At 37.0% G+C, this 54047-nt stretch overlaps 2 protein-coding genes, 1 long non-coding RNA gene and 1 pseudogene across 3 annotated transcripts; 3 read left to right on the top strand and 1 right to left on the bottom strand.

Annotated features, from left to right (window-relative positions):
- The first annotated feature begins 8747 nt into the window (after positions 1 to 8747).
- LOC138316923 (uncharacterized) lies at positions 8748 to 10013 on the top strand. The gene is made up of 3 exons (XR_011207681.1): positions 8748 to 8926; positions 9411 to 9586; positions 9871 to 10013. It is a non-coding gene; the product is annotated as an uncharacterized lncRNA (long non-coding RNA).
- A 285-nt stretch (positions 10014 to 10298) lies between these two features.
- On the top strand, positions 10299 to 12005 carry LOC138316535 (uncharacterized). The gene is made up of 4 exons (XM_069258218.1): positions 10299 to 10500; positions 10755 to 10948; positions 11166 to 11234; positions 11763 to 12005. The coding sequence occupies exons 1-4, from the start codon at positions 10404 to 10406 to the stop codon at positions 12003 to 12005; spliced, it is 603 nt and encodes a 200-aa protein (XP_069114319.1). The 5' UTR covers positions 10299 to 10403.
- A 977-nt stretch (positions 12006 to 12982) lies between these two features.
- LOC138316533 (uncharacterized) lies at positions 12983 to 26850 on the bottom strand (annotated as a pseudogene).
- Positions 26851 to 35684: 8834 nt separating this feature from the next.
- LOC138314898 (hydroxyacylglutathione hydrolase, mitochondrial-like) lies at positions 35685 to 51983 on the top strand. Its single transcript, XM_069255512.1, has 10 exons — positions 35685 to 35808; positions 37325 to 37571; positions 40871 to 41052; positions 42191 to 42255; positions 44538 to 44655; positions 46391 to 46496; positions 47008 to 47111; positions 47543 to 47644; positions 48616 to 48695; positions 49959 to 51983. The coding sequence occupies exons 2-10, from the start codon at positions 37511 to 37513 to the stop codon at positions 50044 to 50046; spliced, it is 906 nt and encodes a 301-aa protein (XP_069111613.1). The 5' UTR covers positions 35685 to 35808; positions 37325 to 37510; the 3' UTR covers positions 50047 to 51983.
- Positions 51984 to 54047: the final 2064 nt, after the last annotated feature.

Raw genomic sequence — 54047 nt, 5'->3', positions numbered from 1 at the left:
AGCAAGGTTCAGTCATGCGAATCATTATTGTATACATAGGTACCCATGTCAAACTGAACTGCTAATATAAGCAGTTATTAGGCAGTTTTGTAGCAGTCCCACAATTTTAAGGCAGTTCTCAGCAGTCACTGAAAACTGCTAATATATACAGGATACAAGATTTGAAACTGCTTGTTGAACTGCTAGCTTCATTTGTAAGCAGTCAGTGACTGCTTATCATACAATGAAACTGCCTGTCAGTGACTGCTTATAGACCTTAGCAGTTTATCAGAGCAGTTCACATATCAAATGGACAAAGGCAAGAAATTTCATGGCAAAATAAAACTTACATAGTGAACTTGTTATTAAGTGCAAAAGAGAAAATGTGCATGAATTAAGATACATCATTAAATTGTAAATTTAAAATGTATGATTAATTCCTACAGCAAGAAAAACCTTTTTTTACAATTCAAAACTAAATAAAGGTGATCAGTTTAATCAACATTGTTCTATACATGTATTCATAAAGTATCAAAGTCCTATTACAATTTCTAAAATTATTGATAAATAAGTGCCAATAATAGTATTTTGTACACATATAAACATACATGTATATATACATTATCATGTAGTCCCTTATCTCTAACACCCTGGGGAGGCAGCTACAGCCATGGGTCATCATACACAGTGATGGTGACCCCCACATGTAGTGTGTACACATGTGTACATGTGGTGACCTTTGAACCTGTAGTCTCCCTCCAAATTCCAGCGGTCAGTTTGAACAGTTTGGTGTAAGGAATCATGTGCACAAATAATCTTCTACATAATTTGGACCATTTGGGGAATATTTTGGACATCTAAATAAGTGAGGTGTAGTTTTCAACATGCATTTATACATATAGTTAAAGTGTTTGTATAAAGGGCATTGTGTATATCAAGGAATAGAAATGGTAAAACATTTTAGTTTTGGATGTATGCATTCTCATGTTGTACTGGATTTATTATTATAACCCTATAATTTTACTGTAAACCCCCAAAGTACAAGGTAAGATGCATGAGCTTACAATCTATATGCATATATATATATATAAATAAAAGCTTAATTAGGAACTATATATGCATTTCAATTTTGAAACTTGTGTTAACTGCTTGTATTTTTTTTTAATTGATTAAATTCAAATTCATTTTCCATTTGACTCTTATACACCCCCAGAATAATAGGTGATGTTTTTTTTTCCAAATATTTGTATGACAAAATAAACATAATTTATGTGTATAACTTGGGATTGTTTTATATTATTCAATCTTTTATTTTCTGAATTTCTGAAAAATGCATAATGCAAGGAAGGCAAGTTATTTTTTTTTAAAACTGCAGTCTTTGTCTTAGAGTTAGGGTAACTTGTCAATGTGTATTTTCCACCATATAGTATTTTAATTGTTTTCCCATATAACTGGAAATGTGTTAACAGTTTTTTGAACTTATATTTATAAGTATTAAGCAGTTTTGATTCATAAATATAAGCAGTTGGATGCTCCATATTTGGATTGTTTTTAGCAGTTTTGTGAGCTATTTATAGATATTAAGCAGTTTTGATGCGTACATTAAGCAGTCGCTTGTGCCATATTTGGACATTTTAGGCAGTTCATTTTGAAATAGACTGCCTAAGAACTGCCTAAAGTAAGCAGTCGCATGGGCCATATATGGACATTTTTGGCAGTTCATTTTAAAACGGACTGCCTAAAAACTGCCTAAAAACTGCTAAGGAACTGCTAACCGACTGCTAGTGGACTGTGAAGGTTAAGGGACTGCTAATTTTTCCAATGGATTGCTAAGGGTTAACAGTCCCAGCCAGTTGCATTATGAAGGCTAAAGAACTGCTTATACAGTAAACTGTGAAGGCTTAAAAACTGCTAAAGAACTGTCTTCCACTTTGACATGGGTAAGGTGCTCAAAGTTTTACATTATAAATTTGTTTGATATGAAAAAAAAATTAATTGAAAAATATTCAATTAAAAAGTATTGCGTTGTCATCGGCGCTCAGTATATATTGTTGTAACCAATGTCCAGAATATTTCAGTACATTCTACCAATCCAAATATGAGAAATATACCAGTATTAAAATTAAATTACCGTTTGTGAATTTTCCTAACATCGGTTAAACACAGCCTTCCAAAGAAGAGCAAAATGAATTCATCCTTATAGATATAAGTTAGTCTACAGATTCCAAAGGTTTCAATTGTACTGTCGGAAGGAGAATTCCTGTAAAATCCTTGGATGATTCGACAACACTTCCGCTGTATTGCCTCAAGTTTGTCCAAGCTCCTTTTCCACGCTTCCCCCAACGTCTCATAAGCGTACATTCCAGTTGGTAATATCACGCGTTTCCATATGACGGAGGACTTTTGACAGGCTCTGTCTATGCACGTATTTACAGGATTAACAAATGAGATAAATGTCCCAGCATATATTACACTTTCTTTTATTTCAATAACGTTTCCTCCCATATATAATTCATACTTTGAATTAGGATTCCTGCTATTGAATTCCACGATAGCTAATTTGTTTTTTTGATTTATTAACGTCCTATTAACAGATCTATGGTCATGTAAGGACGGCCTCTCATGTATGCAGCGTGTTGCGTGTATGTTGTGCGAGGTGCGTGTTTTGAGAGCCTGCGGCATATTCATGCAGTGTCTTCTTATATAGTGGAACTGTTTCCCTTTTTAAAGTGCTATATCACTGCAGCATGCCACCGAAGACACCAAGCAACACACCCCATCCGGTCACATTATACTGACAACGGGCGAACCAGTCTTCCCGCTCCCTGTATGCTGAGCGCTAAGCAGGAGCAGAAACTACCACTTTTATAGACTTTGGTGTGTCTCGGCCAGGGGGACAGAACCCAGAGCCTTCCTCATAGGGGCAAACACTCAACTCAAGGCCAAAAATGAGGCGGTGCCAAGGGAGACATTAGGAAAGACAAAGTTAGTTAGGAAGAAGAGAGAAAAAAAAGGTCCTAAATTTAGTCGCCTTTTACGATCATGTAATAGGGGCAGCAGGTACAACCTGCAGGGTCAACGATAGCACTCTTGCGCGCGTTATATCTCAATTGTCATTAGTATGCAGTCTGCGACGTTAACCACAGGCCCGAGACCCGGGGCCTTTAACAATAAGGCCGGGCCTATGTTTTCCACAAACCCACAGGCCCCCCACAGGCCCGACGGACCTATGAAATTTATACAAAGAATTTATCAATCAGTTAATAGTACATCTATTTTAAACATGAAACTGAACTCTTTCATTGAGATAAAATGGTTAAACTGGAATACGAAGTCATTGCATGTCGAAACATCGCGTTTAGATTAGTAATCGAAGATATACAGTTCATCTTCCGGTTAAAGGGACGTAACTCTAATACACTTTTCCGGTTGGCTTCGAAATGACCATCATGCCTCGATATATTTATGGGGCAAAGCCTGAAAAGAATCTTAGAATCGAAATGGAAAACCAACCTACAGTTTCTTCCAACAAAAAATACGAAGAAAAAAGGGTCACAAGTTTCTTGACGAATGGCATAAAGGTAGGCCTTAGTTAAAATATGAAAATGATGACATGTTTTGTGAATGCTGTCGTGGAAATGAAACGACCGGCACATTTTGTGTCGGGACAAATAATTTTAAGTTGACTGCTTTAAAGCAGCGTGAGAACACCAATATTCATAAAAAATATGTTTTGAAATATCTGTGGCCAAAAACAGTGGAAAAAAGCCAGGCAGAGGACTGCCTTATGAAACGTAAAAAAAGCAGAATATATAACAGACTTGTTATCAAGTTTAGGACAGCCCATGCACTAGCTAAATCCCACCAGAGTTTTTATTTCTACAACACGATGTGCAGGAAAAATAATTTGTCACTACAAGAACAGATATTTAATAGGGATTTTAAAAATACATCAGAAATAGATTTTTGTTTGTTTGTTTGTTTGATTTATTAACGTCCTATTAACAGCTATGGTCATGTAAGGACGGCCTCCCATGTATGCGGTGTGTAGCGTGTATGTTGTGCGAGGTGAGTGTACTGGGAGACTGCGGTATGTTCGTGTTGTGTCTTCTTGTATAGTGGAACTGTTGCCCTTTTTATAGTGCTATATCACTGAAGCATGCCGCCGAAGACACCAAGCAACACACCCCACCCGGTCACATTATACTGACAACGGGCGAACCAGTCGTCCCGCTCCCTGTATGCTGAGCGCTAAGCAGGAGCAGAAACTACCACTTTTATAGACTTTGGTGTGTCTCGGCCAGGGGGACAGAACCCAGAGCCTTCCTCATAGGGGCAAACACTCAACTCAAGGCCAAAAATGAGGCGGTGCCAAGGGAGACATTAGGAAAGACAAAGTTAGTTAGGAAGAAGAGAGAAAAAAAAGGTCCTAAATTTAGTCGCCTTTTACGATCATGTAATAGGGGCAGCAGGTACAACCTGCAGGGTCAACGATAGCACTCTTGCGCGCGTTATATCTCAATTGTCATTAGTATGCAGTCTGCGACGTTAACCACAGGCCCGAGACCCGGGGCCTTTAACAATAAGGCCGGGCCTATGTTTTCCACAAACCCACAGGCCCGACGGACCTATGAAATTTATACAAAGAATTTATCAATCAGTTAATAGTACATCTATTTTAAACATGAAACTGAACTCTTTCATTGAGATAAAATGGTTAAACTGGAATACGAAGTCATTGCATGTCGAAACATCGCGTTTAGATTAGTAATCGAAGATATACAGTTCATCTTCCGGTTAAAGGGACGTAACTCTAATACACTTTTCCGGTTGGCTTCGAAATGACCATCATGCTTCGATATATTTATGGGGCAAAGCCTGAAAAGAATCTTAGAATCGAAATGGAAAACCAACCTACAGTTTCTTCCAACAAAAAATACGAAGAAAAAAGGGTCACAAGTTTCTTGACGAATGGCATAAAGGTAGGCCTTAGTTAAAATATGAAAATGATGACATGTTTTGTGAATGCTGTCGTGGAAATGAAACGACCGGCACATTTTGTGTCGGGACAAATAATTTTAAGTTGACTGCTTTAAAGCAGCGTGAGAACACCAATATTCATAAAAAATATGTTTTGAAATATCTGTGGCCAAAAACAGTGGAAAAAAGCCAGGCAGAGGACTGCCTTATGAAACGTAAAAAAAAGCAGAATATATAACAGACTTGTTATCAAGTTTAGGACAGCCCATGCACTAGCTAAATCCCACCAGAGTTTTTATTTCTACAACACGATGTGCAGGAAAAATAATTTGTCACTACAAGAACAGATATTTAATAGGGATTTTAAAAATACATCAGAAATAGATTTTTGTTTGTTTGTTTGTTTGATTTATTAACGTCCTATTAACAGCTATGGTCATGTAAGGACGGCCTCCCATGTATGCGGTGTGTAGCGTGTATGTTGTGCGAGGTGAGTGTACTGGGAGACTGCGGTATGTTCGTGTTGTGTCTTCTTGTATAGTGGAACTGTTGCCCTTTTTATAGTGCTATATCACTGAAGCATGCCGCCGAAGACACCAAGCAACACACCCCACCCGGTCACATTATACTGACAACGGGCGAACCAGTCGTCCCACTCCCTGTATGCTGAACGCTAAGCAGGAGCAGAAACTACCACTTTTATAGACTTTGGTGTGTCTCGGCCAGGGGACAGAACCCAGAGCCTTCCTCACAGGGGCGAACGCTCAACGCGGTGCCAAGGGAGGCATTAGGAAGGAAGAAGAGAAAAAATAAGATCCTAAATTTAGTCGCCTTTTACGATCATGCAATAGGGGCAGCAGGTACAATTCTAACGCCCTACCTGCAGGGCTGACAGAAATAGATTGTAAAAATATCACGACTGTAATAAATAACTTTGCTTTACAACCAACAAAATATTTAAATTGATATTATATTTGATTTGTTAATTTGTTTATTACTCTCTTTTTCAGCTCCTTCAAAATGTCCAGAAAAGCTACGATTCATCTTCTGATTCAGATTATGGGAGTGACGCAATCTGATTAAAATACAGATCATTATAACCACTCCGTTCAATATAGGATCTGACAATATCTCATATGGGGTCACGTTCGGATGACCTTTTACCACGTGTACTCATGATCAAATACATTTTCTACACATTTCTACGTCAATTGATAACGCTATTTCGTCCGAGTAAGCATATACATTTAGCATTGTTATGCACTTTGGGCGAGATGACTACGTCCACGAAAATAATTCGGACAGTTTTTTTTCAAACTAGTTCGTCCCCATTCAAGATTCTGGCAGTGCCAATTTGATAGGCCATTTCCAAAGGTCATCCTAACGTGACCCCTAATGGGATGTTGTCAGATCCTCATATCAAACGTAGTGATCAGATTGGGGAGTGACGACGCTGAATCTGATAATGAAATGAGTGAGAGGGAGGTTGATAACATGCTCTTTTTATATGATAACATGCTCTTTTTATATCCCAGAGACTAAAATCATTAAAAACTGAAACATCTATACAGTGTTCAGCTTTTTTTCTACTTTTCTGTCATGGATTTTTTCTTGAAATTTTCGGACCTGTAAAATTTTGATCGGGCCTGCTGATTCTGGAATTCATAGGCCCGAAGCATTAAAACTTTTTCGTGCAGACTGAGTATGCATACAAACTTGATATGTCGATTAGATTCTGTTGACCTGCTTTCGTCGACGAGACCAAGCAGGTGTCGTCGGCTAATAAAATACCATGTATATATCTATCTACAATGTTAATTTCACAGTTTGTTAAGCATAAAATTTTGCAACAATTTGTCAATGTATAGTTTTAGTATAAACGCACTGCACACTCTTCCTTGACCGACTCCGCGTGTCACGTGTACATAATCACTTAATTCTCCTTTGATTCTGATACATACTTTCGTACCCATGTATGGCCCTGCAGGTAGGGCGTTAGAATTGTACCTGCTGCCCCTATTGCATGATCGTAAAAGGCGACTAAATTTAGGATCTGATCTTTTCTCTTCTTCCTAACTGACTTTATCTTTCCTAATGCCTCCCTTGGCACCGCCTCACTTTTGGCCTTGAGTTGAGCGTTCACCCCTGTGAGGAAGGCTCTGGGTTCTGTCCCCTGGCCGAGACACACCAAAGTCTATAAAAGTGGAAGTTTCTGCTCCTGCTTAGCGTTCAGCATACAGGGAGTGGGACGACTGGTTCGCCCGTTGTCAGTATAATGTGACCGGGTGGGGTGTGTTGCTTGGTGTCTTCGGCGGCATGCTTCAGTGGAATAGCACTATAAAAAGGACAACAGTTCCACTATACAAGACACAACACAAACATACCGCAGTCTCCCAGTACACTCACCTCGCACAACATACACGCAACACACCGCATACATGGGAGGCCGTCCTTACATGACCATAGCTGTTGATAGGACTTTAATAAATCAAACAAACAAACAAAAATCGTACCCATGTATGAGCCTTCGAATGAGCGCTCGTCCCTGTCAGGTAGACTTCTGGTTCTGTCTCCTAACCGAGACACATCGTTCTCAATTCGCACTACATACATGCATCACACCGCATTCATGGCAGGCCTTCCTTACATGACACTAACTGATAGTAGGATGTTAATCAAATCAAACAAACAAACCGATATATATCGCTGAAGTCGATCCCATAAGTGGTTCACTAGGTTTTGTAGTCTGGAATTCTTCGTAGTGATAATCACGTGTTGGTTTGTTACTGCTTACCTTTTTTGAGATAAAAGTATTTTTTTAAAGTTGATACAGAAGCAAGTAAAAGTTATCTGATAATTATATTATTTGTCGAAAAGTCAAAATACTTACCATAAGATCAAGACTGTAGTCAGAATTAATCGTCGAAAAGTTTGAGGTAGGCTCTGGGATCTTTCCCCTGGCTGAGATACACCATAGCCTTTTGTTTATTTGTTTGTTTGTTTGATGAATTAACGTCCTTTTAACAGCTATGGTCATGTAAGGACAACCTCCTGTGCATACGGTGTGTTGCATGTATGCTGTTCGAGGTGTGTGTTTTGGGAGACTGCGGTATAGTCACACCATACCCTACAAAAGTTGTAGTTGCTGCTCCTGCTTAGTGCTCACCATTAAGGGAGTGATGCGACTTGTAAACCGTTGTCAGCATAATGTGACCGGATGAATGTTGCATTTAAAAGGGGAGGATCCTACAACATTCCATGCATGTGATTCTCATCTCACAGTGGAACATATTTCGAGGTGTGTGTTTTGGGAGACTGCGGTATAGTCACACCATACCCTACAAAAGTTGTAGTTGCTGCTCCTGCTTAGTGCTCACCATTAAGGGAGTGATGCGACTTGTAAACCGTTGTCAGCATAATGTGACCGGATGAATGTTGCATTTAAAAGGGGAGGATCCTACAACATTCCATGCATGTGATTCTCATCTCACAGTGGAACATATTTCAATGCACTATATTGGTTTTAAACACATACGAGATAGGTATTACAATGTCTCCGACGTGTACACATTTTTGCATGTCGTGAGATATAATCGTGTTTTCAACTATCTCAAAGAGATCGGTATTTTTAACAAAATTTTAACGTTTTCTCATGTTATCATCATATCAACGCAACACTCATCGTTTTATCAACATTGTGCATGAGTTTTCTAATGTGTTTTAGTCAAATCTATTTTATCATTTGCAACTTTTTTTATTAAATCAACATTTATAATGATTTCCGTCGCGACACTAAACACCAGGTGGCGCGCGTGTACTAGGGGGTGAAACCGGATACGTTGTTACTGACGCTGATCGGCAAGATGGCGGACGACAGTGTTTATCACTGGCCGGTTCATAAGCTTAAAGCTGAATTGAGGAAAAGGAACGCTGTGACACATGGCAGAAAGGCGGATCTGGTTGAGAGGTAAACAAATGAATATTTTTTACTGAATATAATCTCTTGATTAGCTGTACCATCGCTACAAAATGTTTGCATCCCTGCGGCACCGATATCTTAAAGCTGTACAGTGTACTGCAGTACGTAAGTGACAACATTATCTAGAAACAAACACGCACATTCATTGACGTTAGCCCACGGGTACATGGCTCATTTTTTAAATTACGTGTTCTAGTTCATATATTATGTACTAGAACATGTCATTAAAAAACCGAGTCAGGTACCTGTGCTTTCAGTGCTATTGTACAGTTGATGTAGTGCATTGTACTGTACTGTACAGTTGACGTCTACATACATGTAATACACATGTAATATCCGGGGAGTTCTGATGTTATTACTGATATGTTTGTTAGATAATTGGATCGTCAAATGATTCAGACTAGACTACATGGATATCAAAATGGTACAATTTATAATTTCATCAATTTTTTTAATTTTGCCTTAATTACAGATTAAAAGCATATGACAGAAATAGAAATTTTAAGCCTTCTACAATAGATTTGCCAGATGTCTTAGATGTGTTTTGGCCTGTAGTAGGCTTCCAGCAACTAATTCCACAACACAAGATAATACTACCAAAACTAACAAGGCTGCAGATCGAGGAGTATTTTATATACAGATTGGCAGGTACTTCATCCATATTGAAAAAGATCATTTCTTTTTTTATAACAAGTGCCGGTTGCTCCCTTCACCCCACCGCACTTATCCCATTACTAGTACTCAATAACAACACCTTATTAAATATAATCATGAATACAGAGCAAATAGTGAAAATATGAGATTCATGAAAACAACAGGAGAGTCTGACCTTTGCAAGGAATATATCCATTTTTTTTTCAATTGTAATATGTAATTGTTGAATTTTTCTTCTTTCAAATTGATGCTGCCACTTGTGATGTTTTTGCCTTTAGGTGACAGACAGGCAGCATCTGATGTAAAAGCAATCCAGAAAGGGAAAGATATGTTGGAGGGGGGAAGGATCCTTGCATGCTCTCTATTGAAATATGATGGTCATATTTTCCTTACTGGCATTGTTGGAGCTGCTATGAAAAATAAGGTAATACACATATATGAATCATTTGTTTTTAATAATTTTCATATTGTATATTGTAATTATGAATTTTTTAAGTGACCAAATAATTCGAAAATAAATGGAATTCATACACTGGTTTGATAAAGTGGTCTTAGACACACCTTATAAATTCCATTGAACTGATTTTCCTCTCAAGTCATTATATTAGTGTAAAACAAACCATACACATACATGTATAATTGTATATTCATGTATCTAATTAGTTTCAATTTACATTTTAAGGTAATTAAAAATTAAGACTACAAAATTAGTCTGAATGAGACAACTGGCGACCCTATCAACTCGGCTTGTGAATGTCCAGCTGGCAAGGGGCCACATGGAACCTGCAAGCACATTGCATCGGTGCTGCTTATGCTTGAAGAGTTCATTGAAAAAGGTTCTTTAAGAGTGCAAAAGTCTTGTACAGAAAATCTTCAAAGCTTTCACAAGCCTAAGTCAACATATGATGGCAAGTATATTTGCAAAAATAATTATACAGTGCACATGTATATGCAATTGCATCTGAATAATTAATAATGAATTTAAAATCTGGACACACCTACTATCCATGTAGGATGCAGTAGGTTGTAGCAAATATGGTGTAATTTCTGTTCGCAAATTTACAAATGTTTTTTTTTTATAAAAACAGGGCATTATTATTATATTTTGTTTTTATCATTGATATGGAATTTATAATGATACATATAAAAATGTTTTATTTAGGCAAGCCAGTGCCTGTGGAAGAAATACCAACAAAACGGAAGTTTTGTGATGATGTATTGGAAGATCCTCGTCCTCATAAGTACCGTAATAACCCTGGCTACCCTGACTTTGTCAGAAATATGATGGTGAACCATTGTAACCAGTATTCTCAGGATATGGCGATGAGATTTCTTCATCCATCTGCGGATATACAGGTATTTAATTGGTAGCATTGTAAGTTACTTGTGATTTTCATGAAAAGGAAGATAAACAGAGATGTATTGCATCAACTCTTTAAATATTACCAAATTTTTGAAATCACAATTCACATGAAGATTATTAAATTCATAAAATGACTTCCTTTTAACAATCATAAATTGTTATGTGTCATACAACAAAAAATCATTGGTTATTTTTTTTATTGTTTTACAGACAGCGGCTCTGGATCATGATTATCTGGAACTTCCATTCACCGAATATTTAGTTGACAAAGCAACAAAGGTATTACAATACATGTATATATTGATAGTACATGTATTTTTATTCATTCATACTTATAACTAAAGAATGAAAGGTGCCTGTCTTTCATTTAAGATGGGAAACCATTTTGGCATATAAAAGGTAGACATAGATAATGTATACTGGTGTAGGGATTTGACCCCATTCACTTTAAATGAAATTCAAGGTCATTCATTTGCTTTAACTCGAAGCCCAGTATCCCAGGTTAAAGCGATATGATGGGACAGACAATATAACAATAAAAATAAACTGTATTAACTTTACATTGATTGCGAAACAAGTTAAGTAACTTATAAATACAAATCACTTTTCAAGGCAAATATGTAAGCAAGAGAGTGGGAGAAAACTCATGTGATTGGGCAGGTGACCCTTGATCTTTTCACGTTCATGTCGGGGATCAAACCCTGGACGACTAGGTGAAAGACGTGTGGAATAACCACTACACCAAAACATTTTTTTTATTAAAACAACAGATTAAATTTTCATACCAATACCCTTATTCTACTGCAGATTTCAGAAGAAGATGCAAAGAGTTTAGAGAGCCACACAAAATCCCAGGCAAAATGTAAGAAATGGCTGGAGGAGAGAGAGTGGAGGTTGACTACATCAAGATTTGGGGATATTACACATGCCACATGTAGGAGAAATATGGATAAACTCTGTAAGAGTCTTGTTTCGACTAAGTGTTTCCACAAAAATTCAACAGAACATGGAAAAAATTATGAAGGAAAGGCAGTTGCAATGTTTGAATAAACTATGAAGTTGTCAGTTAAAAAGGCAGGCCTTTTTGTAAACTCTAGTTTCCCATACCTTGGAGCTTCACCTGATGGAATTATAGATGATAACACCATTTTAGAAGTAAAGTGTCCTTATACAGGACGCTCATCATCTATTGTGCCAGGGAAAATGTTTCCATTTTTAATGTATGAAGACAAAAACCAAATGTGTCATGAAATCAAAATATTATGATCAAATGCAAGGACAGATGCTACTCTCAAAAACAAAGTACTGTTATTTTGTAGTTTACACATTTGTAGATTTGTTTGTTCAGAAGATTGTATTTGATGCTGAGTACAGCGAGTTTAGTCTTTTGCCAAAGTTGGAACTATTTTATAGAAAACATTTCAGACCTTACATTGCTTCCCATATTTGAAAACCAAAGACTTTCAGATAGTTATTAGTGTCTTTTACATTCAAAACATGCTTTGTATGTAAACTACTATAAAATTTAATTTAAAAGTCATTTATACTGTATCATTTATATCAAATTAAAGATGGCTTTATACAGTGGTACAATTAGCTAGTTACAGCTAGTATGATTCCTTAGCATAGTCTCATTGAACTTACATTAAGCATATAGTTTCATAAGATCTGTGAATATTTAGTCAAGTTATTGTGTCCACATGGTGCAATAATTTTATTACTATAAAGGGCAATAACTTTCTGAGTTACATTCAAATGATAATTTCAATTATCAATCTATTGTGAGATTTTACTGATGTTCGGCTGCTTTCATTAAGCTCACCATTTTGATCCAAAAATGATAATTATTGCAAAGGGCAATAACTCCATTAGTTATAGTCTAACAATAACATGTTAAATTTTCAAACACATTGCTAATGTTAGTCTGCATACATTTAGTTTCAGTAAACTTGATAAATATTTTTGATATGAAGTATAAGTGATTTAGTAATTGCATTCATTGCAATACAGTATTGTAAAAAAAAGCGCTATGCATTTTTGTTAACCAAAGGGGCTATGAAATTAAGCAGTGAAAAACATTTATAAATAATGCGTAATGCCAGTTTTAGTTTGCTGGCAGAAAGTGGTAAACCAATAATTTTATATCTTTTGGCAAGACCAATCACCCTTTCTACATGAATTCTTTTTAGAAGCAATTCTCCTATCCCTCACTACTTCTTTTGGCTCAAGCTGTGACTTTCCTTTCAGCATGGAGGGGGTATTTACGTGCACATCCTGTGCAGCAAACAGGTCCTGGACCATAACACCCCTATCCGCCATTATGCTGTCTCCTGATTCAAACATTTTATTGTTCGGATCGAGCAATATAGAGCTCTCAATGATCTGTCGATCACTTGCAGATCCTCCAAATGACTGACTTACATATGATACTGCACCACGAGGTGTACACCCTATCATAGTTTTGACAGTATTTTTGTGTTTGTAACTGGACCAAGATAAACTTTGAGCCTGTACATTCGAAGGCTTTTGAATAGGAACCTCTGTAGCATCCAGTATCACTCTAGTACTTTGAAATTTTTTTTTGAAATCAACTGGCATATGCTCAGTAACAGTGTCTCGTGCTGGCCATATGGGTAATTCTTTCAACTGGAAATACATAAAATTAATCCATGTGATAATAACTTTAGAAACAGTTGTTTCACTTATGTTGAATTTTTCAGAAAGCTCAAAATCCTCCGATCCTTGGCGCAGTTTAATCATAGTCAAAAAGAACTGATTTTCTGCTGACAGAGATGTACATTTATACGATAGATCGTTAGCAGCAGGACCCAGACAACGAAAAACAAACATGAAATGATTGAAATCTGAAAACCCAGTCCAATACTGAACTCCTTTTGGATTGTTCATATAGTTTTGTATACTGCAGTTTCCTAAAAAGTTACACTGAGTTCCAGTCGTACTGACACTGGTACCTGTTGCCAAGTCATCACATGGTATTGCTGTAGTTGCCAAGACTTCATCAATGTTCCCTGATGCCACCTCTACCTCCTCTGGTATATCAGTGAAGATAACTGTCCAAAATAGTACTGTGCTCTGGGGGGTTGTCTCCCTTGTTTCTCCTTAGTTGACGTTTATCTCTTGGAGAATCAGCTACAGGCCTAGGGGTTGCCCTGAAAGGGAAAACTGAGGGCACTACTCCGTCCTTAAGGCGCCCACGTTCCCCTGAAATATCATGAAACAATTAAACAAAATGCAAACAACAATACCGTCTATTTAAGGAATACTTTTTTTATGTTATGAAGATATGACACAAAGATCTGAGTGTGCTCCTAATAAATCGTGAAGCGGTTTATAATGAGAGTACACTCAGATTTTTGTGTTATATTTCCATAACAAATAAAAAATATACTTAAATTTACCCTTATAATTCAATTTATGAAAGATAATCTATTCAAAATTCTGAATCCATTTCGAGACTTTTTTCTATGAAATCATTATGCTGTTTTATCAGCAAATCAGAAGCTATGTTACAAACGGTGATGCCACTTTTTTCCTTTATGGGCAGATAAAGTAATTTTTAATCAAATGAAATTGCTTGTTACAAGCAAATTTGAATTATCATAAGATGCTATAACAAATATGTAAACAATACTAAAATTATTAATGAAATTCAATAAAAAATCAGAAATGATATAATTAGGTCACCTGAGACGAAGTCTCAAGTGACCTTTTCTAATCGCCTTATGTCCGTCGTCGTCCGTCGTGCGTCGTATGTCCGTAAACAATTTACATTTTCGACTTCTTCTCCAAAACTGCTGAAGCAATTTCAATGAAATTTTGCACAAACCTTCTAAGGCATAAGGCCAATCAAAATTGTGAATTATATGGTCCCCACCCCCCAGGGGGCTGTGGGAGGGGCCAAAAGGGGTAAAATTTCAAAAATCTTCTTCTCTACTCACAGATGTGGTAGAATCAAATACTCTTCATAGATAGAAAGGTCTTAAGGTCCTTTACAAAAATTGTGAATTATATGACCCTGGGGTCTCTAGTTTCCTCCTGGGGAGGGGGAAGTTTACTTTATATTGAGAAAACACATTTTTGCGCATTTTTTGGTCATTTGTAATAGGAAATGAGTCAAATGTTGTCAGAATTATCAGTATGAGATGGCCATTTAATCCTATTAACAAATTTTCTATAACTGACCCCCAGGGGCCTTAGAGGCGGGGTCAAAAGGGGTCAAATAGGCTAAAACTTCAAAAATCTTCTTCTGAAATTCTGGATATGGTAGAATCAAATACTTTTCATAAATAGAAAGGTCTTAAGGTCCTTTACAAAAATTGTGAATTATATGACCCTGGGGTCTCACGTTTTCCCTTGGGGAGGGGGTCAAGTTTACTATAGTTTATATAGGGAAAACACATTTATGAGCATTTTTTGCTCAATTTTCATTGGAAGCGAGTCAAACTTGGTTAGAATTATTAGCCTGAGATAGCATTTTAATATCATATCCATATTGGTCCAGGCCGACCCCCTGGGGGCAGAGGGGCGGGGCCAAAAAAGGTCAAATAGGCTAAAACTTCAAAAATATTCTTTTAAAATTCTGGAAATGGTATAATCAAATACACTTTATAGATATGAAAAGGTCTTAAAGTTTGTTTATAAAAATTGTAAATTATATGACCCTGGGGTCTCCTGTTTCCCCTTGGGGAGGGGGTCAAGTTTACTATAGTTTATATAGGAAAAACACATTAATGAGTATTTTTTGCTCAATTTTCATAGGAAATGAGTCAAACTTGGTTAGAATTATTAGCCTGAGATAGCATTTTAATATCATATCCACATTGGTCCTGGCCGACCCCTGGGGGCAGGGGGGGGCTAAAAAAGGGTCAAATAGGCTAAAACTTCAAAAATCTTCTAAAATTCTGGATATAGTAGAATCAAATAATTATAGATGGAAAGGTCTTCAGGTGTTTTATAAAAACTGTGAATTATATGATCTTGGGGTCTCACGTTACCCCCTGGGGAGGGGTCAAGTTTACTTTAGTTTATATTGAAAAACATATTTGTGAACATTATTTGCCCAATTTTCGTAGGAAATTAGTCAAACTTGATTAGAATTATTAGCCGAAGATATAGCATTTTAACATCCATATCCGTCCTCGATGACCCCCTGGGGGACCAGAGGGGCAGGACCAAACAGGGTCAAATTGATTAAAATTTTAAAAATACCTCTAAGTTCACAGGTTTGATGGAAGCAAATACTCTTCATAGTCTAAAAAGGTCAAATTTATAAATCACTGACCAACTTCAAGGCCCAGCATATAGTGTTTATATGTCTTTAATTTGTGTTATTATTTGTTTCATTATATATTTTAACTCAGGTGACCGTTAAGGCCCATGGGCCTCTTGTTTTCCTTCTTATGACTTTGAGGAAACCATATATTGATAATGATGTCACACAGGTACATACACTTAAAACACTATTGATGTTTTTGTACATGATGATGTGATATAAAATGTTAATGCCACGTCTATTCTGTATATGGCAAATGTAAGGTTTTAAAATTTGAAACAATTAAATATTGCTGGTTTCATTAAGCAATAAAAAGGTTTGTTAAGTGACATATTTTCTATGTCCGATGAAAATGTTGACCATAATTTTCCGTGCTTGCCATATACTATGAATAATATTTCATTCCATAACTTCCGCTTGATGTTGAAATTCAGCTCTTGATTGATTTTTTGTGATATAGAATCTAGTTCTCTTTTGTCATGTACCTGTAATACCTGTTTTGCATGTATGTACAGATTAAGTATATCTTATTTTGACTACCCTAGTATAATAACAGTCAATACATCCATCTCTCTAATCTGACATTTTTATACTTATTCAAATTTTGGTCAACCAGTCTCCTTTTCTTATTTGTTGATGTCTCTGAAAAAAAAAGAAAGAAAAACACACAAAGCAACGAGAACAAAAATAACAACATACCATATAACAAAACTTGTTAGTAAGTAAAATTTGAAGAGTGATTTATTCTTTATATTTAACAGATCCATACCATATCTTGCAGTAGATGTGTGTATTATGAAATATGTCATTTCATTACAGTTATCTACATGTACAGTAAGATCCGAGATGTGTGAGACTGAGTGACAATACATTCTTATACATCAATTGATATATAAAATACACTGCAATTGCATTTCAGATATTGGCAATAAGCCTTGTTTCAAACATTAACTTTAATATATACATATATGTACATTATTGTAAATCTTGGACAATATACATAGTAATGCTAGTATTGTACAGTCATTTCTTACAGTATATATTTTGTGCATTTACAAAATTTGTGTGTATGTATCTGAACCCTCATTTTAAATAAATTATTCACTTGTCTCCAATCTTGTTGTATTTTTTTTTTCTTTTCTGTAGTGTATTATAATGTACGGCATATCAGTAGATCCACCTGTATTTTAATTTGCACTAGTTCTACACACAGACAGGTGTACATATATTCAGCTGATATTGTACTTTTTGTATAGTGTGAGTATTGAATTTTTTGTAATGCCAAATGTAACTTTTCAAAAAGAATAGAAAGGTAAAAATATTCTGTGCGTCGTACCTAATAGTGTTTCCTTATAATCGCAAGGAAGAAAATGTGCCCTGCATAAGACGTCATCCGGTGAAGGGGACCACAGCCCTTTGGTATCCCGGTCTGCTCTCTTAATAGCGACTCTCCATTTTAGCTGCAAACTTGGATCTCGAGGGAACTTATGTCCTCCGCTTGCTGTACAACTAGGTACACAACAGTATTTAACCATTATAATAATGAGGAAAATGGATAGAAACAATGACATTGAAATACCTATACCGGAAACGTCCGTGGATGCAAGTCCGGAGACCTTTTCTCGCCTCCGTTTAGAAGAGTTTTACCCCCTAATACAACACCGCCGCCTGTGGGTCAAAATTTGCGCGGTGGAAACCATTTGTGTTTTATTTTTTACTTTCCTTTTTCTTATCCTGATCTTTTAGATACAGTCCTTGTCTATATCCTAATATTAATGTTATAATTTAAAGGCGACTAAATTTAGGATCTCATCTTTTTCTCGTCTTCGTAATTAACCTCTCCCTTGACGTGAGTTACGCTATGGAACAAAGGGAGAAGGACGACTGGTTCCCATGTTGTTAATATATGGGACCGGGTGGGTGTGTTGCTTTGTGTTTTCGGCTGCATGCTTCAGTGATATAGCACTATGAAAAAGGCAAGAGTTCCACTAATACAAGAAGACTCAATACAAATACACCGCAGTTTCCGAAAACACACATAGGAGGTCGTCCTTGCATGACCCTGACTGTTAATAGGACGTTAATTTAAGGAGGTTGAAGTTGGTTCCAGGTTCCGAGGTCCGTTTAAGGATTTTGTTTTTTAAAATAAAATTAAAGAAATTCAGTTTATGCGATTGGAACATGTAACAAATGTTGTCTGTTGTGTTTTGTTATGAAATACGTTTTCAAATAACTCCTATTTCCGTGGACCTTGTTCCGTTTAAGTGAAATGAAAATTGGAACCAATTCCGTTTTGCTTAAACGGAACTCTGCAAAAGTTGTTGATCGAATAGGGCGTTAGAATTGTACCTGCTGCCCCTATTGCATGATCGTAAAAGGCGACTAAATTTAGGATCTTATCTTTTCTCTTCTTCCTATATGACTTTATCTTTCCTAATGCCTCCCTATATGACTTTATCTTTCCTAATGCCTCCCTTGGCACCGCCTCACGTTTGGCCTTGAGTTGAGCGTTCGCCCCTGTGAGGAAGGCTCTGGGTTCTGTCCCCTGGCCGAGACACACCAAAGTCTGTAAAAGTGGTAGTTTCTGCTCCTGCTTAGCGCTCAGCATACAGGGAGTGGGACGACTGGTTCGCCCGTTGTCAGTATAATGTGACCGGGTGGGGTGTGTTGCTTGGTGTCTTCGGCGGCATGCTTCAGTGATATAGCACTCTAAAAAGGGCAACAGTTCCACTATACAAGAAGACACAACATGAATATATACCGCAGTCTCCCAAAACACGCACCTCACGCAACACACCGCATACATGGGAGGCCGTCCTTACATGACCATAGCTGCTAATAGGACGTTAATTAATCAAACAAACTAAATTAAAGTGGATTCATCATTAGTAACCCATGGTAAAAGACAACGGGCAACATTTTTCATATGTTAAATCATATTGACAGATTTGATCTAAAATGATAAAAAAAATTCCTTAAACGGAAATTGGAGTTGATCGAAAACTAAATTAAAGTGGATTCATCACCAGTACATGTACCGCATGAAAAAATACAAAAGGCAACATCTCTCAAATGTCTCAAGCATATTGACTGCCACCTCGCACAACATGAACGCAACACACTGCATATATGGGAGGCCGTCCTTACATGACCATAGCTGTTAATAGGACGTTAATAAATCAAACAAACAAACAAAAGCTTTTATCTAAAATGATAGAAAGTTTCCTTAAACGGAACTCGAAACTCCGTTTTTATTAACTTCACGAAACTCGTCAAAAGGAGTTGATAGAAAACTAAAGTTAAGTGAATACATCACTAGTAACTCATGGAAAAAGAAAACAGTCAACATTTCTCATATGTTTAAAGCATATTGGCTGCTTTTATCTAAAATGATAGAAAATTTCCTTATACGGAACTCGGAAGTGGAGTTTCGTTTTACTAAAACGGGTCCTTGAAATGGGAGTTAATTGAAAACGAATTTAAACTGACCCTATCACAAATGATAAATGACAAAACACAACAGAACATTTGTAATATGTTCCAAGCACATGAATTGAATTTCTTTGAATTTATTTTAAAAAAAAACTAAATCTTTAAACGGAACTTTGAATAAACTTCAGCCTCCCGTTAATTTAATCAAACAAGCAAAGCGATTTATATCGCTTAGTCGATTTCATATGTGGTTCACCAGAAGGTCGTGTAGTCTGGAAATCTTAGTAGTGATATATAAATGTCTTCTTCATCACATATCAGTTGGCTTGTTAGCTGATTGCTCTAGGAAGCCGGAGAAAGTAATGATTGCTAAATCTTACCCCTATTTTCGCCCGTTTCTGGGCACATTTCATCATGTCTTGCTAATCATCGTAACTAAACATGGGCTTTTCCACACACTGCTCCCTCTTTTACCTTTCCAGATGTTCTATAAGCCAATGATGAATTCGGAACGAGTATTTTAATGCGGCTTTCTGTACACTCATTCCCGCAATAACATCAGCTATGGCAGCTGACATGGCTTCTTCTGTGTATGGTTTCATTTTAAAAACAAATGACAATAAAACACATTAAGTTATCAGACATATTTTAATGTCAAAACTGCAAGTAAACTATTGTGTTGATTGCGATTTATGGTATTTCAAAAATCAGCTGTTCATGGTTTGTTAAACTCCTTGATTACTGGCATACATTCGTCTTTAGCCTTAAAAACAATAGCAACATTTTGCATAGGTCCTCTTCTTTTTAGAAAACTTCGAAACCGTTTGTTTTGCCTCTATGTAACATGGTCCAGTAATAAGTCCTTCTTGAAACAGTTTAAACATAATCTGTTTGTTTGATTTATTAATGTCCTATTAACAGCTATGGTCATATAAGGACGGCCTCCTATGTATGCTTGCCCTGCAGGTAGTGGCGTTAGAATTGTACCTGCTGCCCCTATTGCATGATCGTAAAAGGCGACTAAATTTAGGATCGTATCTTTTCTCTTCTTCCTAACTGACTTTATCTCTCCTAATGCTTCCCTTGGCACCGCCTCACTTTTGGCCTTGAGTTGAGCGTTCGCCCCTGTGAGGAAGGCTCTGGGTTCTGTCCCCTGGGCGAGACACACCAAAGTCTATAAAAGTGTCAGTTTCTGCTTCTGCTTAGCGCTCAGCACACTTGTTTGTTTGTTTGATTAATTAACGTCCTATTAACAGCTATGGTCATGTAAGGACGGCCTCCCATGCATGCGGTGTGTTGCATGTATGTTGTGCGAGGTGCGTGTTTTGGGAGACTGCGGTATATTTATGTTGTGTCTTCTTGTATAGTGGAACTGTTGCCCTTTTTATAGTGCTATATCACTGAAGCATGCCGCCGAAGACACCAAGCAACACACTCCACCCGGTCACATTATACTGACAACGGGCGAACCAGTCGTGCCCACTCCCTGTGTGCTGAGCGCTAAACAGCACACAGGGAGTGGGACGACTGGTTCGCCTGTTGTCAGACTAAACATCAAAACTAAGACATGTGATCATCTAATTTACATTTAACCATCATGTTTCTATTATCGAAGACGTTTTGAAATATTTACCTTAGATCTGTTCATTTTTTCCAACTGCTGGCACGTACGTCGTCGGTCGCACAATAGGAAAGGCTGTAGCGGTGAAAGAAAGATAACTTTAGATTGAAAAGATGTATAAAATCGTCTTACAGCCGCAAAATATCATTTTGTCCCTGATGCTACGCGAATTCACATTTTGCAAACAAAGTTGTCCGATATGGCTCTTAATGTAATTGGTTTGTATTTGAACGAAGCTTCTCTGCCGTTGACTACATTATATAAGGACATTTGTAAATATAAAGTGAAAACATTTTTGGACAGAAAAATTACACAAGGGCGGATTCGGGTTTTTTGGTTAGACCAAGCAAATCAGGCGAGGGGTCTGGTCTCCCAGACACTTTCGAATAAATGATGCAAAATCCTGCATTCTAAGGATTTTTATGAACACATTTCCAGAAAAATTATTGAAGCCATTAAAGGATCTTTATTTATTGTTTTTCATGCCTTGTGTCATATTTTTGATTTTAGTTTTGTTCTAATTCCCCCATTTTGTATGTAATATTCATAATATTCTTAATTTTCAAAGAGGCAGGAAGCAAAGAAAAGGGTGGGGATCTGGCTGCCGCCTTATTTAGTTTTTTATATGACTAATAAAAATGTATGAACTTTTTTTAAAGATATCTGTTTTTACTTCTATGCATTATCTGTCAGATTAGGTAATTTATTCTTCATAATCCGTGTATTGGACAATGACAGAAAGGAAGGTTATATTACTGATCTGTATAGGGGCAGACACTGCCAGGAATGGGTAATAGTAAGGCTACTATCATCCTGTTTGCTAATAAGAACACTTTCCACATATCAGAAAACATTCAGGAGTCTTTTGTCATGAACATTATTTTTTAACAACCTTTGTGCTATCTTTAATATTGTCGTTAAGATATATTTTTTCTTGAAACAAAAAAGAAAGGGAACTGGCCATGGGATGCATTCAAACCCCTAGAAGCTCCCAAAAACTTCTACACTAAAAACATGTAATTTATTCCCTTAAGATCGTCTTTTGAAAATATAAAATGGACCCCTCTTGATATACATTTCCATTTTTAATTCGTACATTTTCAGTCGCATTTGGTTCTCCCTTCCATTTTCTACTTTATACACATTTTCTTGGGACAAAGGAAATACTGCTAGAAGCATTCGACGTCATTAGTGATGCTAAATATACCTTAATTACTTTCACTTGTAACTGGCGTTTTGAAAGTACGCAAATTTTTGTGCTTTGATAGTCGGATAATAGATGACTGATACAAAAATGTACAAGATATCATTTGCAAACTGAAGAACGAAGGACGTGATTTGTAGTCAGCCAGCGAAGACCCGTAACCAAGTCCTCCGCTCTTCTTCCCCCCACCCCCACTCCTTAACATCGTAATACCATACAGAAGTTCAAAAACACTTAAGCATTGAAGTCACTATTGTGACGTCATGATAACGTCGGGAATTCCGCGCCATTCTCGGATTTTTTTTCATCGTGGAATGAAAAAAATGAATGGACCAATCAGAAAGCCTGTAACAAAGAGAAAATTAATTATTAGGTTTTAACAGAAATTGTCTTTAAAAAGTATTCGTCTACATGATTGTATTGCGATGACATTTGATAATTTCTGGGATATCAAGATACAACCTTTCAATTGAATATTGATGACAATACATTATTAATATGTATAAACATGGGTTATGGAATTTACATGTTTAGTTAATGAATAAGTAAATACTCGATTTCTAAGGATATCAAGATATAACCTTTCAATTGAATATTAATGACAATACATTATCTAATATGTATAAGCATGGGTTATGGAGTTTACAGTTTTTGTTAAGGAATAAGTAAATACTCGAAGGGATTCACCTTTTAAGCAATGAGGATAAAACCTTAACTAATAAGAAAAAAAATAGAATACAATTATTCCATTGCGCCTGGATACAAGTGTGTTCATAATGTATGTACCACAAGGTCGAATTTAGATTTTAAAGTTATAACTTTATAATGGTAATGGTAGAAAATGGAGCTTTCTGTATAATTCTCACACTTTATCTAACTCCTTTTTAGGTCACCTGAGACGAAGTCTGAAGTGACCTATTCTAATTGCCTTTTGTCCGTCGTCGTCCGTCGTATGTTCGAAAACAATTTGCATTTTCGACTTCTTCTCCAAAACTGCTGAAGCAAATTCAATGAAATTTTGTACAAACCTTTTTAGGCATCAGGCCAATCAAAATTGTGAATTTTATGGCCCCCACCCCCCAGGGGGCTGTGGGAGGGGGCCAAAACGGGTTGAATTGACTAAAATTTAAAACATCTTCTCCACTCACAGATGTGGTAGAATCAAATACTCTTCATAGATTGAAAGGTGTCAAGGTCACCTACAAAAATTGGGGAGGGGGTCAAATTTCCTATAGTTTAAATAGGAAAAACATATGAGTATTATTTGTTCATTTTTCATAGCAAATGAGTCAAACTTATTCAAAATTATTCGCCTGGGATAGCATACTTCAGGGGTTACTATCAGGACGGGGGGGGGGCAAACATGTCTTTTTGCCCCCCCCATTTTCGCCGACTGAAATGTTCTAAAAATGCATATTTGAAAGAAAAATGTGTCCTCCTGCACATTTTTCGTTCTTCATTCTAAAAAAAATTCCGCTGCGGAGCGCATTTCCTAAAACGTTCAAGCACATAATGTTCAAACTTTTAATAGCAGAAATTCAATACACATGAACTACACTGAAAATGTCCATTAAGGGATTCTACGTACTACATTTGTATTTCAAAAAATGTCTCTTAAAAGATTATACTTTGCTTATATGTCTTAGCAAGACAATTAATTCATTATTATTTTGAGTTCAGATCGAGCAGGGTTGCACAATGATATAACGACACAATTATCATTTCTAAATGCATGTTACTTTAAATCGAAAAATTACCATGGTAAGAACGCTTTAAAATCATTAAAATACATCGTAAAACTCATCTCAGCCATTCTAAATCATAATATTTTTTCCGAGGGAAACCCCCGGACCCCCCAAACACCAAAATCTCGCGCCTTCGGGTGCTCATAAATTCATTCAAATGCATCGTAAAACTCATCTTAGCCATTCTAAATCGTAATATTTTTCCCGGGGGAGACCCCCGAACCCCCAAACACCAAAATCTCGCGCCTTCGGGCGCTCATAAATTCATCCAAATGCATCGTAAAACTGGCCCTGCAGGTAGGGCGTTAGAATTGTACCTGCTGCCCCTATTGCATGATCGTAAAAGGCGACTAAATTTAGGATCTTATCTTTTCTCTTCTTCCTAACTAACTTGATCTTTCCTAATGCCTCCTTTGGCACCGCCTCACTTTTGGCCTTGAGTTGAGCGTTCGCCCCTGTGAGGAAGGCTCTGGGTTCTGTCCCCTGGCCGAGACGCACCAAAGTCTATAAAAGTGGTAGTTTCTGCTCCTGCTTAGCGCTCAGCATACAGGGAGTGGGACGGCTGGTTCGCCCGTTGTCAGTATAATGTGACCGGGTGGGGTGTGTTGCTTGGTGTCTTCGGTGGCATGCTTCAGTGATATAGCACTATAAAAAGGGCAACAGTTCCACTATACAAGAAGACACAACATGAATATACCGCAGTCTCCCAAAACACGCACCTCGCACAACATACACGCATACATGGGAGGCCGTCCTTACATGACCATAGCTGTTAATAGGACGTTAATTAATCAAACAAACAAACAAAAATGCATGATCGTAAAAGGCGACTAAATTTAGGATCTTATCTTTTCTCTTCTTCCTAACTAACTTGATCTTTCCTAATGCCTCCTTTGGCACCGCCTCACTTTTGGCCTTGAGTTGAGCGTTCGCCCCTGTGAGGAAGGCTCTGGGTTCTGTCCCCTGGCCGAGACGCACCAAAGTCTATAAAAGTGGTAGTTTCTGCTCCTGCTTAGCGCTCAGCATACAGGGAGTGGGACGACTGGTTCGCCCGTTGTCAGTATAATGTGACCGGATGGGGTGTGTTGCTTGGTGTCTTCGGCGGCATGCTTCAGTGATATAGCACTATAAAAAGGGCAATAGTTCCACTATACAAGTAGACACAACATGAATATACTGCAGTCTCCCAAAACTCGCACAACATACACGCAACACACCGCATACATGGGAGGCCGTCCTTACATGACCATAGCTGTTAATAGGACGTTAATTAATCAAACAAACAAACAAACAAAAGCATCGTAAAACTCATCTTAGCCATTCTAAATCGTAATATTTTTTTCCCCGGGGGGGGAGCCCGAACCCCCAAAACACCAAAATCTCGCGCTCGCAAAATTATCAAAATACATTGTAAAACTCACCTCAGACATTCTAAATCGTAATATTTTTCCTGGGGTCGACCCCCAGACCCCAAAATCTTGCGCCGAATGCGCTTACACGCTAATTTGGCCAATATGCGTATTCGTTAATTTCCTTTTAGCGACCCCACCATAAATGTGTACAAGGATTATATTTCATGATATATAAAAAAGTATATAAAGTATATATGGTTGTGTGTTGAATTAATCTCCTCCTGTAGGTGCGGGGGGGGGGGGGGGGTACAAAATATTGAGGACCTTTGCCCCACCCCCCACCCCCCCATTACGTTTCATCTTCTGTATCGCTTACCTGGTTATTGCAAAGCAAAGTAATGTTCAGATTATAGGATCATTGTTTCTCTTTAGGAGTTGAAAGATTTAACTCTAATTTCCCTATTGGGACCCATTCTTTCTGCTCCACGGTATCAGAGTCAAAATTTATACAAACTTTGTTCCCCTTCCCTCAAGGATGTTTCTGGCCAAAATTGCTACTAGTCATCGTGCAGAACACGATGACTAGTAGCAATTTAAATAATTTACCGCTTTTGCCTCTATTGGGCCTCGCCCCTCTTGCCCTCGGGGGTCAGAGCCAAAATTTATACAAATTAACTGTGTACCCCTTCCCCAAAAGATATTTCTTGCCAAATTTGGTTACATTTAATGCAGAACTCTATGACTACATGTAGTAGCGATTTAAAGGATTTATCACTATTTCCCGTATTTGGCCCCGCCCGCGGGGGTAGAGCCAAAATTTATACAAACTCTGTTCCCCTTCCCCGAAAGATGTTTCTGGCCAGATTTGGTTACATTCCATACAGAACTTTATGACTAGTAGCGGCTCAAAGGATTTATCCCCATTTCCCCTATTGGGCTCCGTCCCTCCTGTTCCCTGGGGGGATCAGAGCCAAACTGTATACAAACTATATTCCCCTTCCCCCAAGGATGTTTCTGGCCAAATTTGGTTACATTCTATGCAGCACTCTATGACAAATAGCCATTTAAATAATTTACCTCTATTTCCCCTATTGGGCCTGGCCTCTTCTGCCCCCAAGGGGGTCAGAGCCAAAATGTATACAAACTCTGTTCCCCATCCCCCAAGGATATTTCTGGTCAAATTTGGTTACATTCCATTCAGAACTCTATGACTAGTAGCGATATAAAGGATTTACCTCTATTCCCCATATCGGGTCTGGCCCCTTCTGCCCCCAGGGGGTCAGAGCCAGAATTTATACAAACTATATTCCCCTTCCCCGAAGGATGTTTCTGGCCAAATTTGGTAACATTCCAAGCAGAACTCTATGTTGACGGACGGACGGGCGAACGAACGACGGACGCCGCGCCATAACATACTGTAAGCTCACCAGCCCTTTGGCGAGGTGAGCTAAAAAATATATAATTTCCCTTCATTCCAAATCAGTTTCTTGTATCTGCATATCAATTTGTAGGCAGGAGATGCTAATCTACATACGTGTACCTAGTTGGACTAGACATTTTTCCTACATTACAGTATAAGTTGGTGTAAATACTGCATTAGATTGTTGTTGGAAATAATACACAGTATTTAGTATCTGTATATATAGCAGCCTTCTTCCAGCAAAGCATTTAAATGAGTGACTCCAAAATATATATTTGCTCCATATACACGTAGGTGTTTGCGATTTGATCGTGTCCACTACCGTCCTGTCCAGTCTCTGGTCAACTAACTTTGTTCCTCGCATAAAACCTCATCGCATCAGGAGATGAAGAGATCAGCAGACACCTACATCTAAGAATAGTAAATGTACAATTTCGCTCATTTAAAAATTGTGGATTTAAACCAGCTGACAATATCGCGTGATATAGTATCCATGAAACAATGTTGGTTTACTATAAGTTCCAATGCGACGCTCCGTATGTTGTGTCATCTGGTTCTATGTCATCGCTTGGAGCGGAGAAAAGATTTGAAATTGTGGTTATGATGGATTCGTTACTTTATATAGATTTAAGTCCTTTTCTTCACTCTTTACAACAAGGGGTAGGAACATTATCATCTGCTTGGACTGATAATGTACTGCAGTCTCCCAAAACACACACCGAATACCAGGAGTATGCTCCTATATGACGCTGGCTGTTGATAAGTGTGACGTTAATTAATCAAACAACAACAAGCAAGTTTGGACTGATTACGGTTTATGCTAACATGGCATAAAGTCACCCGTCTTCTTAGTCATATGCGTTCAGCGTTCCAATTCACCAAGTGCCAGATATTTGCTTTAAATGTTTAAAACTTTCTGTGCAATACACAAGCAACCGTACAGCACGCGGTGTAGTTTTCATGTGGTTTTGATATGAATCGCATGCGTCAACCGTATCATTCTGTATAAACATGATTTTCGCATGAACATTTTTGTCATTCATATTTGACTATCATGCGATTGAAATGGCATTCATTTTACAAGAGAATCGCATGATTCATATAAACATGTGAAAAGCATGTATAAGAGACATATGAATAGCATATGCAAGATTGTTACACATCAGATGCATAACAGATTATTCATGATTTTCATTTTCAATTATCCTAAACTATTTCACTATTTTCACTCTCATTTTTGTGTCAAAACTGTTTGCTCAGATAAATCCTCTCTAACATAGGTTGAGTTATAGAGACCGCGTTGTATGTGCAATTGGTTTTTTGAAGCAGATGTTTCCTAAGTAGAAGTTTGAGCGTCTTGTTCGGAAAATTTCCCAACCATGGTAATCGTTACATTAAAACTACACAAGAAAAATAAAAAACAAAATTCTTAGAAACAACTTTTTTAAACAAACGAAATATTTATTATCATAAAATCATGGAATTTATACCAAATACTTGAATTCTATTGGTGGAAATGAGTCCGACACTGAAATATGTCCGTGTCATCAGAAAGACAGAAAGAGCATGTTACCTTAACAATCATTGCATTAATTTGTTAGCAGGCCAACTGACTATTTGTTTGTTTGTTTTGTTTTGGTTTTTTTTTAAGTAATTAACGTACTATATGTAAATATCGTCCAGTAAAAGGCGTTTCCCTATATCTTTTATATGTAAATATCCTCAAGCTAAAGAAGATTTACTATATAAACTATATGTAAATGTCATCAACCTAGAGGCGTTTTCCTGTAAATATCATCCAGCTAAATGAGTTTTACTACAACTATATGTAACTGCCATCCACCTAAAGGCGTTTCCATGTAAATATCATCCAGCTAAAAGAGTTTTACTATATAAACTATGTAAATGTCATACACCTAAAGACGTTTCCCTATATCTTCTATATGTAAATATCATCCACCTAAAGGCGTTTTCCTGTAAATATCATCCAGTTAAAGGAGTTTTACTGCAGTATATAAACTATATGTAAATGTCATCCACCTAATGGCGTTCTTCTGTAAATATCATCCAGCTAAAGGAATTTTACTATATAAGCTAGGTGTATATGTAAATGTCATCCACCTAAAGGCGTTTTTCTGTAAATGTAATCCACCTAAAGGCGTTTCCCTGTAACTATGATCTAGCTAAAAGAGTTTGGCTATATAAACTATGTATGAATATCATCCACCTAAAGGTGTTTCCTGATATCTTCTATATGTAAATATCATCCAGTTAAAGGAGTTTTACTAGATAAACTATATGTAAATGTCATCCACCTAAAGGAGTTTCCCTGTAAATATCATCCAGTTAAAGGAGTTTTACTAGATAAACTATATGTAAATGCCATCCACCTAAAGGCGTTTCCCTGTAAATATCATCCAGGCGTTTCCCTGTAAATATCATCCAGCTAAAGGAGTTTAACTATAGTATATAAACTAAATGTAAATGTCATCCACCTAAAGGCGTTTCCCTGTATATATCATCCAGCTTAAGGAGTTTTACTACAGTATATAAACTATATGTAAATGGCATCCACCTATAGGCGTTTCCCTGTATCTTCTATATGTAAATATCATCCAACTAGAGGAGTTTTACTATATGTATGGCCCGGGGTATTGACCCGGGTACTTCAAATCTCGTTACAGAAAACTTTTATGATACTAACCTTAAGTATACAGTCTGCCCCAGAGTTGTTAGGGTTAGACAGAATGTGTCTAGTGTCAAGTTACCTGTGAAGATCTGTAATATTACAGCGAAGCCAATAGTTATTAACCCAAAGGGCAACCCTCTGTCTTGCTAATGAGGTTAAAATTGTTGATAATCTGGCTTCAGATTCACAGGTTGACTCTCCAGTGTCCTTACCTGAGGAACTGGGTCTTCATGTTGACACACAAAATCAATGCACCAGCTACGTTCCAGCGTTTAATGGAAAAGTGCATGGGTGATATGCATCTGCGCGAGTGTCTCATCTTTTTTGACAATATTTTGATATTCTCCAAAACTTTTGACGAACACCTCGTAAGGTTAGAGTCCGTATTCGCAAGACTCGTACAGCACGGCTTGAAACTTAAACCATCCAAGTGTGAGCTTTTTAAGTCTTCAGTGACATATCTCGGTCATGTCGTCTCAGAGCACGGTATAGCAACAGACCCTGAAATGGTTTCTGCTGTTAAGGATTGGCACGAGCCAAAGAACGTACAGGATTTACGTCAGTTTTTAGCTCACCTGGCCCGAAGGGCCGGTGAACTTATGTCATGGCGCGGCGTCCGTCGTCTGTCCGTCCGTCGTCTGTCATCCGTCCGTCAACATTTCCTTTAAATCGCTACTAGTCATAGAGTTCTGCATGGATTGTAACCAAATTTGGCCACAAACATCCTTGGGGGAAGGGGAACAGAACTTGTATAAATTTTGGCTCTGACCCCCCGGGGGCAGGAGGGGCGCGGCCCAATAGGGAAAATAAAGGTAAATTCTATAAAACGCTACTTGTCCTAGAGTTCTGCATGGATTGTAACCAAATTTGGCCACAAACAGCCTTGGGGGAAGGGGAACAGAACTTGTATAAATTTTGGCTCTGACCCCCTGGGGGCAGGAGGGGCGGGGCCCAATAGGGGAATTAGAGGTAAATCCTATAAAACGCTACTTTTCCTAGAGTTCTGCATGGATTGTAACCAAATTTGGCCACAAACATCCTTGGGGGAAGGGGAACAGAACTTGTATAAATTTTGGCTCTGACCCTTGGGGCAGGAGGGGCGGGGCCCAATAGGGGAAATAGAGGTAAATCCTATAAATCGCTACTTGTCCTTGATTTCTGCATGGATTGTAACCAAATTTGGCCACAAATATCCTTGGGGGAAGGGGAACAGAACTTGTATAAATTTTGGCTCTGACCCCCCCCCCCCCCCCCCCCCCCCCCGGGGGGGCAAGAGGGGCGGGGCCCAATAGGGAAATAAGAGGTAAATATTCAAATTCCTTCAGAAAAGAAACAATGAACCTGTATTCAGAACATGACTTGACATTACAAACCAGGTGAGCGATACCGGCCCTCTGGGCCTCTTGTTAGGATTTAGCGGCTATTATCGGCGATTTTTAAAGGATTATGCTAAGGTAGTCCAGCCTCTTAATAGTCTGCTTCAAGGCCATGACTTGAAGAAAAAAACCAAAACGGCTAAGTCTCGAAAGTCTCAGCCTAAGGCAAGCCAAATGGGTTTGGGGTACACTCCAGCAGGAGGCCTTTGATTTGGTTAAACAAAAACTGACGCAACCCCCTGTTCTGGCATATGCTGACTTCTCAAAAGATTTTCTTGTACATACAGATGCCAGTTCTTTAGGCTTGGGTGCAGTTTTGTACCAGGTACAAGAGGGAAAGGAGAAAGTAATTGCGTATGCGAGTCGGGGGCCTTAGACCCAGTGAACGGAATTATCCGGCACATAAATTAGAATTTCTAGCATTGAAATAGGCGGTTACAGAGAAACTTCATGATTATCTCTATGGTAATAAGTTTGAAGTTGTCACAGACAATAACCCCTTAACTTATGTGCTGGGTAAGGCCAAGCTGGATATACTACCGGTCAGACGTGGGTAGCAGCGCTAGCCAACTATGATTTCACTCTGAGATACCGAGCTGGGGAAAAAAACCTAGATGCCGATGGTCTCTCTAGAGTGTCACGGGTCCAAACCGATTCTGTTCATGCCATATGCCAGTCTATGGTGTCAAACTTGCCTCCATTAGCGGACAGTGTATCGGATGTTGCCGTAGCTCATGTGGTTAGTGAGTTTGCGGTGGAATCTGATACTATTAGCACAGTAGACTGGAGACAGGAACAACAGGTGGATCAGGACATTGCTAGGGTTTCCGATCTGGTGAGAACCGGTTTTCATCCCAGGGGGAAACCATTACAGAATGAGTTCCCATATGTGCAAAAACTTTTAAGAGCTTGGAACAAATTGTGTTTGCGAGATGGTGTTCTCTATAGAAAGTAAATCAGCTCGTCCTTCCAAAGCATTATCATTCCCTAGCACTTAAGGTGTCCATGATGATGTTGGACACCAGGGAAGGGAGAAAACTCTTTGGTTGGCACGTCAACGCTTTTACTGGCCTGGGATGGAGAAGGATGTAAACACTAAAGTTGACACTTGTGGTCGCTGTATAAGACGTAAGACTCCAGTTAAACCGGTTGCTGAGGTGGTGCCAATAGAATCCTCTAGACCACTTCAGATACTCTGTATCGATTTCCTCAGTCTTGAGAAATCCTCAAGTGGTTATGAGAACATTCTGGTTATAACCGATCACTTCACTAGGTATGCGCAGGCAGTGCCATGTCGTAAGCAGACAGCACACACAACAGCTAAGGCTTTGTACGAAAAGTTCATTGCCTACTACAGCTTCCCTGAGCAGCTTCATAATGATCAAGGGCGTAACTTTGAGAGTAAGGTGATAAAGGAGCTGTGTAAAATCGCAGGGGTTCAGAAGACCAGAACCACTCCTTATCATCCTCAGGCAAACGGCTCAGCCGAAAGGTTCAACAGAACACTCCTAGGGATGCTTGCAACCCTAGAGGAGCATGAAAAACCAGACTGGACCTCTTATATAGCGCCCCTGGTTCAAGCCTATAGTGCAACAAAGAGCGATGCCACCGGCTATCCACCACATTACTTAATGTTTGGTTGGCATCCTCGATTGTCAGTAGACGCGTTTCTTGGCTTCAACCCAGCCGAGCAACAGGAATCTGTGGACCCGTCATCCAATGTTGGTAAACTACGGGGCCGCATGGAATTTGCGTACGAGACTGCCCGTCGTACCGCATCTAAAAAGAGCTGCTCAGAACAAAGACCGATATGACCGGTCAGTTCGAGAGACAAAGTTGGAGGTTGGTGACCGTGTTTTTGGTACGCAAAACTGGTCTCAAGGGAAAGAATAAATTGGCTGATAGGTGGGAACAGGAACCCTATTTGGTGACTTCTATTCCAAATAGTGATATTCCGGTCTATAAGGTTGCACCCGAATGTGGTAAGGGATCGAAACGAACCCTTCACAGAAACATGCTGCTTCCTTTCCACTCATTTCCAGTGGACGTTCCTCCTAAGGGAGCTAACCGTAAGGTTAACCGACCAAAACAGTCAATCCCTGAGCGACGACATAGTCCAGACCCAACTTCCACATCTGAATCTGATTCAGAGTCAGATACTGAGCTCTATCCTGTCGTAAGAAAACGTACAAGACAGTCGAGAAACCGTAAGCCCAGTGAGGTAGGCCTTAGTACAATTCCCCGACCTTGTCGATCCACTATCGATTTAGGTAGCCCCTGTGAGGAAGGCTCTGGGTTCTGTCCCCGGGCCGAGACACACCAAAGTCGATAAAAGTGGTAGTTTCTGCTCCTGCTTGGCGCTCAGCAAACAGGGAATGGGACGACTGGTTCGCCCGTTGTCAGTATAATGTGACCGGGTGGGGTGTGTTGCTTGGTGTCTTCGGCGGCATGTTTCAGTGATATAGCACTATAAAAAGGGCAACAGTTCCACTATACAAGAAGACACAACATGAATATACCGCAGTCTCCCCAAAACATGCACCTCGCACAACATACACGCAACACACCGCATACATGGGAGGCCGTCCTTACATGACCAAAGCTGTTAATAGGACGTTAATTAATCAAACAAACAAACAAACAAACGACAGGACCTAACGAACCTGTGTCACCACAGGAACTCCATATCAACCCTCTGGAGAGTCTCCACTCAGCCACTCCGTCTACGGAACACCCTATTGATGATACCATCAGTGTTGTGGACGAGATGGAGGTTGGTGAGAGCGTGGTTTCTCAACCTGTTCCATGGAGGTCAACTCGGCCATCTAAACCTCCAGAGCGTTGGGGCTATACGGTTTCCTCTATAGCAGCTGTGAGTAAAGAGTCAGGAGAAATCTTTGTGTGATTGAACTTACACAATATCCAATTTTATCCAATACTATGAGTAGCCTCCCTTGGAAAGTTGATACCGACTGGTAGGGGGTCCCCCAACCGTTGGAGATTAGGTTCCAGAGTGGGAATGTATTTTTTATCCCATTTAAAGGGGTCCCTTCTGCAAAGATTGGTTCCTGTCTAAACTCCGGGGGCTATTGCTCCTAAATGGGTTCAATTTAGCTAAACCATACCTATAAAGTTCTTCTCTAGGGACTACCAGTTCTAGAGCGGTATGCTCCGTGCCAAATTATTTTTTATCGTTAAATATTCAAAAATGTCCAATGAAAAATGCCAGGGCTTAACAAGCGGGGGAGTAATGTAAGCCAGTGGGTGTTGTTTTACATCATTTTAAATCATGCGCGCCATTCGTCATTCAAATGTATGGGTGCACTGTGAATTCGCACGGACCATTTGGCTACCATTTAAACCGGCCTCATCCCCAACTAAGCATCTTTTTAGCACCTCGAAATGCAATAGGAAGCAACAAACGTCAACCTCTGTGAGAATTCAAAATGTGCAGCAATAAATTATTCCATCCATATAAATGACTTTTTCTCTGCAACTTAACATGGGATTGCGCTCATAATGCAATGGTTACATCCTTATAGGGTTTGGATTCAAAATTTTGCAAATGATGGGGCTGACCCCCCGGGGGCCTGAAGGGTGGGGTCAAAGGGGTCAATTTAGCTATTTCCATATAAACGACTTCTTCTCTGCAACTAAGAATGGAAGAGCACTTATAATGCAATGGTAGCATCCTTATAGGGTTGAGATTTGAAATTGTACAAATGATAGGGCTTACCCCCTGGCCTTAAACGGCAATAAATGCGAGGTCAAAAAGGTCAAATAAGGCTACTATTTTCATATAAATTACTTTGTCTCTGAACCTATGTATTGGATAGCATATTTGTATGGTATCAATAGCATCATTGTATGGTTGTGATTCAAAATTAAACTTTGGGAGTCAATTTTGCTTATTTTTCTGATTGTCAGAGTCTTGTGATAATTACTAACAAAAAACCAGGTGAGCGATACAGGCCCTCTGGGCCTCTTGTTTTAATATGTCATTTGATATTTTATCTTATGATCAACCTCATTTTATTGATACCATGTTTTTTTTATGTATTAGTATCCTTCCAGATACAAGCAACCACCACCTGTTGTCAGGTATGGGGCCCCCAAACCGTCAGCAGTGGTGTGTTGTAGTATGATGGTGGGTGTGTTATTTCGGTCGTAAAACCAGAAAGAATTATAGTGAATTTCATTTTGTTACGTTACACATGCCATCCAGAACTTAGACTGCTTCATTCTTTAAGCCAGTATAAATGTTCTATTATTAGCATGTCCCATTTAAAGGTCCCTTCTGCAAAGATGGTTCCTGTCTCTCCTGTGCTATTGCTCCTAAATAGGGTTCCTTTATAGTAAACCATACCTATATTAGTTCCTATTTCTAGGGCACTACCAGTTCTAGAGCGGTTGTCTCCGTGATATTTTTATCGTTAAATTATCTTTAAAAATGTCCAATTGAGAAATGCCAGGTGTCATTTAACAAAGCGGGGGAGTATGTAGCCAGGTGTTGTTTACATCATTTTAAATCATCGCGCCATTCGTCATTTAAATGTATGTAAAGTGCACGTGCCGCACGGACCACTTGTCTACACTCTATCACCGGCCTCTCCCCACCGCACTCTCACTTCACCTCTCGACTGCAGGAACGGAAGGAACGGACGTCCCTGTCGAGCTAAACCCCAGCATCCACCATTGCCACAAAGAGCCAAGAAGCCCTGGTAAGTATCTGTATGAAAGTGTTCATTAAACGTATTCATCATATAAATATAATATGTCCATTTCTGTCCATTTATATCATCGTGTGAATGACGTGTGAGAGAACTTATACTTTTATACTTTATCTGCTTTGCAGGTCTTCGTACCAATAAATATATATTTGTACAAAAGACAGCGTCCCTTGTTATTTTGGGAGCCCATGCTACATATATAAACTATGTACATGTATATGTAAATACCATCCACTTAAAGGCATTTCCCTGTAAATATCATCCAGCTAAATGAGATTTACTATATAAACTATATGTAAATGTCATCCACCTAAAGGCGTTTCCTTATATTTTCTATGTGTTAATATCATCCTCCTAAAGAAATTTTACTATATAAACTATGTGTAAAATACGGTGGCTTGGAACGGACATGAAATAATTATTTTTTCGCACGAAGGTCAAACTGATCGCTACGCCCGTCGTTTTAGAAACCTGAAAACGTGGGATTTTGAACTTCAGAATGACGCGCGAAATTTACAAAAAAAAAAACACCTTATATCAATGTATTAAGAGGTGACTGTACTTTGCATCCAGATGCATACATTTTGAAATTTCTTGATAATAAAGTTGATAATTTGCATTGAAGTTTTTTTAGTGTTTTTTTTTCTCATAAACATGAAGCGAAATTTGATGTTTTATCCAACTTATTAAATTGTCATGACTAATTTTTGTCTGAAAATTATTATTTTGCCGTGTATGTGAATGTTAATTTTAGTAATATGCATAGATTTCGGAATTTGTTCAGAAAACTGTATGATAATAAATTTCAAAATCTCCCATGTATAAATAGAGAGTCTGGTGCATCCACGTCTCAATTTTGTATGTCACACATGTATGTTTGCCTAATACTTTTGGCAGACATTGTATACTGGTCAATGTTTTACAACGGTTTAGAGTATGATGTACAACTTAAATAAAACATTTTAATATCGTTTAAAGGTGACAATCATAGAAAAGTCAAAATACTTGTATATATATATATATGTATAAATTAACGTCAGCAATTTTGCCGAATTTCAAATCTTTACTGTGTATTGGTTGGATGTTTTCAATAATATGTATTTTGTTCTTCATTATAGCACACATATGTACAGGGCCTACAAATTCAATGTACATATATATATTGGGATATTTTGTTACGTTATTACACAATTCATGTACATTAATAACTTGTTAACACAAAGAAAGTCGCAAACAGGCCTACACATTCATGTATGCATACCCGTATGTTTGTCGTTTCCATACATACTGTACAGAATCCTTTACATTGTATTTCATTAGATAAAACAGACGGTTTGAGATTATATCCTTTAAAACATTAACTTATTACACTTGTACAAAAAACATGCTAATTCTACACACATACATTTGTACAGTAACCATACATGTAGATCAATTTAATAAGCTACGATACATGATTTTTATAAATGGATTAGTCTATTAATATATTTTATGTGTTGCATTGTAGTCTTATTATTAGGAACATCAAAATTCTGGCTGACGTACGCACAGAAACATGTTAGGTGAGTTTCTGCTACGCGTGTCGACTGCAACAGTGTATTCAGGAAAATATAGTCGATAAACAGTACTCCGCCATTGGTTTACGACAGTACCCGGAAGTAGATATTATGAACGACCAACTTCCGACACACTCATGTTGAAAGTTGTTCGCCGGCTAGCCGTAGTGAAATCGGCTCTTAAACCCATATCAGATGGTGAGTAGAACTATTTAAATATTGTTTTGGTGACATTTTTTTTCAATTTGCCAGTGGCTATTTTGACTGCCTTTGCGAATGAATTGTCCTGAGTTAGTATTAGTTTTACTGATCACGACATACCGTCATATAACGTTAGCGTGGAGACTGCTTTTTGTTTTGTCTTTTCACTTGTGTATATTATTGGGTCATTTTCTGGACCGAGATCGCTGTGTTTTGGATATAGCATACATAAAATTCCCAGGAATTCCCAGGTGTGTTACTGTAAGCTGATTTTGATAAGATATGAGTACAAGCTATAAAATGTTCAACGTGAATCACTACTATACATAAAAAGAAAAGAAAAACTTTTTTATATATAGTTTCTATATAGGCCTACGTATAAGGTTATTGTGTATATATATATATATATATAAGCCAGTGATCTTATTCAATACATTTCAGGGGCCTGTACCTTTTCAATTGGGAAATTGGGAAAACGCTACATTTCATCTTTCTTTGAAACATGTACATGTAGTAATATGTAAATTATGGACACTTGAGGCAAACATTTGCCTCTATATCCATATTTAAAATTAATACATTGGAATAGATCTAATCATTTTGAATAGAAAATATTCATGTCCTTTGGCAAAATGAGTGTCAATGAACTACGGAGAACAATTTAAGTAATGTTAAGTAATGTTAACATAACAAAATTACTGTTCTTTTACATAGAACTCATTTTAGGTAGACAAACTATTACCCTTCTCCATGGTAGACCGCGAATGCAGTCGAAAAATACCTCGGTTTCCATGGATTTTAAGTAATTGCCTCGTCCACCAGCTTTTGTTCACTTTCTCTTTCGCATTTAGTTAAGTCGTTACAGATTTTTACCATAGAAATCTCTGATTATTCTTTATCTTCTTGATGTTCCTGAATAATGATTTCTTTGTTTTCAAAGAATCAAGTCGCACAAGGACTGGACGGCATTTGGTATTTGCATCTTGTTTCCTTAGTGGAATAACCTTTGGCCTCCCTTGCTTTCTGTTTATAACCTCTAACAAATCCTGTACAACAGCTGTATCAGCCTCCATGCGTTTTCGCCCATCATGTTCTGGCCATGGTTGTTCTTTGATGCCAAACATATTTTAGAGTTTTTCTTTCTTTGGGAAGATACATATCATATTTTCATAAAATTGGGAAAATACAGCAAATTTTCTCTTTGGAAAGGGGCCTATGCATTACATTACGGGGTATATGTATATTTTATTGTACTCAATGTACTCTACATGTACAGTACAATGTTGCTTTATAAACATGCAAAAATCCTTCTAGGCCTACATGTACAGTGTACAGGTATACATATAGGCTTATCATATAGAAGACAGTTATGTTTAAATAATTTAACATTTAAATTATTTTGAAATCTGTAATGTTCACATATTCTGCACAATACGTGTATGTATGTATAGTAATTGCAATTTATTTATTTCGATCAATTTACGTGCAGGTACACGGGTATGAACATATACATATATATGGGTTGCTTTGATTTGTCTCTACAATTTGAAAGGACTATACACTTGTAGATACATGTACATTGTACATGTGTATGAATGGACGTATTTTAAAGTGAAAGCCAATGTATAGAGATTAATATTTAGCCCACCATCATGAGATGGTGGGCTTTGCAAATCGCTTTTTGTCCGTGGTCCGTCCTTCCGTCCGTTAACAATTCTTGTTATCGCTATTTCTCAGAAAGCACTGAAGGGATCTGTCTCACATTTCATATGTAGGTTTCCCTAGGGCCCTAGTTCTGCATATTGCATTTTGGGACCAATCGGTCAACAAGATGGCCGCCAGGCAGCCATCTTGGATTTTGATAGTTAAAGTTTGTTATCGCTATTTCTCACAAATTACGGAAGGGATCTTTCTCAAATTTCATATGTAGGTTCCCCTAGGGCCCTAGTTGTGCATATTGCGTTTTGGGACCGATCGGTCAACAAGATGGCCGCCATCTTGGATTTTGATAGTTAAAGATTGTTATCGCTATATCTCACAAATTACGGAAGGGATCTTTCTCAAATTTCATATGTAGGTTCCCCTAGGGCTCTAGTTGTGCATATTGCGTTTTGGGACCGATCGGTCAACAAGATGGCCGCCAGACAGCCATCTTGGATTTTGATAGTTAAAGTTTGTTATCGCTATTTCTCACAAAGTACGGAAGGGATCTTTCTCAAATTTAATATGTAGGTTCCCCTAGGGCCCTAGTTGTGCATATTGCGTTTTGCGACCGATCGGTCAACAAGATGGCCGCCATCTTGGATTTTGATAGTTAAAGATTGTTATCGCTATATCTCACAAATTACGGAAGGGATCTTTCTCAAATTTCATATGTAGGTTCCCCTAGGGCTCTAGTTGTGCATATTGCATTTTGGGACCGATCAGTCAACAAGATGGCCGCCAGGCAGCCATCTTGGATTTTTATAGTTAAAGTTTGTTATCACTATATCTCACAAAGTACTGAAGGGATCTTTCTCAAATTTCATATGTAGGTTCCCCTAGGGCTCTAGTTGTGCATAATGCGTTTTTGGATTGATCGGTCAACAAAATGGCGGTCAGTCAGCCATCTTGGATTTTGATAGTTTAAGGTTGTTATCGCTATTTCTCACAAAGTATTGAAGGGATCTGTCTCAAATTTCATATCCATATATAGGTTCCCCTAGGGCTCTAGTTGTGCATAATGCGTTTTTGGATCGATCGGTCAACAAAATGGCCGCCAGTCAGCCATCTTGGATTTTGATAGTTTAAGGTTGTTATCGCTATTTCTCACAAAGTATTGAAGGGATCTGTCTCAAATTTCATATCCATATATAGGTTCCCCTAGGGCCCTAGTTGTGCATATTTCGATTTGGGACCGATCGATCAACAAGATGGCCGCCAAGGAGCCATCTTGTATTTTGATAGTTGAAGTTTGTTACTGCTGTTTCTCAGAAAGTACTGAAGCGATCTGTCTCAAATTTTATATGTAGTATGTTTGCAAAAGTTTTAAAAGCAGAGAAAAGATCCCTCTTTCCATTGTCAGACATAGATCATTCATTGGTGGGCGCCAAGATCCCTCTAGGATCTCTTGTTTTTAAATTTGATTTAAATATACATGTACATACAATTCTTATCCTGAATCAGGATACAAATTATATTTATTTAAATGATGTGATTGTATGTATTTTTAAAAAAATGATACGTTCACTATTTTTTGTTAGGCAGATATTTTTTTAATTGAATTGATCTATTTATTTCATTGATGTTTTGTTTAGTGATCTCAGTTCGTCATTGTGGCACTGCTGGTCAACTCCAATACCACTCCAAGCCGCTGACATTTAGCCAAGTCGACATGAAAATTCTACTCCTCCCTGCTCTTGAGGACAATTACATGTACCTCCTTATAGATGAAGACACACAAGAATGTGCGTGTGTAGACCCTGTGGAACCTGACAAGGTTAATATTCCTACACAATATCCCAGATCGTACATTAAAAATCTGTAAAGTATATTATTTCATTTTCGCTTGCGAATAATTTCAGTCAAATTCAAAAACTGTTTGTAATGTGAAATTTTTATGTTATATCTAATTTCTATACAATTTGTATGTATACATTTTGATTGTAACAAAGTTACAGGGGAGTATTCTGTACATTATATTTGCCTATTACAATATTACAGAGTTATCTGCCCTTGTGGGTAGATATCAATTGTGACTTCATGTGTATGACATCATGTGTATGCGAGTGTAATGTCATACTTTTTCAGAGAAAATGACATAAAAAAATGATGCACAATGGATACCTACCCGCAAGTGAGCTATTAATTCTGTCATGCAAACACAGAATACTGGATTCAGGTTGTCTGTATGTGTTTGACCGTCTGTAGACACAACAATCAACCAACTACTTCTCCTAAACTACTGTACGGATTTCATTGAAACTTGAATTGGTGGCAATCTGTATGCCATATACCGAAGATGTGCATTATCTACAGTATATTGGAACATGATAGAGTTATGCCCCTTTGTTAAAAAATGAGTTAGCCTCTACGATGATAGTTCTAGTTAGTACTGTCACAGCTTAAATACATATGATTATATCTTTTAGCTTTGTTTAGTAAGACAAAACCTTCACATTTCAATTTTTTTCTACGAAAAGTTTGAGAATTTTTTTTTTAGGCCACCTGAGACAAAGTCTGAAGTGACCAATGCTAATCACCTTTTGTGTAAATATAGCTTTATCAGTCCTGCATCCTGTCTTGTTTTGATCCATTGAGATTTTATAGGAAGACAAGTGCCATTTTATATATCCCAGACAAACATTTGTAATTTTGTTATTCTGTGCAGGTTACATTGAGATTTTATAGGAAGACAAGTGCCATTTTATATATCCCAGACATACATTTGTAATTTTGTTATTCTGTACAGGTTACATTGAGATTTTATATGAAGACAAGTGCCATTTTATATATATCCCAGACATACATTTGTAATTTTGTTATTCTGTACAGGTTACATTGAGATTTTATATGAAGACAAGTGCCATTTTATATATATCCCAGACATACATTTGTAATTTTGTTATTCTGTACAGGTTTTAAGTGCTGTGAAGGAGGGAGGATTCAACCTAACCACAGTAATGACAACACACCACCATTGGTTTGTATATCTTTATTGGGATCTGGGTGTATAACCACCGTTGTAACCTAATATGATTTTCTTACACCATAATTTCAAAGGCATGTACATTTTAAATTGGATGTATCGATCTATATATATCTTATAGAAAGTTTTTCTGTGTTTGGGGAAATATTTCAACATAAAATTAGGAAAATACAACAAAATTTCTCAAGGGAAGGGGCCTTTATTTGGCCCCAAGTGTATGTAAACAAATCACTGACTTATATGTTCTTTTTTTAGGTCACCTGAGACGAAGTCTCAAGTGACCTATTCTAATCGCCTTTTGTCCGTCGTCGTCCGTCGTATGTCCGTAAACAATTTACATTTTCGACTTCTTCTCCAAAACTGCTGAAGCAATTTCAATGAAATTTTGCACAAACCTTCTAAGGCATAAGGCCAATCAAAATTGTGAATTATATGGTCCCCACCCCCCAGGGGGCTGTGGGAGGGGCCAAAAGGGGTAAAATTGAGTAAAATTTCAAAAATCTTCTTCTCTACTCACAGATGTGGTAGAATCAAATACTCTTCATAGATAGAAAGGTCTTGAGGTCCTTTACAAAAACTGTGAATTATATGACCCTGAGGTGTCTAGTTTCCCCCTGGGGAGGAGGTTAAGTTTACTATATAGTTTATATTGGGAAAACACATTTTTGAGCATTATTTGGTCATTTGTGATAGGAAATGAGTCAAATGTTGTCAGAATTATCAGTATGAGATGGCCATTTAATCCTATTAACAAATTTTCCATGACTGACCCCCAGGGGCCTTAGGGGCGGGGTCAAAAGGGGTCAAATAGGCTAAAACTTCAAAAATCTTCTTCTGAAATTATGGAAATGGTAGAATCAAATACTTTTCATAAATAGAAAGGTCTTGAGGTCCTTTACAAAAATTGTGAATTATATGACCCTGGGATCTCACGTTTCCCCCTGGTGAGGGGGTCAAGTTTACTATAGTTTATATAGGGAAAACACATTTATGAGCATTTTTTGCTCAATTTTCATTGGAAACGAGTCAAACTTGGTTAGATTTATTAGTCTGAGATAGCATTTTAACATCATATCCATATTGGTCCTGGCCGACCCCCCTGGGGGTAGAGTGGTGGGGTTAAAAAAGGTCAAATAGACTGAAACTTCAAAATATTCTTCTAAAATTCTGGAAATGGTAGAATCAAATACTTTTCATAAATAGAAAGGTCTTAAGGTCCTTTACAAAAATTGTGAATTATATGACCCTGGGGTGACACGTTTCCCCTTGGGGAGGGGGTCAAGTTCACTATAGTTTATATAGGGAAAACACACTTATGAGCATTTTTTGCTCAATTTTCATTGGAAACGAGTCAAACTTGGTTAGAATTATTAGCCTGAGATAGCATTTTAACATCATATCCATATTGGTCCAGGCCGACCCCCTGGGGGCAGAGGGGCGGGGCCAAAAAAGGGTCAAATAGGCTAAAACTTCAAAAATCTTCTAAAATTCTGGAAATAGTAGAATCAAATAATTATAGATGGAAAGGTCTTAAGGTGTTTTATAAGAATTGTGAATTATATGACCTTGGGGTCTCACGTTACCCCCTGGGGAGGGGTCAAGTTTACTTTAGTTTATATAGGAAAAATATATTTGTGAACATTATTTGCCCAATTTTCATAGGAAATTAGTCAAACTTGATTAGAATTATTAGCCTAAGATATAGCATTTTAACATCCATATCCGTCCTCGATGACCCCCTGGGGGACCAGAGGGGCAGGACCAAACAGGGTCAAAATCATTAAAATTTCAAAAAATACCTCTAAGTTCACAGGTTTGATGGAAGCAAATACTCTTCATAGTCTAAAAAGTCAAATTTATAAATCACTGACCAACTTCAAGGCCCAGCATGTAGTGTTTATATGTCTTTAATTTGTTTCATTACCGGTATATATTCTAACTGAGGTGACCGTTAAGGCCCATGGGCCTCTTGTTTCTGATTTATGTTAGAAGACATGTACAGAAATTTGCTGCTGCATTGTATTGCAAATGCCTAGTTAATACATTTTTTGTGAAAGAAAATTAGCACTTTTCAAAATTTACAATGTCTATTAATTTGCTGGCCATGGATGGTGAAAAGTCTTTGACAGCAAAAGATAAAAAGTAAGAGTGTTTTGCAGGTCTGCACATCTAATTTGCAGCCATGAAATGGTTCAAATACATATTGTAAAAACTGGTATAAAGTAGTTAGCCCCCTTTTACTTGGTATTTTGATATCAATTTATATATATTTTCAGGGATCATGCCGGTGGTAATGAAGAACTACTTAAGAAGGCACCAGGTCTCAAGGTTTTCGGTGGAGATGATCGAATCGGCGCCCTTACTAAGAAAGTAGTTCAGGATGATGAGTTTAAGGTCTGTCAAATACAAGAGTTGCATGTAAAATTGTAAATTACTTTTCAAAACAATCTCTTATTAACATGGGCATGCAAATTATGTAAAATGAAAATAAATTTTCTTTAAGACAATAATAACATAAGAAAATATACATATTAAACCTAAGATGAGGTAACAACACAATAAACAAATGCAAGATTCCCTTTGTAATCTTTGTTAATGGTGAATATTTCTTGTCAGTGTTTTGTTGTCTGGCACAGTGACTGATCATGATAGTCAACTAATGTGCACTATAAGGACAAGGTCAGGAAACATAATACAACCTACATTATGAAATTTTTTATTTGATTTATTTTAATTCGATTGTCCAGAAGGTGATAATAAGTGTTGATTTATCGGTAAGCTAACAACTTTTACGACTCCTTAAAATTATCAATCTCGTTTGATATTCCTATTTTAAAATTTAAAAGCCATGTCTGAAAGGTAGCGGCCTTTAAAATCCTTCAGAAAAAGAACAATGATCCTGTATTCAGAAAATATATTTCTTGGCATAACAAACCAAGTGAGCAATACAGTCCTTATCTTGGACTCTTCATTTGGTACTCCGACTTTCTTCCAGTAACAAACCTGGTACATCCTTAAATGACCCTGGCTGTTCATGTGATGTTGAACTACATTTTACAAAACCAAAACCAAATTGTGGTGTATAATTGTAAAAATGATCAAAATCATCAAATTAAAGACTATAATTTACATGATCACATACAGGGTGTCCCAAAAAACATGTTCCGAGTATGACGCTTTATAAAAAATGTTTTGATAGACGGAGGAATTTGATCTATTTACCATTAGAAAGATAGCGATCTGTTCTGTACAACAATACATAACAACCTAGACAAATACCTTTTTGTTAATACTTATATTGAAAATCGAGAGAAAGTCATATTTCGCTAATTTTGCGATTTGTTCAGAAAACCAATAACTTTTAGTTAAAGAAAAGGCGCGAGATGCCCACCCTTCTTTTCGATGAAAGATGAATTCTGTCCCTGAAATTCCTTACCACCTCACAATTCTGTAAATCTGCTTGCTTGAGATGGACAGCATACCTGGATGAAATTTTCATAAAGTTTCAATTACTAAAGTAGGGGATTTTCCGACCACATTGTAGATTTTAATAACTTCAGTCTGAATCATCATGGTGCTAGAAACTCATCAAAAGTGACATCATCGATTATTTCATCATTTCTATTATAACGTCATCACACATTATGACAATGTAATCTGTACATTTGTACCCAATTAAGTTAAATGTGGATTCTACTACTTTCCACATTTTGAATTTTCATAAAAAGTTTAGTATTGCAAAATTTATTACTCATCAAAGTCGGGACATGCTTTTTTGGACACCCTGTACATAACAATACATCATAATTTCTGCTCTTTGATACTTCTGGTTTATGTTATGAGAACATAGCTACAACTAAACCTTGTTATCTCGATTTTTCTCATGGTATTTCACTTACAGTCAGACCTGTATATAAAGACCACTCAAAGGGAAAAGATATCCTTGTCTTTATTGCCAAGTAATCTTCATATACACAGGTCAAGAAAATTGGGTGATCTTTGTATACAGAGGTAGTTGCTAAAACAACTGTATGAGACATTTGAACTTCTCTTGTCTTACTTCATGTCTATCTGAATTTCAGATTTATAAATTAATTTGTCATGTTTATTTTAGTCTCTCTTTTTTCAGGTTGGTAATTTAAATGTAAGATGTTTGTTTACACCTTGTCATACAAGTGGACACATCTGTTATTTTGTCACCAAAAATGGTGGTCAGGAACCAGTTGTCTTCACAGGTAAATTATTTGTGACATAAATACTATAGTATATTATGGAACACCTAAATACATATACATAAAATTGTGTGTATCAATCAGCAAGATAAAGCATATGGCACCGTTACTCACCATAACAGTTGTAAATCAACATTTTAACATGAAATTTTATGAAAGGTATGCTCCACTAGTGACAAATAGTATTTTTTCTCAATCAAAAACAGGATTAGTCGAATAAGAACTTTTCTTCGGTTACAAAAGTTGCTTACTTTATATCATTACCGCCATTGAAAAGTTTGAGCTTCTAATTTACTTCAAGATAAAAATGTTAAAAATAGTTAATTGCATCCCAGAAAAAATTCTGTGGCACTATGCCCTATATGGAATGAAGTACTGATTGCGCATGCACGAGAGGCAAACTAAATTATTTATGTATTTTTTTGTGTTAACTAGAATGAAAAAAACATCTTTAAACATTATTGTTCATGTACTGATCAATTATCATATCAAGTTGTTTGTTTTGTTTTCACAGGAGATACATTATTTGCAGCAGGCTGTGGCAGATTTTTTGAAGGTACTGCGGACCAGATGAAAGAAGCTCTGATTGACAAACTGGGCATGCTAGACCCCCAAACTGTAATTATCAATTCCATATTACCATCCATACTTGAGGTTAAATCTAATCCAACTGAAGGTAATATTTCTTTTGAAATCATTGTATGACAAATTGTTTGAAATCTTTTCAATGTATATTTTAAATCGTTCTCGACTATTTCAAAGTTAATAAGTACACTATACACTATATTGTAGCACCAGACATGTACATCTCTGGTGTAAGGGGCAGAAACTCTTGCAAACAGAATAGAACTAATGCAAGTAGAGAATAAAAATGCTGCAATGTCAATTTCTGTGTTTTGATTAAATTCTAAATATTGGTCATTTAACTTTATTATATCGCTAAATTGTCAATACATGTATTACATATTATGTAGGCGGATAGAATAACTTAATTAAGGAAATAACATTTATGTGCACTGTACATTTTATTTATTTTTTCTATCCCACAGAAAGTTTACTGCGGTCATGAATACACTGTAAACAATCTCCGATTTTCTCTCCATGTGGAACCAGATAACCAGGTTTCTATTGCAAAAAAGGCATGGGCTGAGGTGAGTCTGTATTAATTATTACTTTGTCAGAGAAGGTAATGTTCTGTCTCCTGGCCAAGACACACCATAGTCTATAAAAGTGGTAGTTTCTACTATTGCTTAGCGCTCAGGACAAAAGGAGTAGTGGTTTGCCTATTGCCTGTATAATTTGACTGTCCATTGTCTCTAGTGGTATGGACAAGAGAGTCCACTATCGTAAAGTGATACTACATGAACATACAACAGTCTTCCAAAATATACAGTCACTCACACAAACGGATTGCATACAGGAGAGACCATCCATAAATGTCACTAGCACTAGGATGTAAAATAAATAACAAACCAACCTTACAAATATTTAATATTTTAAAGATATCTTTCGCTATATATTTTAATTTTATGAAGGTCATAAATTTCATGTGCTGCATCAACAACTGTAGATGACCTAATGTAAATTTCATTTTAAGATACTCCATCGCTGACTAATGGTATTTTTTCTCCAATAACAAAAGGAGTAGACGGATTCACATTTTTCTGCAGTTACAAAAGTTTCTTGTAATACTTTACACTATTACCATCATTGAAAAGTTTGAGCTTCTTACTGGTATTTTACTTTGGTCAAGATAAAAATATCAAAAAATAATTAATTGTGTCCAGAAAAAATCCATGGCACTATACTCTTTATGGAATGATATAGTGATTGCGCATAAACCAAAAGTAAAATAGATATTTTGTAATATTTTTTTTTTGTTAATTAGACACATACATACACGATTAAACACCAGTTAATGTTCAAATGAATGGTATCATTTATGCACTGTCGGCTGTGGAGCATCTTTAGCATTAATTTAGTTTTATTACATCATTGTTATTATTCTTTGTTGTAAGACTAAATCAATGAGCAACAAGTACATCTGTAACAGCTATATAAATAATTGTTAAATCTTTTATTTCCATAATAATTTATATCTGTGAATATGATTATATTTCAGGAGCAACGGAGCAAGCAATTGCCAACTATACCAACTACAATTGAAGAAGAATTTAAATTTAATCCTTTCATGAGATTAAAGTAAGTATGAATTAACATGTGTATACATGATAATGGATTAATTTACTTTTATACATGTATCTATCTAGCTGTTTCTCCCATACTTGACAGGGTTATCCAGTAGTTGCTAGGGAAAAGATAACTCTGTCTTTTACAGAGTTAAGGAAGAGATAGCTCACTCATACAAAAACTTAATACACCAATCATTAATAGATACAGCACTTATTTTTAACATCATCATCAGCTTTGATGCATTTCAACATTCTTGTAGTAATGACAAGATGATAATGTGTTTGATCAATAAGAATTTCATCATTTTTGTTTAAAATGGGTCTGTCAGGTGGATAGCAATATCTCTAACCTGGTGAAAGATGTTTGCTTTCTCTCATACTTCACAGGGATATCCTGTGGTTGCTAGGGAAAAGATGACTCATCTTACACAAGGGAATGTAAGACAGCTCACAAGTCATAGACAATTACATGATGTCATCAATACATATCCTTATTAAACCACAGAATGTATTGTCGATGACATATTAAATGTTGACGCATAACAAGGTTCCTGTGATGAGTGCACAATGAAAAAGCCAGAAGGCAACTGATATTTCATAAGTATGGGAGAATCAAACATAGATCTGTCAAGTGGGCAGGGATATCTCAACGAGAGTGAAAGATTTTTGCCATCGACCCTCAGTTAGCCTTGGGTTGATAAATCAAAATCTTTCACTTGGGTTGAAATATTCCTGTCTACTTGACTGACCCATGTTACATTCTATTAATCCTCCCATACTTCACAGGGATATCTTGTGGTTGCTAATTAGGAAAAGATAACTCTATATAATCTTACACTGGGGGGGGGGGGGGTGTAAGGCTGCTGACACACTACACAAGTACATGACGAGATATATCCCTGTGTACTTGTCGGCCCCATGTTCTATTATTCATTAGCTGGGATATATTTTGTATGGTGCTTTGATGAGGAAGCATTAGTACAAATGGCTTGGATAGTTATGTTCAGATTGAAAGCCTGATTTCTCAGAGAGAGGAAAAACTGAATCACAGTTACTACTATGCCTTATAACTACAATACCTGAAATATGTCATCGTGATACATATACATATGAGATGTTTAGTAGCTTTGATACAATATCTAATCAAACACTTCAATTACTGATCCCATTGAAATGATTGAAAGCACATGGTATATTATTTAAGTATTGAATCGTCAGGGCTAGAATATCAACTATTAATCAATAATTAATAACACTTTTATTTTATTTTTAGGGAGCCTGGAGTGATGAAGTTCACCAAAACGTCTGATCTTGTTGAAACCATGAGAGCACTAAGGCAGGCAAAAGACAACTTTAAATAGATATTATGAGTTATCTCCCTTCACAGTTGTTCCCCATCCACATGTTTCAATTTATATAATTTGTTAGATTCGAACAAAGGGTATAGTTTATTTGAATCATATACCAAAAAATAACAATGGAATTGCTCAATTTAAGAATATTAATTAAATGTACATGTTGGAGGAACTACTTCTTTATACATTTTCATGTATGATATAGAAAAAAATATCACCTATTTATATAGTTAACATTATGCAGAGGGTTAAAGGAATACTGAGAATTAAACCTTTTTGACGATTTTGTAGCTTTTTAGAAATACAATTGGAGTATACCGGTATTTGTTAGTGACTGAACAATTTAATAATGAATGGAGGTGAATTACATGTATAAGCTTGTCAAGAATTTGTTTAAAAACACATTGAAGCCTGAAAACGTTTATTGATATGGAGTGTTTAAATAGTGGGAATAATTTCATATGGACTAATGAATCATTTTCATTTTTTCTGCTTTTTTAAAATCAATGTTTTGTACCCAATTTGTAATAGTGATGAATTCAGCTGTGAATGATTTACAACATTTATGTATAAAAAGTAAAGGTGTTGATTACAAAATTAAGTAAAATAGTTGTGTAATGTTGGTTATCCATCATTACACTAAAGCTTTGCCCTGACAAGCATGAATCCGGTTTATTTTGTTTCAAGACAATTCCATAAATGCCACGATCATTTAAGGATGCTCCAGGTCTAGAAGGCAGAGGAAAGCTTTTAGTACCCAGAGAAAAAACACCAACCTGTAGTCAGTATCTGGCAACTGTTCATTGTTGGATTTGAATAGTCTGCAAAAACACACAAACATTCACACACCAGGACTCGTATGCATAAAAAAATCTTAAATGGTTAAGAATATGCTTCAGTTAAATATTCTGCTAAGCAGATTGATTTTTGTGCTAAGTATATTGTTTATCTTGTTAAGTGGCTTGCATGACTTTCCTTAACACATAAGAATATTCTTAACATTAAACAACCACCTTACCTGTCTTAAATCGTTAAGTAAGATTCTTATCTTTCCAAAATGGCCACTGCTAATGGACAGAATAATGCACCTCAACAGTTTGTAAGGGCATTGAGAAGAGAAAGAATTTTCCGGGACAGGTTTGATCCACTTCAAAACTATGACGGGTTTGAACTTTATCAAAGATTCCGGTTTGACATAGATTGGCTGTATGGAAGTCTATCCCTAAATTATCCCCAACCCAGAGAAGGAGGGCTAGTACATTGGTGGAATACTTCACTTGCTGTCCTTTGTGTATTAATTACAAAGTATGATGGAATAGTCTGTTGATTACTTTATCAAATATTCATCGTGCAACCTTTTTTTAGAATATTATTTTTCTTCTCATACATTGTAGGTCTCCAATCGAAACTTAAATAATTGCTCTATTATCAGATAAGAGAGGTTGTACTGTGTCGTACAGAGTATAAATATTGTATGATAGTGTTTAGAATATTTAAATCATCAAAATATAAATGAATACATTAACATGATGTTAACTATTTAGATCAATGTTAACTGCAAAATTTTTGTACATATCTAATTAATTATATACAGATGTACATTCATGACATGCTCAAGTGCTTTTGATTTATTTTTAGATTAAAGTGTTTAGTACTAGTTTTGCCAGAGATTTAGATTTGTACTATCTAAATTTCTGGTTTTACATAGTCTTAAGTTTATTTCATTAAGTCCAGTCGTATATAACCTGTAATGAAATGGGTTTTTTTCTGGTACTTGTCTTGATTAATGTCTTGCGGGTCACACAGCAGGATAAGGGTATATAATACCACTAGATTGAGTTACCTTCCCTTTTTCCGATCTCTGCAATGTGTGTCGACAGATATATACAGATACATGTAAAGTATATTCTACTCTTTGTATTAAATTTGCCATGTGACTATTACATGTATTGTAAGAATCTTGTTTTTTGCTCAACTGGCCCAAAGGGCCGGTGAGCTTATGTCGTGGTGCTGCGTCCATCGTTCGTCCATCCGTCAGTCCGTCGTCTGACAACATTTTTAAATCGCTACTAGTCATAGAGTTCTGCATGGAATGTAACCAAATTTCGCCAGATATATCCTTGGAAGGAAGGGTAACGGAGTTTGTGTAAATGTTGACTCTGACCCCCAGGGGCAGGAGGGGCAAGGCCCAATAGCGGAAATAGAGTTCTGCTTGGAATGTAACCAAATTTTAACAGAAACATCCTTTTGGGAAAGGGAACATTATTTGCATAGGGAAATTAGACATTATTTGCATAGGGAAATTAGAGGTAAATCTTACATTCCTTCAGAAAAGAAACAATGAACCTCTAATCAGAACATAAGTTGGCATTTCAGTAACCAGGTGAGCGATATAGGCCCTCTAGGCCTCTTGTTTTTAATGAAATGAAATTGCACTAATCAAGATTTTTGTCTTTGTTTTTTATTTTTATAACTACTTTTTCAATGTGAATTTACATGATATGTAACCATTCAGAAATTCAGCTTTTCTCGAAACCCTGAAGGGAGAATTATTCAGCTGACAGTTTATCTATAAAATGTCAGCATTCTTTACATTTGACATTGGAACATGCTTGGAAATTAAGCATGTTTTGAATTCCGTTCCTCCGTGGTCCGTCAATTAACAATTCTTGCTACCATTTTTTATGGAGGTGTGTATACACTTTCCATGATAAAATCACTTCGGTTCTCATGATAAACGGAACACTATATACCTTGGTAATCCTATCGGCAATCTCCGTAACTACGGGAGATAACTTTAACACTGTGTATTGTAATGTTGTGTATTGCACAGAGGTCAAGAACTGTCAGTAATTGCCGGTTCTCACATGCTTCACATTTTCTACACATACTTTAATTGATTTGGTTTATTTAGTTTTGCGTCCTATCAACAGCAAGGGTCATCATGTTATATTATCCCCCAATGTTATATGTTATTATATTAATTATTTGACTACAATTAGATCTTCTGACTTTTAACAGTGAGTCGGCCAGTGCCTAGTACAAGCGTTATACGTTGTGCTAGATCTAGATTTTTTTTTGTATTTGCTTATAAACTTTGAATCTGATTGTAAATAATAAACTTGATTGTTAGCAAAATCAATCAGATCATCTTCATAAGTACCCTAAATGTTTTTAATATCGGCTGTAAACGTTCTACTTGACGCATGCGCGGCGGCAGTTTGTCAGTTTTACAAAAAGCTAGCGGTTATGCTAGGCTTAGTGAAAGATTAAGTTTTTGCGACCATGAGTGAGTAAATACTGCAATATTTTTTTCCAAAATTAAATATCTACAGTAATGTTGTAACCGTTATAGTCAATGTTTACATTACGGTAGCTCATCACATTACGGTAGCTGTTCAATCAGATCGTTTATATTTCTTCAATTGAAGTACGAGATAAGTAAACAAAATCCTAACTTCCGCAGGATGTATCCTTGCGATAATAAAACCAAAACATATATCTGACTTAATGCGATACACGATAGTCACCTAGCTTACACAGAGATCTGAGAATTAGTTACAGATAATATAATCGTGGACCCACCAGAGTGTCCTAAGACCATTTTAAGACGTTTAAGAGGTCTAGATTAAAAAACGATAACAATCATACTCTACATGTTACTATATACGAGAAGGGTGGAAAACCTTGAACTCCAAATTTCTAACCCGCCTACCTTTAGCGGCTATAAAACCACATTTCTAGTACATCATCATAAAAACGGTTACTACCGTTGGAAAGAGCGATAATTTTCCTTTCAAAATCATCCTATACATCTATACAAAGTGCCGTCATTAAGACGATATAAGCCCCATTATGTCAAACATCTTGGAAGTCATCTAATTTAAAATGCAGACTGGTTTTGTGACTGATATAATATGCATGAGCGAGGCTTCGGCTGCAATCTCATTGGCGGGCTATAAAAAGTTCACAGATGTATATGTTTGAATAGTAACGGTGAACTCCAT

The sequence above is a fragment of the Argopecten irradians genome, chromosome 2, assembly GCF_041381155.1.
Source record: "Argopecten irradians isolate NY chromosome 2, Ai_NY, whole genome shotgun sequence".
NCBI classification, from domain to species: domain Eukaryota; kingdom Metazoa; phylum Mollusca; class Bivalvia; order Pectinida; family Pectinidae; genus Argopecten; species Argopecten irradians.
This window is presented reverse-complemented; position numbering and strand designations above follow the sequence as displayed.

Excerpts from the sequence above, each read along its gene's own strand:
- LOC138314898 (XM_069255512.1), top strand. The coding sequence starts at position 37,511 with ATGTTGAAAGTTGTTCGCCGGCTAGCCGTAGTGAAATCGGCTCTTAAA. Across the intron at positions 37,572-40,870 it reads TCTTAAACCCATATCAGATG|TGATCTCAGTTCGTCATTGT; the intron begins GTGAGTAGAACT and ends TGTTTTGTTTAG. Across the intron at positions 42,256-44,537 it reads ATGACAACACACCACCATTG|GGATCATGCCGGTGGTAATG; the intron begins GTTTGTATATCT and ends ATATATTTTCAG.
- LOC138316535 (XM_069258218.1), top strand. The coding sequence starts at position 10,404 with ATGCTTGAAGAGTTCATTGAAAAAGGTTCTTTAAGAGTGCAAAAGTCT. Across the intron at positions 10,501-10,754 it reads GCCTAAGTCAACATATGATG|GCAAGCCAGTGCCTGTGGAA; the intron begins GCAAGTATATTT and ends TGTTTTATTTAG. Across the intron at positions 10,949-11,165 it reads ATCCATCTGCGGATATACAG|ACAGCGGCTCTGGATCATGA; the intron begins GTATTTAATTGG and ends ATTGTTTTACAG.